General features: G+C 43.9%; 1 protein-coding gene across 7 annotated transcripts; it reads left to right on the top strand.

The window, feature by feature from the left end:
- The first annotated feature begins 19,725 nt into the window (after positions 1-19,725).
- Positions 19,726-46,975, top strand: LOC147616680 (Chaperone DnaJ-domain superfamily protein). Of its 7 annotated transcripts, none has more exons than XM_086777756.1 (5): positions 19,726-20,213; positions 29,892-30,767; positions 30,878-30,963; positions 31,070-31,195; positions 46,774-46,975. In XM_086777756.1, the coding sequence occupies exons 1-5, from the start codon at positions 19,932-19,934 to the stop codon at positions 46,808-46,810; spliced, it is 1,407 nt and encodes a 468-aa protein (XP_086633882.1). In that variant the 5' UTR covers positions 19,726-19,931; the 3' UTR covers positions 46,811-46,975. The 7 variants fall into 7 exon arrangements, with proteins under 7 accessions (XP_086633882.1, XP_086633881.1, XP_086633878.1 ...); XM_086777755.1 differs by lacking the exon at positions 46,774-46,975 and adding an exon at positions 39,396-39,540; XM_086777752.1 differs by lacking the exon at positions 46,774-46,975 and adding an exon at positions 38,139-39,354.
- Positions 46,976-72,089: the final 25,114 nt, after the last annotated feature.

The following is a 72,089-nucleotide window of genomic DNA, read 5'->3' on the forward strand; positions in this document are numbered from 1 at the left end:
GATAGGAACGCCAGCCTATGGAATCAGCTAGAAGAGGCCAATGCCCAAACACAAAGTGTGAAAGATACCTTGGTGGTAGCAGAGGAAACTCATAAAGAAGTAATCATAAAGAGTTTACAGGCTATAGAACAACAGGAAACAAGATACAGTGGAGAGCAATAACTTGGTTTTGAGTCAAACCATTGTACAAAAAATAAATGAGAATACTAACTTGAATGCAAGGCTGGAGCAAGAAAAGGAGCAGATACAAAAGGAGATAGCTCACACAAAGAGCCTAACAACTAGGCATGACAAGGAAATGCAGGAGTACTAGGAGAGCGCAAAGCATACTAAGGATATGCTTCGACAACAAATAGATCTCCTCAACAGCCAACCCCAAAGAAGAACAAGAAAGAGTACAAGGACTGCAACAAGAACGAGAGTAGGTTAACAAAGCACATGCAGAAAAACTAAAGGCTCTCAATGAAATAATCATCACTAACCAAACAGCGGCGCAAGAAGCCAAGATCAAAGAGAAGCTACTGCCAAAAGAGTACAAGAAGTGGCAACAAGAAGATTCAAAGCGCTGGATGCTGAACGAATGATCAGAGATACAGGTATTTCTACAGAGCTTAGCAGCAACGCTGATATCCGCATGCAAGAATTGGCCCACCAACTAGCCACATAGGATGAGAGTTAAAGGTTGGAGCCCACAAATGACTTACATACCCTCCTTGAGCGCGCCGCGGAATTGGGACAATTGCCAGTAACTCCTCAGGCCCCTTCTCAAACTCTTACCTTGTTTTTGTCTATAGTAACACTCTCATTACTTCAATATGACATTAACTAGCTGAAGATATAGGTTTAGGAGAATTAACCGTTATTAAATAAAATACCGAGCGCGATGCTGACCCAACCACCATTATGGGCATTTTGAGGGGGGATCTGATATTAACTAACCCACAAGATATCTTCTTTTATCCTTTGCATCCAATAGTCCTCAACCTTGGTGTCGTGTTTTACAAAATTCAAAAATTCTGGACAACAGGGTCGGCAAACTCGACCTGTTTGTTCCAGATGACATACCAGCAACACCAGCCAACTACGAGGTTGTGGCTAATACTTATCAATGGGTAATCAGTCACACGGGTGGTTAGAAGTATGTAATACCCACCAGCATTTAAATCTATGTGGGTCTACCTTATATCACCCAGTGGGCATACTTAAGCTATATACTAATATCCATAAGCATTTAGAAGCTATGCTTACCAATGTAAGCAATAATTTTGGTGCAACTCACATAAATTACCCAAATGTGGATAACGAAGAAATCCCTGAAATTCAAACCTTTTTCCAATCTCATAAACCTAGCCACCCACCCCCTAGTTCAGGTCACGGATGAGGATGAGGGTCCATCTTCTTTTTTCAAAAACACCTACCCTGTGTATACTAATATCACCAGTAGGCTGCTTGATCCCTATCCAAGAACGCCTCCTACTACTTCTTCACAAGCCATCTACTCTTCCTTCTCCCACCATAATTAGAATTTCCCACTAACACTCTCGCCCCCGAGGAGAAAATGGCACCTGTTCCATCTCCACCAAGGCAACCTCAGGAGGTACGTAATCTGCCTCCAGTTGATAATGTTACACCTTACACACTGACAATAATGTTTTGGATTCCATGACAGCTGCAGAATACAACAAGGCAATCCACTGTTGAGGCGAGAACTTATGTTCAATGCCCTGATGCAGATTACCCCGTTCGATCTTACAAGCAAGATTCTCCCAGAGGCATATTCTGCAGTCACCCCCACACGGCAACATTATGTGCCGTACCCTCTCCGGGCCATGACAGCTGCAGAATACAACAAGGCAATCCACTGTTGAGGCGAGAACTTATGTTCAATGCCCTGATGTAGATTACCCCGTTCGATCTTACAAGCAAGATTCTCCCAGAGGCATATTCTGCAGTCACCCCCACACGGCAACATTATGTGCCGTACCCTCTCCGGGCCACTCGTCCAGAATTACAGGAATTACTGCCATTACTGGAGAAGGAACATTATGGGCTAATGTAGCAAAACACACGAAGCTGGCAAACCCCCATCTCTCACACTTGTTGGAAATTTGCCTGGTCACTTTTATGATCAGTTATTCTTACAGAAGATGGATAACACCAGAGGTGGATACACTACCATCCACACAAATGAAGAGGCACCACAACTGCAGGATTTTGGAGTGCAACCTTCATGGAGAAAGGAATTTTTAACAGTCGCTGAATACAGTAGCATTTACATGAGTGCGCCGCCGCCAACATTACGAGTGGATCCACTCTACATGCCTATCAAGAGGAGGTGGACACCACTGGAATTTCAAGCAGCAAAAGAGAAGGATTCTCATATCTGCTACAATTTTCCAATATTTAACCCAACAACATTTGCCAGTATTTAGACACAAAGACAACTACTCAATTGGATCAGAACTTAGCGAAAAATACCAGATCCAGCAATTGTAGCCAGTGTTAGGTTCATGAAGTTATTAGTGGTTCTGATAGACCAACCTAGAGAACCTTATGATGACTATACGAGGCTCAACATCTACAGTAGTTCGACATGAACCAAGGACCATCAGACAGAGGTATAATGCTATATTACCATCGTCTAAGATGTCTTCCAAGTTATATGCACATAACATTTGAAGACATGATCGACACCGGGTTCTAGAAGTCCCATTCAGCATTCCGACGCACACTCAGGAAACTTCAGTCTCGCCGCAATTTCTATCACCATGAATTCGGTGACCAAGTCTTCAGACCTCGGTAACAGGTTTTGAGGATAGAACCTACTTTAGGAAAGGGGGAATGTTAATCCCATTTAGATTAACACCATGATCCTCAATTGAGGACATTAATAAGTGTTATGTAAAGGCACTATAAAGGTTGTACATTATAAGACATTGGCCACCCAAGGCCTAGTTAGTAAGTTTTGGGTGCCCAAGTGTGAATAAGGGGCAATTGTATATAAGGTATTTTCTCATAATGAAAGGACACAATCCCCTTTGTACTATCGAGAGCTCTTCCTTTGTACTTTTGAGAGAGTGAGAAGTGAGAGCATTCTAGCATTGTGCCTCTCTCATGCTTGTGTGTTTATGCTTGTATGAGAGAGTGAGAGAGAGTGTGATTGGCCTATGTGATGGTGTGAGCAACTCCACGGAGTGGAGGTGGAGCTTGGAGTTTGGAGCATACATTCGAGCTTGGAGGCTTCAAGAGACACAAGCTCGAAGCATTGGTAAGTACCCCATGACGGTTGTGTTTCATTGCTCATCCATTAGGTGAATGTGTAGAGTTCCCTCTTGGAGGTGTGGTTTAGCATAACAAAGGTTTGCCATGGCAGATGGGCAAGACCTTACATCATTATACATGCTTAGTTTAGCATATTTGGCCAACGTAGCCACCCAAGAGCTTTAATAGGATGTTAGAGCAAAGCCATCAAGGAGCTTTAATAGGATGTTAGAGCTTTAATAGGATGTTAGAGCAAAGCCATCAAGGAGTACACGGTCCCATAGAACTCATAGGCCAGAGGGATTCCCTAGGCGAGAAAGGTATGTCTTCCCAGACTACTCAGAAACCCATTGGTTGAAATATGTGGATGATGTGGAAGCACATGAGCATTTCAATGAAATGTGGCAAAAAGAGTTTGCAAACAACTCTCTTTTGGTCCACACTACTACCCCATAGCCAGTTTAGCCCATACAACCCAAACATGTCCCCGAAAAGCTTTGCCACTTCGTGTGCAAGGCACTCAACAAAAAGTTAGCACTTGCTAAAAAAGAATCTAAGAAGCTAATTGATGAAGAAAGTGCTAAAGTAGAAGAGGCAAGACAGGTGCCCAAGCACTTTAAGACCTTCCAAATGGCCAACCAGTTTGTCCAATATGATTTGGCTCAGAGGCTTGATAGTGGGAAACCTGGGACCTCATATGACAGTCCAGCTAAGGTCAAGGAAGTAAACTTAGCAGGCCCGGGTGAAAGACCTGAGGTCGGTATTTATTGATGAAGAAAGTGCTAAAGTAGAAGAGGCAAGATAGGTGCCCAAGCACTTTAAGACCTTCCAAATGGCCAACCAGTTTGTCCAATATGATTCGGCTCAGAGGCTTGATAGTGGGCAACCTGGGACCTCATATGACAGTCCAGCTAAGGTCAAGGAAGTAAACTTAGCAGGCCCGGGTGAAAGACCTGAGGTCGGTATTTATTGCAGAAAACCTTTCAACAAAAAAGAAGAGACCAAGCTCATCGCTCTATTGACTGAGTTCTAGGATTGCTTTGCTTGGAAGTACACAGACATGAAAGGAGTACCTCTGGAAGTAGTCTAGCATACCACTCCCATGGTTGATGGAGCCAGGCCGGTCAAACAATGAGCTTATCCCATGAACCCTAAGTACTCCAAGATTGTCCCATGAAGAGATTGAAAGACTTATTGATGCCGGATTCATTTATGAAATCGAGCATACGGAGTGGGTGTCGCCAATCGTGATATTGCCCAAAAAGAATGGAAAAGTCAGAGTGTGCGTCGACCTTAATAAAAAGTTCAATGCTGCCACCATTAGGGACCACTACCCCATACCATTCACCAAACACATGCTAGAAAGAGTAACGGGAAAGGAAGCTTATAGCTTCCTCAACGGATTTTCAAGATACAACTAGGTGCTAATTGATCTCAAGGACCAACACAAAATAGCCTTTGCCATTGAGTGGGGTACATATGCATACCGTGTCATGCCCTTCGGGTTGACCAATGCCCCCGGAACCTTCCAACGCCTCATGTGTACGGCTTACAAGGAATATCTTTGGAAGGTCCTTGAAGTCTTCATGGATGACCTCTATGTCAATTCCTCTTGGAAGGAGCACCTAGCATGTCTGCACAAAGTGCTAGAAAGATGCAGGTTATATCGCATCTTGTTGAAACCTCTCAAATGTCAATTTTGGGTTTGACATGATGTGATTCTGGGACACATTGTCTCCAAGTAGGGAATTTGAACCGATGACAGCAAAGTGCGGCTCATTCTTAAGCTTTCCCCACCCACAAACTTCAAAGGGGTCCGGCGCTTCATGGGACATGTCGGCTATTATCAGCGATTCATTTTCATGTATGCTGATATTGCTTGACCCCTTTATGGACTCCTTATTGTTTTCGAGTGGACTGATGAATGCCAACAGGCTTACACCACACTTAAAAAAGCCTTGGTGGCAAGCGCTCCAATCCTCAGATCCCCCAACTGGGATCTCATCTTCCATGTCCACATTGATACTTTAGCATTTGCTATAGGATGCGTGCTGGCCCAACCATGCGAATATAAGATAGACTTCCCCATTAGTTTTCCAACCGCTAACTCAACAAAGCTGAGAGGAATCACACCACAACCAAGAGGGAGGGACTAGCGATGGTTTATACGGTTAAGAAGTTTTGCCATTATCTTTTGGCGACCACATTTGTTTTCTTTGTAGACCATCAAGCCCTTTTGTACCTGGTAAAAGTAAGCCATGTATGACAGGTAGAATCACCAGGTGGTTGCTTATCTTTCTTGAGTTTGACTTCACCAGGCATAATCACTGGGTGGCAGAATCACCAGGTGGCTGCTTATCTTGCTTGAGTTCGACCATATTTGTTTTCTTTGTAGACCATCAAGCCCTTTTGTACTTGGTAAAAGTAAGCCAGGCAGAATCACCAGAATCACCAGGCTCTCAACATTTTCTTGTAGACCACATGTCAAGGATCCCAAACAGTGAACAACCAATGGGAGTAGACGATGATTTACCAGATGCCGCCCTATTCCAACTTTGCTTGATTTTCGCTTGATTTTCCTAAATGGGGCAGAGAAGTGGCTCATGTCTTAGCTAATGGCTTACCGGTTGATCCCCTCCTCAACAAGTATCGTGCCCATCGTTTAATCAAAAAAGTAGCCCCTTGATTTTCCTAAATGGGGCAGAGAAGTGGCTCATGTCTTAGCTAATGGCTTACCGGTTGATCCTCTCCTCAACAAGTACCGCGCCCATCGTTTAATCAAAAAAGTAGCCCCTTACCAACTTATCGTGGGCCAACTTTACAAGCAGGGCAAAGACAAAATCCTAAGACATTGTGTTTGGGAAGACGAGTATGTCTTCCTCCTTGAACAGGCTCACTCTGCCTGTGCTAGGGGACACTTTGTAGCGGATATCACTGCTTACAAGGTTCTCACAGGAGGTAGGTTATGGTGGCCCCCATTCTAATGGCTTACACTGCTGAGTATGTCAAACGATGTGATGAATGCTAGCATGTAGAAATTCCTCATTTCAAGGATCACATGCCCCTGAACGCCATCATGTCTTTACAACCATTCAATACATGGGGCATAGAATTCGTAGGACCCATCTGTCCGGTAGCCAAATACACTCAAGCCCAATATATAATTGCTGCCCACCACAGATTATTGCACACCAACAAGTGGGTAGAAGCTCATGCAACCTTCAAGGCTGATGCTTGATCAACAGCTAAATTCCTCTATGAATCAGTGATCACACGCTTTGGTTGCCCTCTCGAGCTTGTAAGTGACAATGGGACACATTTCATTAATGAGGTAATTAAATTCCTCTTACAAGAGTTCCTTGTCACCCATAGGAAGTTATCCCCATATTGCCCGAAAGCAAATGGCCAAGCCTGAAAGCACAAACAAAATCCTGTGTGCCATTCTTACCAAAACCGTCGAGGCCAGCTGCAATGATTGGGAACAGAAGTTGTCGGCTGCACTTTGGGCTTATTGAACTTCATACAAGGCAGCAACCAACGCTACCCCTTTCAGTTTAACCTATGGTACTAAAGCGGTCATGCCCATGGAGTTCTTAGTCCCTAGTCTACGTGTCGCAGTGCATGAAAAACTCACCGAAAATGCCTTAAGTTGTCACTTATTCGAGCTTGAAAAGCTCGACAAAACAAGCCTCTTTGTAGTCTATAGCATGATTGTAGAGAAGTTAAGGCATAAACAGTGGTTTGATGACCAGCTCAAGATGAATGAGGGAGACATGGTCCTCTTATTCAGTACCAAAACACATAAGAAAAAGCTCAAGCTCAGATGTTTGGGACCTTTCCTAGTCTCTGAGATAACACCACAAGGCATTGTGTGCATTGAAACACTTGATGGTGTTGAGATGGCTGCTTAATTCAATGGTAACAAACTTAAACGCTACTACAGACCTCTCACAGAGGCCACCTTAACAGCCATCCATGATAAAAAAAAACAACGAAAGAAGGACCATGAGGATATGAAAAAAACTACGCAAGAAGAGGCCAAGGCAAGGCAATCCAAGCTTAGGCAAAAGCATATCATGGTCAACATGGCCCAAGTGGTCAACTTAGAAGAAGAAGATTAGGAGGTGAAGCCAGCTCGGTTGTGGTTAGGAATGACCACCTCGACAAGCTTTGTCCAAAAATTAGCTCTTGTTGATACAAGGGCTAGTTACAATTTGATGTCACATGAAACTTGGCATTCCCTTGGGGAACCCACACTAAAAATAACCTCTACCACTGTCACAACAGTTGCCTCATAGCATGTTCATTGCATTGTCACAGTTACACTCTTATTTTACATTGGAAATAATCCCTTGGAAGGGAAGTTTTATGTAATGCCTGTAGGAACAATGCGTGAAGAGATCCTCCGAGGCAGAGGGTGGATGGGACATAATCGATGCCACATCGATTGGGATGCATGGATGGTGACCCTGGAATCGCCGTCGACACTTAACTGGAATCGACTCCTTGTCTTGGGTGGCGAATTGGGCTCACGATCAATACAAAACCTGCAAAGGGGTGCTGGCAGCATAGCCTCTATGTAGTACAAAACCTTTTTTTAAAATTTTAAAAAGACAAAAGAAAAAAATACCATGGGCGTTCCAACTTTCCCAGGCCCATTCGAAGTTTGCCACAACCGTTTCCTCTTCAACAAGTTGCCATGCCCATTTGATTTAAGCCCACGGCCATGCCAACCCCTTATCCAAGCCCACGAACGTTCCAAGTCTTCTGTAGATGTTCCTTCTTGATTTCATGAGCGAACGCTCGTTCGCTTACCCAGTCCAAAGACATGCTTGTTCGCTCATGTTCCCATGCCCGTTCCCTAAAATCCCGCACTTGTTTGCTCACGTTGGCCAACACGCCCGTTCGCTCCACATCCCGTGACTGGTCCTTGACAGTGCACATCCCCATTCCCTAGACTTGCCACGTCTGTGCCCTTCTCCCAATACTATAAATATCCCCCCTTCCCTCTATTTTCTCACTTTTGCCTCTCCCCTTAGCCAAACTCTTGCAAATTTTTCTCCCAAGCCCTTACACTCACCTGCTAGCCCGCACAATTTCTGAAGCCTCTGACTCCTCCGAAGAAGTCCTCCATCACACTACTATCAAGAGGAAGAGACCGACGGGTGGCCGCTTTGAAGAATATGCAAAGCACCCGACCCAGTTCTCTCACCTGGATGAAGCCTTAATGAAACAGATCAATGGACACACCATCCATTCCCTTATGAAAAATAATCATAAGGTGGAGCAAAAGCTCATGTACTTCATCGGACCCTGTTATTACAGAGCTATTGCTTTCGATCCCACAATGGTATAGAAACTTGAGTAGCTCGGCTTGGGAAGATTGCCCACTTTGGGGCCTTGACCTTTACAATGTATTGTTTTTCACAGAGACCTACGATGCTAATCGACACACAGGCGGAGGTCTTGGACATCGAAGGAGGACGGAGGCATAAGGTGCAGCGGCTCAGCGTGGAGCTAGTGCACGATGCTTTGGCGCTTCCTCATATGGACCAGCCATATGTCCGCCTCAACAATGCAACAAAGCTCATCAGAGGCCTGTACACACAGGGGAAACCCCAACAAGGACAGAGTTGAGTGGGGGAACATAGCACAGGAGGATCTGGTTATGCCCGCAAAGGCTTTGCAATTTCTACTTACTACCAGGTGAACCAACGGATTCAACCATTGCAGTATGACCACATTGGCTAGAGTCCACCAGGGCTAGATGGTGAATTGGTTCAACTATATCTTCAGAGAGCTAAACGCAGTTTGCTCGAACTCCCAAGGAAAGCTAGCAACTACAACCTTATTGACCAAGGTCCTTTATTATGCAGTCAGATGGGACAAATTTCTAAGGGCAACCCAGCTAAGCGGGCCAGATGCGGTTGTGACCTCTCTACCCTCACCATCCATTTCTCCTAATCCACCACCAGTGAAGAGGCCCCATCATGCGCCAGATGTCACAGAACAAATTCCCCCCCAGCCCAACACATGAGGAACTAGCAGCAGAGCTGGCAGAAGCCAGTAAAAAGGTCGAAGAGGAAGAGGAAGAGAAGAGGAAACAAATTTTTTTCAACAGAAGCCTCTTTGAAACACCACCCCTAGAACGATTCCAAGAGATGCCATTATATGCAGAGGCCGGCCCTTCCTCCCCCAGCACCACACTGAACACTCTGTTGGGCGGGCTCGGGAAGTTTCAGTTCCAGTCAAGCTTATGCTGCAGAGAGCATACATGCGGCCCACAGAGATGTTCCGAACTTTGCACTTGGCTTCTCACATATGGCACGAGAGCTCATCACCCAAATGACAGACTGTATATACAGGCAAGAGGTGGTGCAAAGTCCCAGCGCAAGAGATGCTCTTAGCCAAGGCCCAGGAGCGTGCTGTGTCTAAAAACTTATACCAGACAAACCTTCAATTTATGGAGCTCTAGAAGAAGTTTGATCAGTAAACTGAGCGATTGGGCACTGCAAATTCCCGCATCACTAAGCTCTAGCAACAACAAGTCACAAAAACAGCCCATGCAACAGCCGCTCATCACACGAGCTTACCATTGTAAAGGCCTACATCAAAAAGCCATGAGTCGGGCCCAAACAGCAGAAAGTCTCCTCACCCGCACTCAAGCCGATTTTGCAAAGCATCGAGAACTCATCAGACCATTATTATCCACTCTTTACAAGAGTAGTTGGGCGATGCCGACAGCCCTGCCTCCCCCTTCACCCTCTCTGCTAACTCATCCAGCACCATGGACAAGAAATTGGATGCCCTAATGGAGACGGCGATCGAGCTACCAATTTTGTCCTTTCCTCTACAAACCCCTTATCAGCTCATCGATCTCCAGTTCAGGAGTATACGTCTCAACCTTCTGCAACATAACCTCTACATCAACAAGCCACTCTCTTGCCACCAATACACTTATGCTCTCACCAAACTACCTATTGATAGCCTAACCCTAATCCCACACTTCTTCTTCCAGGGTCTTCTCTCGTTCCAACACCCACATGATTTTTTTGAGCTCCCCATGCACCCTCTTCAAGCCACCCTGACAAGATGGAACCTTCTCATCCGACCCCGCCCACCCGCCAACTTACTAGGTTTATCTATCCTCGATGGTGTATGCCCTGACCCGTACCCCTCTAATATCTCCCAAAGTTACTTTCGTACCATCGGGTGGCATGTGGTCAATGTATCCTACTTGTCTCTTTTGCATGATCCTCCCACCATACTCTGCAGGTGGATTGCTCCTTCTGTACCACAAGTGCTTCCTACAGATAAAAGTTATGGCAGCCCTGGCATCTGCCAATTTGATGACACGCATGCGGCCTTCCCCTGGGAGTTCAGTGAAGCTGAGGCTATCGTGGCTGTACATTTTTTCTATGCTAATGGTCCTCAGCCTACGGTTGAAGCTCACCCTACCCCCAGATGACAATGATGATAAAAATGATGGGCAGGGCATCTTGCCACCTCCACCACTAAGAGCTTCTTCCACCTCCAGCACCCAACTCATCATCTACACCTCCCCATCACCAACCCCCAACCTCAGCACCCCCCGCACGCACTTAAACCCTTCCTCTTTTTCACGCACACTCTTCTTCAACTCCCCTTCATTTTCCCACTCCACCCCCATCACCCACACCCCCTTCACCCCCTTTATTATCCCTTCACTTAGGCATGCACACCGCATTCCAGGATGTATCCTCCACATCTGCCAGACCACCACCAGTGCCACTGCTTTAACGTCGGCCTTGCCACACTACCTTCCTCAAATCGGCACCCCCTCCAACCCCATCGCCGGCTCAGTAAACCTCCACCCAAACACTTGAAGAAGGGGAGATTCCGTCGCCACCCCCATCCGAGCGCGTGAGGAAGTCGAACCTCCGCTCAACCCCCTGAACTAGCGCGATCCCCTGGACCGCACGAAGTTCAAGCAGGCAATAGCCATCCTACTTGGTTGACAACTCCAGGAGCAGCCAATTACCCGTGTCATGGACCGCCTCGATGTCCACCTCCTTTGCCCCTACCTCGACGCCAAGCACAAATACTGGCTGCGTGACCACCCCCCTCGAACTCGCAAGCGGGCAGCTATCAACGGCCACCGGCCAACTGCTGCTCGTCCCATAACGTTTCATCTCATGAACGAGCAACCGGCTTGGCGAGACGATTGTTTCTCATGAAGCCCTTCATCACGGAAGTTTACTGTAATGCACCACGTGCCTTGAGGATCAGCCCCCCGACTTCCTCCCCATTCGATGACGGTGGGCCTAGAAGACATTCCATGTAGAGCAGCTAAAGAACCCCAAAATCTAGTTCAACTTCCCATGGTTTGCGCCCCCATCCATGTAGCATCCGTGCCAAGGATTATATGGCGCTTCAACGAATTTATCCACCCCGCTACCAAGTTCCCAACCCAGCAATGATTGCTACCATCCGGTTCTTCAACCTTATTATCACACTGCTAGAGTCATTCCCCAACTCGGACCACTACTACAAGGGCACCCAAGGCCTCACATTCGATATCAACAAGGGGCATACACTCAAGCATCTCTTCGGATATTATGACCATGTCATGTGGATGCCTGCTTTTAGCAGCTCTGAAGATATGATGGAGACCACCTTTTGGACCAGTTACCGGGTCTTCCATCGAGTTCCTCCCACTCCTACCTCCCGCTAGGATTTTTTTCGAGCCTATTTCATCTATTATCGATAGCTCCAACTAGTTCCGAGGGGGACGGACCTGCTTTAGGGAGGGGGTATGTTAACCACTCCCGTTAAAATGACCTTCGCGCGGCTACTATGCCTTTTGTAACTCATCTTTTTGTAGCCACGCAATGCGCTAATTGTAAATGAGACATGGGATGACCGAGCTTACGGCATGTGTAACTCCGGTCATGAAGATTTGATGTACATAGAGCTAGGAAAACTAGGAAGACTAGTTTTGGGGCCCCACTTGTAATTGGGCGGCTGAACATTGTAAATATGAGCTCATGTATATAAGACATTTGATGAAATATGAAAAGGGACAATCCCATTTGTCTCAATTGAGTTTTTCCTTCTCTCTCCCTCTATCTTATTTGAGTTTATGGTCGCTTGCTTGCTTGTGTTGTTGCTTACTTGCTTTGATTGTTGGTGTATGTGAGTGAAATGGTAATGCTCTCCTTTCTCTCTTTCTTTGCCCTCTTCTTGCTATCTACCGTGTCTTATTTGCATACCTATGGCATGAGGTAGAGGTTGAGCTCTCCATAGCTCCTTCCCTCTTGCTCACTACCTAGCTTGGATCTCTCTTTAGGTGACACAAGGAGAGTGTGGAGTGAGCCCCTAGCGACTTCACATTGAAGAGTTAACTCTCATAGGGTTGGATAAGTGCCATTCACCAAATTCGACCCTTACATGCACCTTTCTCTTCTTCTTTCTGTTGTGTGTGTAAGGTAGTATGTTATCCATTAACAACTTGGGAGTTCTGCCTCCAACTCTCCAAGTAGCTTGAATCTGTGGCTTGGGCCTTCCTGCATCATTTGTGCTAAAGTCACCACCACCCAAGACCAAAGTTCCGCTCGTATGACAATTTCAATTCTTATAGGCAGCTTTCCCTCTCGAGCTTCTTCTTCTCTTTTTTTGATGTTCTCCTTCTCTCCTCTTTTTCTCTTCTTCCTCCTTTCTCTTTTCTTCTTCTTCTTTTGCCTTTTCCTCTTCTTCTAGCTTCTTCTTCTTTTCTACTCTGCAAAGCGGCTTCTTGCTTCTGTCTCTCCTCTTGCTCCCTTTTTCTTTCTTCTTCTGCTTTCTATTTCTTGACCTCTTCCAGGTCAGGTAACATCTCTTCATCTATTCTGTGTTTTCTCTTTTTGTTGGCTTTCTGTGCAATCTTATGCCATTCCTCCTCATCATCTATATCATCTTCAAACGAATTGAAGGTTATTTTGGTGCCTTCGAGGATCCTCCAGCTTCCCTATGTTATTGTTTAGCATAGGCATCTCCTGTCATGTGATCCACCAACTTGGTAGCTTGAGCAATCGGCTGTAGATGCGTATGCACTACTATTGGTTGTTTCTCCTTGGCCCAGGGTGGCTGCTCTCTTTGCTAGATTTTCTTTATAGATGGCAGCCCAATTTATCTTCTCTCTTGCTTCTGCTGCTCTGAGCAGTGTAATTTTTATTTGACATATCCTCCGGCTTGCCCATGAACATGATGTTCTGAGAAAAAGATGAACTGTTCACACCGGGTCTCATTTGCCACGTCCTTCACCTGGTGCATGTTGCCTGTCTTCGGGATTTCTTCTTCCACCCTAGGCTTCAAGTTTATGTTCATCACTCCATCTATTGACAACCCTAATGCATGATACACTACAGACTCTGACACCTTTATGGGCTCCTTCCCCTTTATATGCACAGTGTTGGTTTCCAAAAATTGATTGATCAGCTTCCCCCCATCCTCGGGGTCTTGCAGCTCCTCCCACTGGCGATCCAGTAGTTTCTCAAACCCACACTTCCTCGCCCACTCCTGATGTTCTTTCTTCCTCATGTCAGGAATCATCATGGGCATGCAGAGGCTTTTCTCACGCCTTTTGTCTGGCCTTAGAGTCTTGTTGATCTTTGGCATTACACTGTCTTCTAAGAGAGTGTTGTAGATGGGTGAGAGAGCTATGACCAAGAGGGCCGATTGTGAATGTGCGTGTTCAAAATCCTTATGCTCTTTTTTGCGATGTTTTCTTCTTTTTGCTTCCTTTTTTGGGGCATTGTCATTTTTAACTTCCCAATTTTTGATGTGATGTGATCCTTGATTCGTATCATGTGCGTCGTCTCAACTTAATGGCATTAAAGCATCCTTGCCATCTTACCGTTGTTGTAAGTGGAGTTTTAATGATGTTGTGACACTTGTTCTCCATGTTGCTTATGCTGATATCATGGCCTTTTTTGTTGTTGGGATGTTGTGGATAAGGCTGGCGACCACCTGGTCACTTTCTTTTTTACTATCCTGGCTTTGATTGGTTGTGAAAATCTGAGCTTTTTGCGGACTGGCCACACCCTTGCGGATTTCCCACCCTTCTGTGGCTTTGTGGCTTTTTGAATTTTTTGCATCAACCTCTACTAGTGAGATCATGCTACAAACAGATGCTAGGGACTCGCTCCTGGTCCTTCGCTTGTCCTTCTTTTGGTGTAATTACCATCGGTTGGCCCTTATATTTTCTCATCCTGAAGACATTTACTATTTTTGGAAAAGGTGTACCATCCAAGTTTTCTAAGGTAAAGGCATTCTTGCTGATCGAGTTTTTTTACTATGAATGGTCCTATCCTCCAGATTTTGAACTTTTTGGGGTGAGATCCTAGCTTGGAACTGTAGACCAATACATGGTCTCCTTTCTCAAGAATCTTGTGCTTAAGATGCATGTCAGTCCAAGCCTTTCTTCTCGGCTGCACTATCTCCGCCTATAGAGAGCTCATTTGCCTTCCTTCCTTTAAGGCTAGGAGTTCTTGTATTCTATGTCCCAGGATTCTTCCATTGGTGGCAGATCATCATCAAAGCCTTCTGACATGTTGTATGTTTCAGCATGAACTAGCCTTTGAGCAGGTTTTACTGATCCCCTTGCATCGGAAAGATCAGCATGAACTTTCCGCTCTTTCCCTTTCTGATCGTGATTTTGTTTTTTCCCCAGTCTTGCTTCACCTTGCCATATCTCAACCAAGGCCTTCCCAATAACACCTGGTAAGACCCGATGTGGTTTTCTGTGGTAATAACCACTAAGTTGACCTTGAAGTCAACCTGTTTGATTTTCATTAGAACATTTTTGGTGATTCCTTTAGGCACTACCACCCTGTTATTTGCCATTCTTATGTTGAACGGAATGGGCTCCCACTTGAGACCCAATCCCAATGCAGTTTCCTCAGTGATGACATTCACTCTGGATCCTCCATCTAGCATTGCATCATTGATGAGTATATTGTTCAGTTGAATTGTGACTTTGGCCACTTCATCATCTTTGGATGCTGGGGGTTCTTCGACTTGCATATTGCTACATTTTGGGGTTTCTTCTTCTACTGAGTGCTTCAGTTCCTTGCTCAGTCCTTCAATGCCTGCCATTAGGACTTTGGCCTTGAATCTCGGGGGACATAAGTCCAACACTTGTCTCAGCCAGACCTGTCTATCCAGTAGCATTGATACCACATTGGTTTGCAACCAGTTGGCATTTCTTTGGCTTTCTTCCAAGCATTCCTCATTGAGGTGCTCTGCATGCTTACTTCCGCTTGTTTTCGGAAGATCTACAAAGATTTCACATGAGCTATCCTCGTTTTGCTTACCTTGCCTTCTCTCTATTTCCTTAGCGGTTTGGATCCTCACCTTTTCCTGCTATTCCAAGTCCAGAACTGCCTTCTTGCGGGCTTTGGGTGAGTCTTGATTATCTAATGAAGTTATTACTACACCAGATTCATTAGCTTTAGACCTTGTAACTGCCAAGATGTCATGAACCTCCATCTGTATATCATTTTCCTGCATCATGTTGGCACTTGGCAGATTTTCTTTGAGCTGCATCAATTCTGCTGTTGGCACTTGGCAGATTTTCTTTGAGCTGCATCAATTCTGCTTGTCTTTCTTCATCATGTTTTTTCTTCATGGCACATTTTGCTCTAGTGTGTCCAAGCTGTTGACAATAGTAGCATGTGACGGTTGTGGAGCCACCGGAACATCCTTGGCCTCTTCTTCCTGAATAAATTTTACGGCCTCTATTCCCATAACTTCCCATTCCTAGGGGTCTTCTTTCCTCTCCTTCCATGCTGTTCACCATGGGAGCTCTATTTTTCATGTTGTACCTACAGTTCCATGTGCTGTGATTGTATATGTTACAAATGGTACAAGTTGGTGGCACAGTGCATTCCTCCTTGAGGTGACCTTCCTATTGTCGAAGATCTCTCATTTGATCACAAAGTTGAGTTGTAGACTTTATCTTGTGGAATCTTCCCAAAAAAGCAGTCACGACTTCTTCATAGGTCTGAAAATGGTTGTCTTGATATCTTGACACCCACTCCATGGCTCTGTCTTTGAAGGTACTCATGAAAGCATCTCGGTGGATTTCACTCAGCTATGGCTCTTCCACATCCTGAGGTCTGGCCACTTTCTAGTATTGCTCAAACCTCCTTACATGTAGATTTGCATCTTCCCTTTTCTCTCTTGAGAACATTGGGAAATTTTTGGCTAATGGCGCCATGTCTCCCTTTAACCTTTTCCGGGGGTTTTCTTGTGGTTGTTCTTCTTGGTTTTGCTTCTCCACCCTTGTTGGGCTTTCTAGACCTCAATTGTGCCTGGCTTCTTACTCCTGGCACTCCTTTTCTTAGTCCAAATTCGATTAATGTTACAAAGAAGCAATACATTTGGACAACATAATGGAAAATACTATTGATATAAACTCTTCCTCGTCTAAACCAAGGAAGGCAAGGAGCAAAGAGGCATTTATCTCTAAGATGTCCATTCTAAAATTCTATGATACCTTGCTTAAAAACTTAGAAAGTCACTACAAGAAAGGGACTGTGCTAATTTCTAGCAACCCTTGCAATCCTTTTCTCTTATAAGCCTGATGTGCTATGCACATTGCGGGCACCACCACCCCTAATGCAAAAGTAAGTCTTTCTATATTGCGGTCATTTTGCAAGCTGTTCGATCATGATATCTCACAATGTATGTATTCACATGTCTAAAGAGGTTTATGGAGATAAGTCAGTTAATGTCCATCCTAGTGTGAGGTGAAAGAGGTGCATCTAGGTTGTAGTAGACTGGGGAGATCCAATGTCTTGCCTTGTGAAGATTTTAAAAAATCCTCCTTGATTTGATCATAAAGTGCCGTTACAATTTGAGGTGGCTATCCGTAGGCTGAAGTGGTCTCACAAACCCCGCATCCCTATTTGGGGCAGTGCTTGGCAATAACCATGTTGCCATTGTGGTAGACCACCTATTTCTCTGCCTTTTGAGCATCCCTATTTGGGGCAGTGCTTGGCAATAACCATGTTGCCATTGTGGTAGACCACCTATTTCTTTGCCTTTTGAGCATCCATAACCTAAGCCATCCTGACTTTCTTGTGCTTCACCTGTAGGGGTGTGATGTCATCTCTCTAAGATAGATTTAAGAGTGTTCTTGATTTTATTGCAAAAGCACACTTGGCCGGATTTAACTTCAACCTTGTATCTCTGCATCTCTGTAGACATAGCCTCAAATGATAGATGTGCTTTGCCTTATCTCTTCTAGACACACTGAAATCATCCACAAAAGCTTTCATGAAATCGGTCAGGTAGTCATAGAAAATCTCCTACACCATTCTAGAAGGTAGCAGGTGCATTTTTCAAGCCAAACATCATGACGGTCACCAGACACCCCATTTAGTGATGAAGGCGGTCTTCTCTCTATCTTCTGGTGCCATCTTCACCTGGTTGTACTTGCTGAATCGATAAAAAAATGAGTACATTTCCTTTCTAGCTACCACATCCAGCAAGGAGTCTGTGGAACGGAATTGGAAAGGGATCTGAGTTAGTGCGGCATTCAGCTTGTGGTAGTCCACATAGATTCTGATTTGCATGTTCTTTTTGGGAATCACTATAATTGGGGATATCTAGGAAGCTTTTTCCACTAGCACAATGAAACCCACCCTCGATAGTCTTGCAATTTCTTCTTTGACTTGATTTGCATAGTTTGGGTTCATTCTGTACCTCTGATGTCTGACAGGTATGGCTCCCTCTTTTAAGTTGATGCTATGCTGGAAGAATTTAGGGTCGATGCCCTCCATGTCTTCATATGACCAAAGCAAAGACATCTTGGTATTCCTTTAGCAAGGACACCAACTCTTGTTTGAATTCTTCTTCCAATTCCAGACTGATCTTCCCATGCTTTTCTTCTTTTCCATCCCCTGGATTTACCTCATGTAGTTTGTCCGGGCTTACTTTTGTGGCATTGTTGTTTTGGTTCTTCTTTTACTTTTGCACCCAGTCTCGAATCTCTTGGATCTCTTCTTCTTGCTCCAGATTCTGGGCCAATTTCTTCTGAGGCTTTCTCTTGCAAGGTTTAGCTCAATTTTGAGCCCTTTGTTTTTGTGGAATCTACTTATTTTTTCTTCATTTTTTTATTTTGCTACTTTCGCGTTTTCACCCTTTGCTTCTACATAGACCCTCTTCTTCAAAAGGGCCAAATGAGATTCCACATCCTTGAATTTAAGGAAGAAAGGCCTCTCCTTAGTCAAATCCTTCCGGGCTTCCCCATGCATTGCGACACCCATTTACCTAAATAAAGTCTCACCATCCTCTTTGGATGAGTTGCCTCCTCGTAGGCTCATCACCCTCGATTTGGCCTCTTGAATCTCTATATTGGCCTTTGTATCTCATGGTGTAATCTGTTATTATCCTCCTTGAACTGCTCAAATTCAATTTTCAAGGCCTCACGTATGAATGCCTCGTCATCCTTTTCAAAGAGGTTTGTTTCTGTGTTGGTGATTCGGGCTTTGAGTGCCCCCAATCATGGCTTCGTAAAAATCTTCATGGTAGGTCACTATGTCTTTGATAGCAAAGATGCCCTCATCCTTGTTTCCTCTTTCCAGACTGGTAATGTGGTGCTCCGGAGATCTTGCCCAAGATCTCGCTCACCCTATTTCGACGGAACATGTCATTGTTGTAGAGAGAGAGAGAGAGAGAGAGAGAGAGAGAGAGAGAGAGAGAGAGAGAGAGAGAGAGAGAGAGAGTACATGCATGACTTTAAACATGCTATTTTGAAACTAGAATTGAAACATTCTACATCAAGCTCTAGGAGCAGAGTCCACTTTTTTACGAACACGCTTGGACTGACCCATCATAGCAGAGCACTTGGACATAGCGCAAACGCCATGTTGATAGACCAGGCACAAAAGTAGTAGATATAGCTTACCTAAAGGCACTAAAGATAACAACGTCATACCATGCTGCAATGAGAAGACGAATCTCGAAGAGACATGAAGGGCGTGCATGCCTGGTTGATGCATACGAAAAAATCCACAGGAGCAGAAAGTGCATCGACCACAACAGGAATCTCGACGAGATGCAACGACCATGCATGCCTGCTCGAAGCATCTAGAGAAGTCCGACCGTATGCATATACCTGTCATGCACACGAAAAGACATGAAGGGCATCCGAAAAAATCCAGAGGAGCAGGAATCCCGGTGACATGCGAACACCATGCACGCCTCCTCTGGGCATCGAGAGAAGTCTGACAGCATGCATATCAAATATAGTGTCAGCTCATGCACTGCATGTGCTGACACGTGTTAAAAAAGCATGCATCAAACACATGTCAGCATCATGCTGCATGCTGTATACATTAAGGATAACGTTCCTGACGATACTGTTTATTAACTAATTATTGTGTAGTAGCAAAGAAAACATTTTTCCACATATTAAGATTTGAAGGCTTACATCAACTCCATTTTAGCAAGGTTCTAAATCATCTTTAATTAAATTATATGCAAGGTGTTATATCCAATTGTATAATGATGAATGGGAAGCTTGGACGACGGTGTGCTCCAGGTTGCCACAGATGCAGAGGGACAGGCGAGTGGTCTAGTTGTTAACTCGCTTCCATTTACTAAAAATGCACCACTGATGTACAGCATTGAAAGGAAAACTGAGAATGATGAATTTGGGACGCGTGGTGCGTCGCCCTCTTGCCTCATCTGCGAACCAAGCAAGAGCCTTTGCAAGTGGGCACTCTTCAAAATACAGGGCAGAAGGCATGGGCCTTGAAGGCGATGGAAATGCATATCAGGTTCTGGGCGTCTCGCCCACATGCAGCCAAGACTGCATCCGTGACGCCTTCAGAAAACTTGCCAAATTGACACACCCTGATATGCAGCCTGGACTCCCAAGCGCCCCAAACTCTGCCCACTTCATCGTTGTCCTGTCTGCTTACCAGGTAACATGTCGATTTTTTGGACTGTTTTTTCCTTTTTCCCCTATTTAATAGGAATGATGTCCCTTTATAACTTTTGTAAGTTTACATTTGATGCTTTCCACATTGGTTCTTTGGATCTTATCTAGCATTTTTCAGTTTTTCAGTCAAGCAAATCTGGTAAATTATTCTTGTTGATTACCACAGTTCCCCAACGTGTTGTATTGGCAAGAGGGGGCACTGTTATGCATGTTGTACTGAACTCCAATGGAAGGAGCATGAAGGAGCCTTTTGTGCACGTAATGCAGCACTAATGCACATGGTGGAAATTGATTTGTTTAACTACATTTTCTCAGCAGAATTTGTCCTTGTTAACCAATAGAGATATCATTTATTCCCTAAAACCAAATTCATCTAAAACCACTGTGTCAAAATCAGGCTTTGCTTTGTCAAAAAAATGAGATGAGGCCATGAGTGACCATCGAGTGTTGAGGGATCACAAGGGGATGTGCTAGCTTAAGACATTGTGCACCATAAAAGCAGGAGCAAGAGACATAATATAGCATAGCATGTGTAGATAGGACATAAATAAAATTTCCTTGCTTTCTTTTGGCAGCTTGGTTTCCTTTTTCATGTTGCCTTGACATCCGGTTTACTCAATGGATCACATGTAAGAGTTTTTTGGCTCATGGAGGTCTTTTGTAGACACTTAATATATCTTTCTTTCTTTCTTTCTTTCTCCCATATATTACATACATTTTACATGCATTTACCCAAACTTGTGCAACAACTCTTGAATGTACTTTGATTACTATACATAAATCCCAACATCTATCATCTCAAATGAGGTTTGCAAATTCAGCTTTGAAGGCTGAAATTTTCTCCTTATCATTCCCAGTTAGCAACATGTCATCGACATAAAGAATGACCATAATCAAAGTGCCATGATCCTCTTTCACATAGAGGGTGCTCTCTATTGGACTATTGCAAAAGCCCTGGTTGGTCAAATAAGTATGTATCTTCTCATACCAAGCTTGGGGAGCTTGTTTGAGACCATAAAGTGCTCTTTGAAGCCTGCATACTTTGCTTTCATGACCATGCATCTTAAAACCATTTACATAAACTTCTTCCTACAAATCCCCATTGAGAAAAGCTGATTTTATGTCCAACTGATAGAGTTTCCATCCATGATGGGCAGCCAATGCAACAACAAGAATTAGATGCGAAAGTCGCATCATAATCAATGCCCTTTTTGTGGGCATATCCTTGTCAGAATACGCAGTGGAGATGATGACCAAATCTGGAAACACAAGAGCAAGTGCAGAAGATAGACAGCAATGGAGAGAGAGGCGTATAACTCTACTGTATATAGACAAGAAGATCCCGAATACAATACAAGAATGGCAAGGGGCTGTGGGGCCATTTTATATGGCCCCCAAGTGGCAGTTGGCTAGCTCCAAAGGCAGCCGACTGGATCATATATCCCACGACCAGCAAAAATCACTAGTCGGCCAGCATCTGGAAAAGGTCCACGACCTATCCAAGACAGTCGGCCACCTCCAGCATAAATAGATGCAGTCGGCTAGCATCAGAGGTCCACTGCCACCACAGGACTACCCCCCAAGCCACAGAAAAATGGAAAAAATATGGGGAAAAATACGGGGAGTGAGGAAAAATGAGAACAACACCTACAAGGGCGGGCGCACCCACAACAGAGGTGTCTCAGTAAAGACAGGAGATGACTTCTAATACCCCCTCTCAACTCTTGGCCCTGAAACCAACCACAGGGAGCTGGGGTGCCGCCTGAGCAAATCCTGAGATAGCGACTTCGTGATGAAGAGGTCCACCGTACTATCCTCCATCGAACATAACTCTAGCAATATGTCATCAGCAACGAACTATTCACGAACAAAGTGCCTCTGGATGACTGTGGGTTCCTCCAGTGGAAGCCCAATCCTGCCATGCAACCTTTGCAATCTTACCACCTCACAAGCAGTCTGGTACTTTGCCTCTGTCAACGACAAGGCAAAAGATGACTGCCTCTTACTGCTCCATGAAACTGCAATCCCCCTCCTGTGTAAAAGAGTCCATGATCCTTCGCATGCCGCAGAAACCACAAGATACGCAATCCTGCCTCCCAAAGAGTCATCTGCAACCATGAGCTCAACTACCTCATAGGAAGCTCCCGTCCAATCTGGTATCCATTAACCAAAGCAATGAACCATTTTGCTTCCGAGTCAAAGAGGCATCACACTGCTCACAAGGATCAACACCTGTTACGGTGGAAAGCCAAGTCCTGGAAACCTGCTGAAGACCAGGAAAGGCCTTCTGAAACCTGTCAACCACCCCCTCTGAATCCCGAACCACAAAGCTTGGAGAATCCACCTCCTTCTACAAGTAATCAACTGCCACCTGCCCGGCTTTCCGAGAGGTCCCCGTGGAAAGAACATCCTCATCTACAGGAGTTTCTTTGTCCTGAATACTACGAGACATCAGAGCATAAGCTACTGACGAACACAAGAACTACCAAGATCAGTACTGGAAAGTTCCTGCCAACTGCTGCCATCAACTGGCAAGCTATCCTCCATCTGGTCCTGGAAAACCTGCACCTGCAGCGTATCCACACTTAAGTGGCCATTACCAGACTGCCACTCATCACAAACCTGAGGACCTGGGAGAGAGAGTGCGTTGAAAGCTTGTAAACTCCATTCTCCACTCCGCTAGTCTTGCAAACCTGATGCACTGACAACAGATGAAAACCAAGTGACGGAACATACAATACCTGGGAGGAATGCTTCCTCCCTCTGCCATCAAGAACTATCTCCAACCTGCCCTCACTGTGAACTGGGATAGTGGATGTATCCCCAGTAAGAATGTGACCAGAATACCTGCAGAGATCCTGTAAGGCCGAACGGGAAGGAGTCATGTGCCTGGAAGCACCACTGTCTAGAATCCACTCCTGAGTATCCGTTTTGCGGAGAGTCCTCCAACCTCCTCCCTGCCTGAAGAAAATGAAAAATCGGTGTCCATCACCTCCAAGTGCACAAAAGCCGGAGTCTTCATGATTGCTGTTGAGGAATCTTCATCCTTCTCGGTCTTCCGCTTGGGACACTGCCTCCAATAGTGGCCTTTCTCGCCACAATCATTACAGGTCCTCTTTGCCTTTAGTTTCTTGCGGTCAGCGTTGGACTTCTTCTCAGAAGACTTCTCTGATGAAGCCTTCCCTTTGCCCGTGTTACGTCCCGACCGTTGGCTAGTTAAGGCCTCCAAACCTCCACCCTGAGGAGGGTTCCCACAACTGTGCCTGTGCCTCCCGGTCCTTACGAATCGACGGTAACTCCCCTTCCTCTACTTCCGGCCGTGGAACCCCAACAACGATGAAATCAGCAAGGTCGTAAGACTCCAGAACAGATTCCATCATAACCTTCCATATGCCATAGTTGTTCCCATCCAATTGACGGTCCACCGGGAACGTGGGGAGTGTAGGGATCTTCACATGCCTCTCGGCCATCTCTAACAATCTGCCATTGCGGGGATGTACTCTGAAAAAGGGTGGGTGGGTGGGAACAAAGAAGAACTTACACCTGCAAGTGGCTGTCCAGCAAATCAGCCTGCCGTCCTCTTGCTTCTCCTCTTTCCGAACAGTCCACCAATCAGCAACATAACAGTCCCCCTCTTGCTCACACAACTCCCAAGAACTATCAAGAGCCTAGGGCTCTGATACCATGTCAGAATACGCAGCAGAGATGATGACCAAATCTGGAAACACAAGAGCAAGTGCAGAAGATAGAGAGCAATGGAGAGAGAGGCGTATAATTCTATTGTATATACACAAGAAGATCCCGAATAAAATACAAGAATGGCAAGGGGCTATGGGGCCATTTTATATGGCCCCCAAGTGGTAGTCGGCCAGCTCCAAAGGCAGCCGATTGGACCATATATCCCACGACCAGCAGAAATCACCAGTCGGCCAGATATCCCAAGTCGGCCAGCATGTGAAAAAGGTCCACGACCTGTCCAAGACAGTCGGCCACCTCCAGCATAAATAGATGCAGTCGGCCAGCATCAGAGGTCCACCTGCCACCACAGGATTGCCCCCCAAGCCACAGAAAAAATGGGAAAAATATGGAGAAAATATAGGGAGTGAGGAAAAATGAGAACAACACCTACAAGGGTGGGCACCCCACAACAGAGGCCCTGGTGTCTCAGTAAAGACAGGAGATGACTTCTAACAACCCTTTGGCCACAAGCCTGGCCTTGTACTTGTCAATGGTAATCGTTAAGACTTCCTCTTCAACTTGTACACCCACTTTGTGCCAATTGACTTCTTTCGAGTAGGCAAAACTACCAAATCCCATGTGTTGTTTTTGTGGATAGAATCCATCTCATTTTGCATGGCCTTCTTTGGATCCATCGAGACGCCATCCTTGGAGATGACATGTCCCAAAAAAGAAATTATGACCATGAAAAACTTTGTCTTTCGAGGGTGAAGCCGCAACTTATGGGCATCAATCAACCGCAAGGCTGTCTCCACATGCTTCCCATGCTCATCTTTAGTCTTGCTAAGAACAAGATATCATCTAAGAAGACAATGATGAATATCCCAAGGAAAGGCTGGAAGATCCGAGACATCATCCTGTTGAAGGTAGCGAAGGCATTCGTTAACCCAAATGGCATCACAAGAAAGTCAAACAAACAGAAGAAGGTCGAACAATCCGTCTTCTGAATAGCATCCGGACGTGATGGTATCCGAATTTCAGATCCATCTTCATAAATCACTTAGCCCCTATGAACTGATCCAACAAGTCATCAATGTGGGGCAACGGAAACTTGTTTTTGACAGTGAGCTTGTTGAGCGCCCTATAGTCCACACACAGATGCATACTCCCATACTTCTTCTTGACCAAGAGGACCGGAGCTCCAAATGGTGAGGAGTTGGGACGGACCAAAGCCTTGGGCCATTTTCTTCGGCTATTGCTACTTGAGCTCTGTCATCTCTCGGCACAACTCATCTGGTATGGGGCACGAGACGAGGGCTTTGCACCAAGAATGAGATCAATGTGGTGGTCCTCGGGCCGTGACGGAGATAACTCCTCAGGCAAATTGGCATTGAACAAGTGTCCATGCTCGTCCAAATATGGCTGAATGGCCCGGACATATACTATACACGTATGACAATCTTTGCGTACCACCCATTTCATTTGAAGGGCGGATATAATTGCAACAAGGCCTGTGTGATATGGTAAGGAGTCAGTCACTTCGTACTCCTACACTTGCTCCGAAGCATAGGCCCTTCTAGATTCTAGATCTGGAATACTAGGTGCTTGAGGTGCCAATTCCGTCCTGTCGAGATGGGTAGATATAGCCTCCCTTTTAGCTACCTGCGTGTCCATGGATGCCTTCATGCTGAGAAGCAAATCAGTGAGTTGTGAATCCATGAACATCTTGGATCGTCTTGTGCCTGATGCATCGGTTAGGCGCAAGATCAGGGACCAGCTTTTGATGTACAGGTCATTTCATGGCTCCTATGGCTGTCATGATGCACAGGTTGACTGCTCCAAAGTTGGTGCTGCTCTATGGTGGGAGGACTTTGGTTCAGATGGACCGGAGCTGCAGCTGCTTGCCATCCGCATACTTAGCCAGGCCGTCAGCTCCTCTTGCTTGGAGCAACTTTGGAGTACGTACAGCCACATTGCCTCTAGGAAGAGGAACCGACTTGGGGTAGAGCGTGCCAATGACCTTGTCTTCGTCAGCGCGAACTTGCGAATGCTTTGCAAGAGCGTGACCAAGAAGGCAGATTCCTTCACCGAGTGGGAGATGAGTCAACAAGAAGAGCAACGGGAGGATGAGGTGCAGGAGCAGCATGCCAGTGAGGATGAGACTGAGCTTGATGCTTCTTTGGCACAAGCTACCCATGACCATGAGGCGAGCACTTCACGTGGATGATCATTCATGGATCATGATTCATGGGCCTTACTACTTAGCTCTAGCCTCTAGCCTCTAGTCTTTAGCACTTTTTTGTCATTGACTCATTTGAGTCCGTCCTTGTATTTTGCCTCCTTAAGGCTTAGTGCTGACTCTTGAGTCCCGACTCATTTTGTATCTACTTAATTATTAATATGACTCAAAAGCTTACCATTTTAGTGTAAATTTGTGCTCATTTTGATGTACTTCCAAAGTAGAATAAGTGCAGAGTTGAACAATTAAAAAAAAAAGTATTTTTTGAGTGCCGTTCCCTCCCCCCCCGTCCCCGTTCCCTACTTATGGCCGTCCCCCGTCCCGTCCCCGTCCCCGTCACCGTCCCCCGTCACCGTCCCCCGTCCCTTGTGACTATGGAGAAGAGTTTACACACCTATCTCTCTGTGTTTCTTGTGCTGTCTATTTTTTGCATTCTACTTGCTCTTGTCTACCCAAGTTTGGTTATCATTTCCGCTGCATATTCTGACATGGTATCAAAGCCCTAGGCTCAAGATAGATCTTGGGAGTTTTTCTGAGCAAGAGGGGGAGCGTTAGGCTGCTGATTGGTGGACTGTTTTGGACTGTTCGGGAAGAGAAGGTGCAAGAGGAAGGCGGGCTAAGGTGCTGGACAGCCACTTGCAGGTTTGCAGATTTTTTTTTTCCCACCCACCCACCCTTTCAGGTTACTCTCCGCGATGGCATATTTACTAGAGATGGCTGAGAAGCACGTGAAGATTCCGACTCTCCCCACGTTTCCAGTGGATCGTCAGTTGGACGGGTCCAATTACGGCATCTGGAAGGTCATGATGGAGTCGGTGCTGGAGTCATATGACCTTGCTGATTTTATCATCATCCAGGTTCCACGGCCGGAAGCTGAGGAAGGGGAGTTACTGTCGACGAGGAAGGACCAAGAGGCATAGGCACACATGTGGGATCGTGTCAACGCCAGGGTCCGGTCGTTTATTTTCCTCAATTGCACACCACAAGTGATCAATCATGTGAAGCACATGACGCTGGTGAGAGGCATTTGGGAGCACTTGGCTTCTTTGTATAACAGGGTATCACCCATGAAACGGATCTCCTTGGAAGTGCAGATGCGGGTTATGAACCCTGCAAAGTCCTCGACGATGCGGGAACACATCAACAAGCTGCAAGCCCTTCAGCAGGAAGTCCTACAAGCTGGGAAAGAGATATCATCTGAAGATATGGCCATCACTTTGCTTTCCCATTTACCGGCTCAGTATTTTGCTTTCTATTCCTCGTTGATTACGAGTGGCAGGCTCAGCACCATAACCTTGGAGGAGCTTGTGACAATGGTCTTGGACCAGGAGGAACGTTTCACGAACCCTCCTCACAGCGGAGGTTTGGAGGCCTTAACTGGCCAACGGTCGAAAGGCCGGAATAACAACAAGGGCAAAGGGAAGGCTTCACCGGAGAAGTCTTCTGAGAAGAAGCCCGATTCAGAACGAGAGAAGCTGAAGGCCGAAAGATCTTGTAATGATTGTGGCGAGAAAGGCCACTATTGGAGGAAGTGCCCTAAGCGGACAGGGAAGAGTGCTGATTCATCAGCCTCAGCTGCAAAGACTCCGGCATTTGTGCACTTAGAGATGGTGGACTCCGATGCTTCATCATCTTCGAGCGAGGAGGCAGTTGGCTTCACCGCGAGGGATACCCGGGAATGGATTCTTGACAGTGGTGCTTCCAGGCACATGACTCCATCCCGTGACTTCTTTCTGGATCTGAAACGGCAGTCAGGTCGCATCTTTATTGGCGATTACTCCACTATTCCGATACATAGTGAGGGCCGGATGGAGATTATTCCCGGCGGCAAGGGGGGCAAGCATGCTTCCCGTGTTCTTTATGTCCCTGCTTTGGGTTTTCATCTTTTGTCAGTGCATGAGGTATGCAAGACTGGCTTTCGGGTGGAATTTGAGGAGCATTCAGTGTTGCTCTAAGGGACCGTGAGACTGGCCAGGTTGTTTGGGAAGGCGGTGTGGAGAATGGTATGTACAAGCTCTTTGCACTCTCCTCATTGACAGGTTCTCAGGTCGGAGATTTGTGGCGCTTTCGTTTTGGCCACTTAACTGTGGATGCATTGAGGCGAGCTTTCCGGGACCAGATGGTGGTTGGCTTGCCAGATGTTGGTAGTAGGCAAGGGCGTTGCAGTTCTTGCATACGTGGTAAGCAACACAGGGAATCCTTTCCGAAGCAGGCTTCCAGGCGGGCTTTGAAACCATTGGAGTTGATTCACACTGACTTGTGTGGACCTCAGCAGATACCATCTTTGGGAGGATCTCTCTACTTTATGTTGCTTGTTGATGATTGTACCAGATTCACGTGGGTCTACTTTCTTTCCCAGAAGGACCAAGCTTTTGCACGGTTCAAGGATTGGCACGTGATGGTGGAGAAAGAGTCTGGATTTCAGGTTAAGACTCTTAGGGCTGATAAAGGAGGTGAATTCTCCTCGACTGTATTTTTCAGATTTTGTGCAGATCATGGCATCAAAAGGGAACTGGCCAATACTGGATCGCCTTCGGAGAATGGAGTTGTTGAACGCAAGAACAGGACTGTGGTGGAGATGGCGAGGACCATGCTGGAGCATCGTGATCTTCCTCGTCCACTTTGGGGTGAGGCTGTGGCAACGGTTGTCCACACCATCAACCGATCTCCGACGACTTCAGTACCCCATATGACTCCATTTGAGGCATACTTTGGCAGGAAACCTGATGTCTCGCACTTCCGTGTCTTTGGGAGTGACGCGTATGTACATATTCCGAAGAAGCAGAGGGGGAAGCTTGACTCCAAGTCCCACAAGCTGGTGTTTGTGGGGTATAACTCTCTTTCCAAGGGATACAGGTTGTATGATCCAGACAGGAACGAGATTGTTGTCAGCCGGGATGTGGTCTTTGACGAGCATGTTCCAGCATCCACTGTCGAGGAGCCGCCACTTCTTGGAGATCCAGAGGAGTCTGATGTGATGATTCCCAGACTATCATTCCAGTTGATCCACCTCAGTCATCACAGGAGGTTGAGCCCGCAGCTGGAGTAGAGCCCCCGCGACCACAGGAGACTCCACGATCTGTTCGAGTACCTAGGTGGTTGTTGGACACCCTTCGGGAGTCGGGTGTCACAGAGCTACCCTCCGAGTGGACCACAGAGGACGGCCCTCGAAGATCACATAGAATCCGAGATAAAAGCAACACAGCGGAGCTTCTTCAGGTGAACTATGCTTTGATGTCTCGTATCATGCGGGACAAAGAGCCCACTTCCGTAAAGGAAGCCCTTTCACAAGATACTTGGAGGAAAGCCATGCAGGTGGAACTTGATGCCATCGAGAAGAACAACACTTGGGAGTTGGTACCAAGGCCGTCGAAGCGGTCTGTCATTGGTCTCAAATGGGTCTTTAAGACCAAATATGCGTCTGATGGGTCGTCCTTCACTTAAATCCAATGCTTAGTTTTAGTTTTAGTACTTTTCAAGGTAAATTTTGTTTGTGCAGAGTTCTTAGCCTTTGAAAGAGAATGTGCTAGGTTGATTGTGTGCATTTGTCATTAAGCCGATGTGTAGTTTGAGTCTTTTTCTGAAGCTACCTAGTTTGTCTTGTTAAGATGCCACTCCTGTTATTGACTCAGATCATCTCCATGATTTCAAAAAGATGGTAATTTTGTTACCCTTCCCTTTGCATTCTTAAACTACAGGAGAGAGAGGTATGGTTATGACCTTGCACACAATTCACACGTGCAGATTCTTTCAAATCCAGAAAAGCGAGCACGGTATGATGCATATCTTCAGGAGTGCTCAAAATCAGCAGAACTTATTTCCAATCCTGAGATCAAGAGGAATATCGACCTTGTTAATGGAGATATGGAAGTTGTTGAATGGCTAAGATGGTATAGGAGCATGGCCATGACCATGGTTCACCAGCATGAGATTGGAACTGGCAAGCGCTTTCATGATGAATTTAGAGCAAATCTTCAAGAAGCTTTGAAAAGAGCCTACTTCGGTCCATGCCTTGATGATGATGATGCACTTCCAGATTGCTTCGAGGCTGAAGAGAGGGCAGAAGCTACGGAATTAGAGGTTTTACATTTGGTGTCTGGCCGCAATTTGATCGGTGCAGTACTGCAGGTGGGCCCGACAGGGCTCTTGAAGGAGGACATATCAAAACTTGTACCATTTTCTCACTCCCAACTTGTTCGAAGCTCTCCCCCATCTTTTATAGGGGGGGTGGATAGATCATGTCGAAATAAACCTACAGCGCTTGAGGAGTCTGGAAAGCTTATGGAAAGCTCAGAGGATCATGATCAAAGTGCTTTTGTAGATCTGGAGCTGTACTTGTTTGGGAATCTGGTTGCAAGAGCTACAAGAGAATATTCCAAGTCAGGTGACGGGTCCGTTTTGCAAGTTGATAGAATGGATGAAATCACTGTTTATTTGTGCGGTGATCGATTTTCAAGAGATCATAAAATCAACAAAGAAGATGAATCTAGAGAAAACCTCCAAGACGTACTTCTAGGGACAATTCTCGGCCTTAACACAACTGAATTCGGAGGCAAAGGCAGAGTCTACTCTCCTAGCGGTGAACAAACTCATATAATCTGGCAATTCAGGACACCTTGGGTATGACAGATGACAAAGTAAAATTTGACCTCATTTCCCTTTGCATGAAATCATTGGCTGATGCTGAACCTATTTTCATTCCATTAGGGTGTACTTGGTGGCCAATGCAGGTGAAACACATGCACTGGTTTAAGATTGATGGTAAACGGATGCTGTGTGAATGCAGGTCTACTCGTGCACGCCTTCCATCCAGCAAGTAGGTACCTTTATCACACCTTGACAGTCCATCTGTATATGACACTTGATGATTGGCTTAGTTGGGGTTTGACTGAATTATCTGTATGTATATTGAAATGGATCAGGTTTTGGATTTTTGAACCACGTTGTGGGAAGCATAACATTGGAGGCTGGTATATAGAAACTCTCTGGCGACACTGCTCGATTGAAGCAGAGGGGGCAAATAACTGGGCGGGTAAACAATTGGGTTTGTAAGTTCACTTCTTCAAAACCTTATAATTCTCTGTATATGTGTGCTGCTCACCTATGTGTTTGTGGGTGCATGCATGTGCATTTGTAGGTGAACTCACACGTGCATGTGTCCATTTGCATGCTTATGTTGCTCCTCTCCGCAAGAATTAGCATAGTGTAGAATGCAGTGCACAAAGCAGAACTGGAAAAACTTACGATACAATTTTGTTGTTGAAGGCGATTGGTTAGAATACTCCGTAGGGGAGAGTTACTTTTCCCCTGTTGTGGCAGGCTTCATCCAGCTATGTACGTAATCGGTACAGCTTACAAGACTCTTGATACAGAGGCTATCAAAAAACAGAGGAGGTCATTGTGGTCTATGATGTGGGACCAACAAATTCTACTTGCAGCAGCCTCTAGGGCTTTTCAGTGGTGTAAGATAAGGTTGCCTTTTATAAAGTAACAGTAACTGCATCTCAGTGTTATCCTATGTTCAATTAAAAAATCTTTTAAATAGCTTAGCTAAGACAATTGGAGTTCATCCTAGAGACCGTTAATAGGTCACTGAGATAGCATAAGGAAGTCAAATGACCGCAGTCACATGATTTTGCAGCTAGCAGTTGTCTAGCTCTGCTACCAACTGAAACCTTGTGGGGCTTTAATGCTAGAGCTCCTCTTACAATAAGCCTTTACAACAAGCTTCTTTGGATCAAGGGTAGGTCATGAAAGTTGTAGTTGCTTGGTTTTGGCCAAGCTTCAGCATGCCCGATGAGCCCCGAGGATTTGGGGAAGGTTATGGCATGGAAAGACACTCTTATTCGTCTCTCCACACATCTACAATATGAGAAGACAAGTTATTACATGCGCACCTTCGTTTTTAAAGGGATTGAAAATCATTATAATAAAGGTAGGACATTTTATAAATTGGGGTCCCCATGAGTAATGAGTTTCACACATTTTGGGCTGGACATTAATAATAAGAGCGCCCATGCATGTTATAGTAAGAAGAGAGTCGTGGAAAACTGGAAAAGGCCACGAATTGGGAAAATTTTGTACTTGCAAGCCACCATTGAAGGCATCTTACAGATTGTAGTGCTATGTGTGAACATGGGCGGTTAGTGCAGGAATTAAAACCAAGAGCTCTTTCTCATAAATGCCAAGATAGAGCTCTGCATCATGCAATCTACAGCTCTCGTAAGCCACAGCATGTCCCTCTTGATTTAGGACGACAACTATGCAATTTCCAAATGCATCACATTCCACACTGAATGGCTTTTGTAAATCCAAGAAGCTTAATTACTATCTTGTGTACTATATTATTTACCGTTATTCCAGGCAAAGTTACGACATTCCTCTAGTGGGTGAGCATGAAAGTGCATCTAGCTTATCGTGAAGCCCTTCTATCTACATATCTCAGAATAGCAGTAATAGCTTGCTAAGAACTTCATGTTAGCTCTTACAATTTGTCATGCATTGGAGTGTGTACTCCTACTACACTTGTTATATTAAAAGACTGCATGTTTTTTGACCTGAAGAACAAAGTGAAAATGGGTTGCACTTTCAGCCTTCTATTTGTGATCATGTCGTCTTTGACAACCTGCGTGATCTGTCCCATCCATTGTCCATATTGGGAAAAAATGCCTAGGATGAATTTGTCCTTTATTTAGAGCCAAAGAAGTAGGGCTAATTGTTGTTAGAAGTCATCTCCTGTCTATTTGTATACACCAGGGCCTCTGTTGTGGGTGTGCCCGCCCGTATATCATTTTTCCACACTCCCCGTATTTTTTTCCCTATTTTTCCCATTTTTCCTAGTGGTGGGAGGGCTGCCAGGTGATGCCAGGAGCACCCCAATGCTGGCCGACTGGACTTTCTTCAGGCGTGGGCATCTGGGCTGCTGGCCGACTGCTCTTGCACCAGTCGTGGGCACTATCTGTAGCTGGCCGACTGCCCTCATGGAGTTGTATATATTGCCCCTCAGCCCCCACCACTTCCTCATTCAGTTTTTCGGGATCTTGTGTATAGAGAAGAGTTTACACACCTATCTCTCTGTGTTTCTTGTGCTGATTATTTTCTGCAGTCTACTTGCTCTTGTCTACCCAAGTTTGGTTGTCATTTCCGCTGCATATTCTGACATGGTATCAGAGCCCTAGGCTCTAGGAGATCTTGGGCGTTTTTCTGAGCAAGAGGGGGAGCAACAGGTTGCTGATTGGTGGACTGTTTCGGGCTGAACGGGAAGAGAAGGTGCAAGAGGAAGGCGGGCAAAGGTGCTGGACAGCCACTTGCAGATTTTCAGATTTTTCCCACCCACCCACCCTTTCAGGTTACTCTCCGAGATGGCAGATTTACTAGAGATGGCTGAGAAGCACGTGAAGATTCCGACTCTCCCCACGTTCCCAGTGGATCGTCAGTTGGACGGGTCCAATTATGGCATCTGGAAGGTCATGATGGAGTCAGTTCTGGAGTCATATGACCTTGCTGATTTTATTATCATAGGGGTGCCACGGCCGGAAGCTGAGGAAGGGGAGTTATTATTGACGAGGCAGGACCGAGAGGCATAGGCACACATGTGGGATCGTGTCAACGCCAGGGTCCGGTCGTTTATATTCCTCAATTGCACACCACAGGTGATCAACCATGTGAAGCACATGACGCTGGCGAGAGGCATATGGGAGCACTTGGCTTCTTTGTACAACAGGGTGTCACCCATGAAGCGGATATCCTTGGAAGTGTAGATGCGGGTTATGAACCCTGCAAAGTCTTCGACGATGCGGGAACACATTAACAAGCTGCAGGCCCTTCAGCAGGAAGTCCTTCAAGCTGGGAAAGAGATATCATCCGAAGATATGGCCATCACGTTACTTTCCCACTTGCCTGGTCAGTATTCTGCTTTCTATTCCTCGTTGATCACGAGTGGCAGGCTCAGCACCATTACTTGGGAGGAGCTTGTGCCAATGGTCTTGGACCAGGAGGAACGTTTCACGAACCCTCCTCATGGTGGAGGTTCGGAGACCTTAACTGGCCAACGGTTGAAAGGCCGTAATACCAACAAGGGCAAAGGGAAGGCTTCACCGGAGAAGTCTTCTGAGAAGAAGCCTGATCCAGAACGAGAGAAGCTGAAGGCCGAAAGATCTTGTAATGATTGTGGCGAGAAAGGCCACTACTGGAGGAAGTGCCCTAAGCGGACAGGGAAGAGTGCTGATTCCTCAGCCTCAGCTGCGAAGACTCCGGCATTTGTGCACTTGGAGATGGTGGACTCCGATGCTTCATCATCTTCGAGCGAGGAGGCAGTTGGCTTCACCGCGAAGGATACCCGGGAATGGATTCTCGACAGTGGTGCTTCCAGGCACATGACTCCATACCGTGACTTCTTTCTGGATTTGAAACGGCAGTCAGGTCGTATCTTTATTGGCGATAACTCCACTATTCCGATTCATAGTGAGGGCCGGATGGAGATTATTCCCGACGGCAAGGGGGGCAAGCATGCTTCCCGTGTTCTTTATGTCCCTGCTCTGGGCTTTCATCTTTTGTCAGTGCATGAGGTATGCAAGACTGGCTTTCGGGTGGAATTTGAGGAGCATTCAGTTGCTCTAAGGGACCGTGAGACAGGCAAAGTTGTTTGGGAAGGCGGTGTGGAGAATGGCATCTACAAGCTCTCTGCACTCTCCTCACTGACAGGCTCTCAGGTCGGAGATTTGTGGCACTTTCGTTTTGGCCACTTAAATGTGGATGCTTTGCGGCGCGCCTTCCGGGACCAGATGGTGGTTGGCTTGCCAGATGTTGGTAATAGGCAAGGACGCTGCAGTTCTTGCATACGTGGTAAGCAGCACAGGGAATCCTTTCCGAAGCAGGCTTCCAGGCGGGCTTCGAAACCATTGGAGTTGATTCACACTGACTTGTGTGGACCACAGCAGATACCATCCTTGGGAGGATCTCTCTACTTCATGCTGCTTGTTGATGATTGTACCAGATTCACGTGGGTCTACTTTCTCTCACAGAAGGACCAGGCTTTTGCTCGGTTCAAGGATTGGCACGTGATGGTGGAGAAAGAGTCTGGATTTCAGGTCAAGACTCTCAGGGCTGACAAAGGAGGTGAATTCTCCTCGACTGTATTTTTCCGGTTTTGTGCAGATCATGGCATCAAGAGGGAATTGGCCAATACCGGATCGCCTTCGGAGAATGGAGTTGTTGAACGTAAGAACAGGACTGTGGTGGAGATGGCGAGGACCATGCTGGAGCATCGTGATCTTCCTCGTCCACTTTGGGGTGAGGCTGTGGCAACAGCTGTCCATACCATTAACCGCTCTCCGACGACTTCTGTACCCCATATGACTCCATTTGAGGCATATTTTGGCAGGAAACCCGATGTCTCGCACTTCCGTGTCTTTGGGAGTGACGCGTATGTACATATTCCGAAGAAGCAGAGGGGGAAGCTTGACTCCAAGTCCCGCAAGCTGGTATTTGTGGGGTATAACTCTCTTTCCAAGGGATATAGGTTGTATGATCCAGAGAGGAACGAGATTGTTGTCAGCTGGGATGTGGTCTTTGACGAGCATGTTCCAGCATCCACTGTCGAGGAGCCGCCACTTCTTGGAGATCCAGAGGAGTCTGATGATGATTCCCAGTCTACCACTCCAGTTGATCCACCTCAGTCATCACAGGAGGTTGAGCCCGCAGCTGGAGTTGAGCCCCCGCGACCACAGGAGGCTCCACGATCTGTTCGAGTACCTAGGTGGTTGTTAGACGCCCTTCGGGAGTCAGGTGTCAAGGAGCTACCCTCCGAGTGGACCACAGAGGACGGCCCTCGAAGATCACATCGAGTCCGAGATAAAAGCAACACGGCGGAGCTTCTTCAGGTGAACTATGCTCTGATGTCTCGTATCATGCGGGATAAAGAGCCCACTTCTGTAAAGGAAGCCCTTTCATAGGATACTTGAAGGGAAGCCATGCAGGTGGAACTTGATGCCATCGAGAAGAATAACACTTGGGAGTTGGTACCGAGGCCGTCGAAGCGGTCAGTCATTGGTGTCAAATGGGTCTTTAAGACCAAGTACGCGGCTGATGGGTCGGTGGACAAACACAAAGCCAGGCTCGTGGCTAAAGGTTATGCTCAGCGGCCAAGCATCGACTACGAGGATACCTTTGCACCGACAGCGCGGATGACCACGATTCGGACCGTTCTTGCCCTTGCTTCTTCTCAGAGGTGGCCCGTGTACCAGATGGATGTAAAATCTGCGTTCCTTAATGGTGACCTACAGGAGGAGGTGTACGTTGAGCAGCCTCCAGGCTTTATTGTTCCAGGATCGGAAGGGATGGTTTACAGGTTACGTAAGGCCTTGTATGGTCTTAAGCAGGCTCCCAGGGTTTGGAATCAGAAGATTGATTCCTTCTTTATTCGGACTGGATTTCAGAGATCGGTTGCAGATCCGAACCTATATCTCTTTCGGGAACGCGGCATGGTCACACTTATCATCCTTTATGTGGATGATCTCATTCTCACCGGCGGTCATGTGGAGCACATTGGAGTGACGAAGGCTGCCTTGTCAAAGGAGTTTGAGATGACCGACTTAGGCTTACTCCACTTCTTCTTGGGATTGGAGATCTGGCAGACCCAGAGGGGGTTTTTCGTCTCTCAGTAGCGGTATGTTCATGAGTTGCTTGAGGCCTTTGGGATGGAGAACTGCAAGCCTATTACTTCGCCGATGGACCCGAACACAAAGTTAACCGTTACAGATCCTTGTGAGCCAGTTGATGCCTCGCAGTACCGGAAGTTGGTTGGTTCATTGATCTGGTTGCTGAACACCAGATTGGACTTGAGCTTCTCCGTGGGGCTGTTGAGCTCTTTTATGCAGACGCCATTGAAGACTCATTGGGACGCAGGATTGCGGATCTTGCGGTATCTGCAGAGTACGAAGGATCTGGGACTCTTTTACACAGGAGGGAATGGAGTCAAGCTCCAAGGTTGGAGTGACTCAGATTGGGGAGGAGATCTAGACACGAGGAGATCTACTTCAGGATACACTTTTACCCTCAGCTCAAGAGCAGTTTCTTGGAGCAGCAAGAAGCAGCCAACTATTGCTCTTTCTTCGACAGAGGCAGAGTATCGGGCTGCTTGTGGTGCTGCTTGTGAGGTTGTATGGCTACGGAGGCTGCTAGGCGAGATTGGGTTTCCACAGAGGGAGCCCACAGTCATCCAGTGTGATAACCAGAGTTGTATAGCTATTGCTCGGAACCCGGTTTTCCATGCCCGGACCAAGCATATAGAGATACAGTATCACTTTGTACGTGAGAAGATCTTGGCGGGTGACATCTTGCTACTTTATTGTTCGACGGAGGACAATGCGGCGGACCTCTTCACGAAGTCTCTACCTCAGGCTACGCTCAGGCGGCACTCCAGCTCCCTTGGGTTGGTTTCACAGCCACAGGAGCTGAGAGGGGGTGTTAGAAGTCATCTCCTGTCTATTTGTATACACCAGGGCCTCTGTTGTGGGTGTGCCCGCCCGTATATCATTTTTCCACACTCCCCGTATTTTTTTCCCTATTTTTCCCATTTTTTTCTAGTGGTGGGAGGGCTGCCAGGTGATGCCAGGAGCACCCCAATGTTGGCCGACTGGACTTTCTTCAGGCGTGGGCATCTGGGCTGCTGGCCGACTGCTCTTGCACCAGTCGTGGGCATCAGGCTGCTGGCCGACTGCTGTTTTATCAGTCGTGGGGTTTTTTTCTCAGTCGTGGGCACTATCTATAGCTGGCCGACTGCCCTCATGGAGTTGTATATATTGCCCCTCAGCCCCCACCACTTCCTCATTCAGTTTTTCGGGATCTTGTGTATAGAGAAGAGTTTACACACCTATCTCTCTGTGTTTCTTGTGCTGATTATTTTCTGCAGTCTACTTGCTCGTCTACCCAAGTTTGGTTGTCATTTCCGCTGCATATTCTGACAATTGTCTCCCCCTCCCTCCGTGGCAGGCCTCCTCCTCTTGCGATTGGGTCGGCATGCTTGTCCTCTCCACGATCACTTTTATGCAACTCGACCTACTCCACTATCACATCTTATACTTGGTCAGCACATCTGATGCCCGACCAGCCCATGATGCTGCTGGCCTTCTCCTGTCTCCTGTTTGAGCTGTCTGGCCTATCCAGACAAGGCCCGAACTGCATGAGATACATCTTTGTGTTGTTGAGCCCTCCGCATGGCACTTTTAATAAGGTATCTGGACACTCATACAAAATTCATCTCCAAGTGGGTTACAAAACTATGCGAACATGCCATTGCATGGACTGACTGTCCCTGGACCTTATCCTGAGGCAACTGGCGACCAGTCCTTGGACAAGGGCTCACAAAATGACAAGTGCTCATCCATAATCCTAAAAGGTAATTGTGTTTGTATATACAAATATGGCCACATGGTTGTGCATGTGACATCCCTTCTTGCTTAGGTTGTCAATGGGAGGTGCATTGCTTCCAAGTAGTCCATCAATAATGCCAGATACTCATGAAAGAACTTCTCATCCAACCTAATTACTTCATGTGTGCTCCGATCATGGAACTTTGTAAGATGTTGGCACTGGTGCCTTGTTTGAAGCGAATTATCTACTTTGAGATCAAAACTTGTGCATCATCAATGACTTTTGGCTGTTATTTGGGAATGTTTGTCCATAGCGATTCCACATACGGGGATATGTTTTTTGTGTCCAGGCTCTAGTGCCCAAGACATGCGCTCGCCCAAACCTCAGAAACAAGAATAAACCCATCTGGTATACTTAGAACCATAGAAATAAGAGGCTTTTGCATGGCCACCTAAAAATAAGATAGCTTTACCAGTTTTAGTTAGAAAAAGGATAGGCTAGGAGCGGAGCTGAGGATTGTAATTTCCTAGAAAAGGAGGAGCTTTTGCATGTGTGAGGGTGGGGGGGTTGACATAGTAGACGACAACAGCCAAGACAGTAGAGGAGAGCAGCCAAGAGATAGTTGACGAGAGCAGTTGAGGAGAGAGAGTGGGGGATTGTGAAGAAGCTCTGTGGAAGCTTGTGAATACCGTTTTCGTTTGGGAAGAAGACGCGAGAATAGAGTGAGGAAGCTTGGGTTTGTCCAGAGCAGAGGGTGCAAAGGAAACAGAGAATCTTGTAGGAGGTTGAGATGCCCTAGGATCTCTGGGAGTGCAGCTCTGTTAGAACTTGGATAAATCCAATGTTTTGCTCAGTTATTCCTTGTTGTGTTTGAAGGTGGAGACCTGTAGATTCCATTGATGTTTGTACTTGTGAAGATGAAGACATATGTTTGAAGAGCTGTTGCTGGAATATACTTGTGGAGGATCCCTCTATTTTTTTAATGTGCTTTCTCTCTTTTGTTTGAACCCCATGTCTTAGGGTTGTTAAGATTGGCTTGATTCCATCTAAATGCAAAGGGCTTCCTATGAGTTTGGATTGATGAGTTTTTTATGCGTTAGTATGTGCTGTTTTATTTGAGATTGTTGAGAGAACACATATGTGAGTGAAGATCTGAAGTCTGTTGAGTCAAGTAGCATCAGTTGAAAATCTGTAAGTGTCAGATGGGGTCAATTGTGTATCAGAAGCAATCAGCTAAGTGTATAGAAGAATAGATCTTAACTGTTTGAGTTGAAGGGAGGTGCCTAGTGTTTGGTCTGACAGATAGAGGACTGTCAGTTTTGTTTTAGACTGATCGCGGAGTGAAAGGCGATTCAGGTGTCAGAGGTCAGTCAACTGCAGTCAATAGAGACTCTATAATGTTATATCTTTATGAAATTTGAGTTGCTTGAGAGTCAGGGAGTGTCAGAGGGCACATAAGGGAAGATATCTAATTTAGTCTTCTGAATCAGCTGGGTCTATATCAATCAGATCCAACGGTGGTGTGTTCGGACGAGCTATAGAGGAAGACTCCCCCAATGCATCATTGTTTTGGTGCCCCCACTAAGGAGGGCTTTGAAAGCACCCTTCAGATTACTTGCAGGCTTCAAGAAATTTTCAGTAGTTGAGATGGCTGCTATGATGACATATCTAGTGTTTCATGGCCATGCTGGTGAAGATCCAAAAGAATTCTTGGTAGGGATGGAACTTACAGCCTTCACCTTTGGTAAGGAGAGATGAGGATAAACTAACTTTGCTGACTAGGTTGCTGAAAGGTAATGCTAAAAGATGGTTGCAGGCATGGATAGCCCAGCCAACCCAAGGGTAGACATATGAGGATATTAAGGTGGCTTTGATGCAGCACTACAAGCAGAGTGAATCCCTTGATGCCTTATGGCAGGAGATTCAAAACTTAAAGCATAATTTATCTGATGTTTTTGACAGGTTTATAGATCACTTTGAAGATTTGTGGGAAAGATGGGACAACTCTCTAGGAGAGCAGAGCACCCACTAGTTCTTCTAAAGAAGGACATGTTCATCCAGACTCTCCATGTAGACCTGAGGGAGAAGGTGGAACTAAAGAGGCTAGGGACTTTTGAAGAAGCTTTGAGGATTGCCAGGGAGAAGAATGGAAGTTGTAGAGGATGGCTCAGAAGCAAAGGGAGGTCCCAGTTGAAAGAAGACCAATCATGCTCGGGGAGAGAAGAGCAGAAGAAGTTGCTCCAGTGGTTCTAGTAGTCACAGACCAGCTCATGCAGGGAATCACCCATCTGACTTAGCAAATGGAGAACTTGAATTTGATCTTTTGCAAGGGGGCATGAATGCTCCTAGGGTAGGAGATGGGGATGGTCCAAGAAGCAGGGGATGAGGAGTACCTAATATGAATATACAGTGCTTTAATTGAAGGAGAGGCAATATTTCTCCTCAATGCCCTTATCCCAAGAGGATGGGAAGTGACATTTACCCTTTGCCACCCAGGAGAGAAGACAGACATGATGCTAGAAGAGAGGAGGAGATGCCAAACCAACAGGTACCATAGGCTCAACAACAGCCAGGGAATGGTCCTAGATAGGGAGAGGTGAACACCTGATTGGGGTGGATGAAGAGGTAGATATCTTAGCCAATAAGAGGACTAGAGCGATAGAGGTTGAGGATGAACCAGGATGTCACCACCCTGTGTTTTTCTCTGGACAGTATGCAGGTGTGCACGGGGACATGGTGGACAGTGTGAATGGCATCAGGTTGGAGTCAAAAAGTAAACCCATGTGTGGACAACCCCAAGTATGAAGGGGGCAAAGAGATTTTGATTTGAAAAGGTTTTATAACCTTTGGTGGTCAAAAATTAATGATATAAAGGTTTTAAAACCTTGGGAGGCCCCTAAGTAAAAATATAGAGACTACTCTAATTTTGGGAGGGGGCACGCCTCTTTCTCACGTTTGCTTTTTGGGGAGGAGTCGTGCAAACCGGCTGCGTGGAGGAGAAGGGAAACACACCTGCGTGGAGAGTACCCCTATAGAACTGCTGGTCGTACAGAACAGGCGGCTGAGTACTGTACGGAACAGGCGGCTGCATGTTTACTTGCGGCTGGAAGTACAGGCGGGGCTGGTGACTAGGGTACGGGTACTGCAGGTTCAGACGCCTACTGTGCAGGTTGGCTGGCGGGTGGTTCAGGCAGTAACTGCAGGCCTGTACGGACAGCAGGTACAGTCAAGTATGGCACAGTCCCGTACAGCTGGTACAGGCGGCGGCTGCTGTACGACAGCTGATACAGGTGGCTGCAGGTTGAGTACTGTGCGGGCAGCGCATCGTATAGGCGGCAGTGCATCTCTCAGGTGGCCAGGTGTGTGCTTTTTGGAGGACGGCGTGTTTTTGCAGAAAGGAGGGGCTGGTTTCCCTGGACTCTCAGGTGGCCAGGACTGCAGAGGTACACACAGCTCTTTGAAGGCAAACTTGGATTGTAGTGTACAGCTCCTCTCACCCATAGGTGGCTATTGGGACAGAGGTGCACAAGGTGCTGATCCTCCTTGCAACAGGAATGTTTTGAGACTGTTTATGGGTTGTTTTTGCTTGGCTGCAAATTCAGCTATGTACTTGGGTTATTGGCTGCAAGTACAGGTCACTTGGTTATGTTTCTTGGCATGGGAATGATGCAAGCTTGCATGGCTGCGTGCTCATGGAGCAGATTGTTTTCTTCCTGCTAGAAAGGAACAGAGGGACCTACAGTTATGGGCATCTCTATGTTTCCAGATGTTTCATTAGGGAACAGGTAACTAGATGTATGCCGTTGTTGGCACTGTTGTTGAATGGTGCCATGAATGGTTCTATATGGAAACAGGACAGAAGTTTCACAGGGAAACAGGCCTAAGGGTTTCATGTGGAAACAGGTCGTAGGTTTCTCGAGGAAACTTGTTTTTGGGTTTCTCCAGGAGATAGGTCACATGCAGGCAGAAGGTACAGGAATGGACACATGTATGGTACAACCTTGCTACTGATTGGACAGGGGACAGGGAATCCATGACAGAGATGGATAGTACCCTTGGAAGGTAGAGAGGGTTGGTACAGGTGTGTCGACTGTATGGTATGCTGTGCTGTGATACAAGTTCTCTTTTGAGAGACAGTTTGGGAGTCTGTGTTGTGATGCAGAAGCATTGGATGTGTCAGGGTGTGATGCTGTTCATAGTGTGAGAGGCTATGGATGGCAGCCCTGATCATAGGAGAAAGCTTCTGTATGCAGACTCAATGTGAGAGAGTCTTTCGATGTGAACAATGGCTGGATTTGTTTGTGGATGCCGAGTGGACAAGAAGCCATGATGCAGGTTCTTTGCAGGCTTCAGGAGTTCTACTATGACGGCTGAGTTCCCAGCCTTATTGTAATCAAAGCTCTTATAATCAATTAAAGAAATACCGCAAGGGGCGCCACTGCGTTTTGGGGCCAATTGGTGTCCGTGTACTGCACTGTCCTATTGTCACGATTGTGACACTCTCTTAATCTCTCCTTAATTACTCTTTAATCCCTTATTAACTGAAAGGACACCTGTGAAGGGTCACACCCTTACACATGGGTCACTATCAAAGGACATGTCTATTCATTAAAAGGCACACCCCTAAGTCCAAAGGACATAACCATTGACTCAAGAGCCACATCCCTTCCCAGGGATGTGTCTCTTCACTTGTACCCTTTCGGCCTCTATTTAAGAAAGGCCCTTGTCTCAATGCAAACATCTTATCTCAATCTTTCTATCAGCATTTGTCTTATGTTTATTAATTAAGTCTTAATCATGTTAATAAAGCTATAAAAGCTTTACACCTATGGAGCTTTTGAAAAGTGGGGATTGAATGCCCTTGGTCCTTTGCCCACTAGTGCTAGGGGTAAGACTTACATACTGACTCGAGTGGATTATCTCACAAGATGGGCTGAAGCCAGGTGTGTGAGAAACATAACTGCTAAAGAGGTAGCCAAGTTTGTGTTTGAGAACATATGTGCCAGGTTTGGCATGCCTTTGGAGCTATTGACTGATTAGGGGCCATGATTCAGGGGAGAGGTAGAACAAGAGCTAATGCAAAAACTACATATTACACATGGGTATTCTACTCTGTATTACCCTCAGTGCAATGGACTAGTGGAGAGGTTTAATGGAGAATTGTGCATTGTGGACCAATGTTTGGAGGAGCATCCCAAGCAGTGGGATCTGCATGTGTCTTCAGCTTTGTGGGTGTATAGGACAGTAGTCAGATCAGCCACTAATTTCTCACCTTATCATCTTGCATTTGGGAAAGAATCCATGATGCCTATTGAAGTAGAGATACCTAGTTTGCAGTTCCTTTTGAAGCATCAAGAAAATGGCCAGGATGAGTATGCAGAGATGCTATTGGATCTTCGAGAATTGCAATTGGCTAGAGAGGAAGCTCTAGATCATTACATTCAGCTAAGCAATCGAGGGCTGAACATTTCAATCAAACTGTCAAAGACAAAGGCATTAAGGAGGGAGATCTCGTTCTCAAGTACAACAATAGGCTAGAAAATACCTTCTAGACTAAGTTTTAGATCAAATGGGAGAGCCCCTTCAAGGTAATGCATGCTTATGAGAATGGTACTTATCAATTAGTTGATTTAGATGATCGGTGGCATTCCAAGAGAGTGAATGGCTACAGGCTCAAGCCATATTGGTGCATGATCATGACTATTCAAAAGGATTCAGTGGTGATGGATATCAGCTTGCATATTGATGCAAATGTTCCAGCAAATGTTCTAATTGATTCTGAAGATACATCTTGGGACTTGGATCTATTCTTTCTTAAGGACCACCTTGGTGAGCCAAGAGGATGTGTTTGAGCATGAATGCTCTAAGTAGCGGGAGTATGGCAAATAATGATAGGTTTTTTTGTGCCCAGGCTCTAGTGCCCAAGACATGCGCTTGCCCAAACCTCAGAAACAAGAATAAACCCATCAGGTATTCTTCGAACCATAGAAATAATAGGCTTTTGCGAGGCTTTTGCCTGGCCACCTAAAAATAAGATAGCTTTACTAGTTTTAGTTAGAAAAAGGAGAGACTAGGAGTGGAGCTGAGGATTGTAATTTCCTAGAAATGGAGGAGCTTTTGCATGTGTGAGGGTGAGGGGTTGACATTGTTACGGGACCCTTTTGTACTTCTTGAAGGAATAATTAAAAACTCATGAAAAAGATAAACAAATGTAGATATGATTGATGCAATTAATAATCACAGATAAGAAAAACTACCTCAAGGTGTGATGAGTTGAGAATAAACAATAAAAGTGGTGTTCAAATATCACAAAAATATGAAAACTCTTGAACTTTCGCACATTGTTATAAATATCTTGAAAATATTGTTATCTCTGCATCACAAAAATAATTAGTCTAGAACAAAGAATTTAGGGTCTCTTTTAAGCCTTAAAAGAAAGTCTTGGAGCAAGATTGTGGTCTCCATGATCTAAGCTCTTACTCCCAAAAGTTAAAGCTTTTTGAGGTTTTCTTTTTCTTTTTGCCTTAAGGTCACAAGATAAAAGTTTTTGCTAATCGTTTCTCTAATTTCCTGGTTTATAGAAGGTTTTGATTCATGCTTTCACAAAGGAAATAAGCGTATACCTATACATAATCTTTCAAAACCCTTGCATAAAATTTATGCTCAAGGTTCTAGGCCATTTAAAGTTTTACTGCATAAGCTTTGAATTTGAACAAGATTAAAAGCTTTTTGAGATGGTTTAAATAAAAAAATCTTTTTAAATTTATAACTCTAGAAGAATTGATTTAATAGCTAGAAATAGCCATATTATTAGCTCTCAGCTAATATAGCTTGCTTTGGTCAAAATAAAAACACCGAGAGTAGACAAAAATAAAGAAGATATAAAGCTTAAATCGAACCTTAATCTAGAGCTTTTGAAAGCTTTTATAATTAAGCTTTAATCAAAGCTTAGTAAAGCTTTGAAGTAGGCTTATCAAAGATTATTAACGCATATGCAATAAAAAAATTGAGATGGAGCTTTTAAAGAGAAAAGTCTCTCTCTCTAAAAAAAAATCAGCGTAGCCCGTGTGGTTTTATTAAGCTTATAAGGCTTATTTAACAAAGCTTTTGTTATTATTATTATTATTTTTGACTTATTATATTAAGCTTTCAAGAAGGGAGAGATGGGTTTGGGGGTTTTAGGAGGTCGTCAAAGCATCCGTGCTGTCTGATTCGAGGAAGAGAGAAGAGAGAGAAAACATAACCAGGCCACTGGTGCCGTGGAGAGGTGGATATATATATATATATATCTATCTATCTATATATATATATATATATATATATATATATATATATATATATATATATATATGTATATATATACAAAAGCTTTCATTTTAAACCGTTTTAATAAACCTTTAAGGACTTCAAACTTCTCAACAGGCTGGAAGAAAAGATTGCGCTTAGTGTGATTTAGAGAGAGAAGGAAAAAAATATTAAAAAAAACCCCCCCAATGGACTGCTGCGCTTACTGTCGCCCGTTAGAGAGAAGATGCATCGCCTTTGCCCGCCATCTGCGAAGGTGATTTGTTGTTCGCTGCTCGTGAAGGAGAGTGGGTGGAGAGAAAATAATATATACATACATATATATATAATTTTTTATTTTTATTTTTTTCTAGCTTACCCACAAGCTTGGGTAGAGAGATTTGCGCCCAACGCTGAACTGAGGAGGATAAAATTAAAATCCCAAAAGTAATTTTAAAAAAGAAATTCTCTGAACAATCCTCATCCCTCCATGATGGAATTCTTGACGTTGCAGTAGTTTAGTAATCTGGCTATGGCTCTCCATGCTCCTCTCCTTGCTGATTCAATCCGTACGGATGGATTATGAAGCAGATTAATGAAATTAAAGGTGGTTTTGTGGTTTTGCAAACCCACTAATGGTTTTCCACCTTGCATTACCCTTTGGGTAATAGATTGATGGAGATTGGTTATCTAATGGTTAAAAACAAGTCTTCTTTCAACCATACATAAACATAAATCCATAAACGTGTTCTTCTTCAATTTAAATTCAAAAAATTTACCAAAATTATCTATGTTTTTGTCTCTTTCACCTCTTTGTCCACAAGTTTTTGACCACCTTCAAGAAAATTAACTTAAACCAAAGCTCTGATACCACTGTCACGGGGCCCTTTTGTACTTCTTGAAGGAATAGCTCTGTTAGGACTTGGATGAATCCAATGTTTTGCTCAGTTATTCCTTGTTGTGTTTGAAGGTGGAGACCTGCAGAGTGTGGCTACAGATTCCATTGATGTTTGTACCCGTGAAGATGGACATGTTTGAAGAGCTGTTGTTGGAATATACTTGTGGAGGATCCCTCTGTTTCTTTATGTGCTTTCTCTCTTTTGTTTGAACCCCTTGTCTGAGGGTTGTTAAGACTGGCTCGATTCCATCTAAATGCAAAGGGCTTTCTATGATTTTGGACTGATGAGTTTTTTTATGCTTTAGTATGTGTTGTTTTATTTGAGATTGTTGAGAGAAAATATATGTGAGTGAAGATTTGAAGTCTTTTGAGTTAGGTTTGAGTCAGATAGCATCAATTAAAAATCTGTAAGTGTCAGATGGGGTCAATTGTGTATCAGAAGCAGTCAGCTAAGTGTATAGAAGAATAGATCTTAACTATTTGAGTTGAAGGGAGGTGCCTAGTGCTTGGTCTGACAGATAGAGGGCTGTCAGTTGTGTTTTAGACTGATCGTGGAGTGAGGCGATTCAGGTGTCAGAGGTCAGTCAACCGCAGTCAATAGAGACTCTATAATGTTATATCTTTATGAAATTTGAGCTGCTTGAGAGTCGGGGAGTGTCAGAGGGCACATAAGGGAAGATATCTAATTTAGTCTTCTGAATCAGCTGGGTCTATATCAATCAGATTCAGTTAGACAGGTGTCAGCAGAAGGTTAGCAACATATTCAGTAAGATTTTGGGGTTAGAGGTTTGAGGTTAGGTGATGCTGGAGGATAATTAGAGAGCCTAGGGGACTCATATCAGAGTGGGGTCAGCATCAACCTTTTGAATCAGCTTGCAGTTAGGTGTGTCAGTTGGGAAGGGTTCAAGTAAGCTGGGTATCAGAGGACGTTAGCTGAGGACTTAGGAGTGAAGATCAGAGTTGTGGGAGGTCAGATCTGACTTGGGAGGACAATTGGAGGAGTCAGTTGAATCAATTAGAGGGGTTTTGAGGTATCCGGCTATGTCAACTGAAGGACAAAGGATATCAGCTGAGTTGATTGGTATTCTGGATTTGTGTTTTTGAGGGTGTTGTGGTGCTAGTTTATAGTGTCCTCCCAACGGTGGTGTGTTCGGATGAGATATAGAGGCAAAATCCTTCCACGCATCAAGGGCATAATCCAACTAAAATGGAAGACATTGTGCAAGTCCAATTGCATGGAAGTGAGAGCTTCATAGAGATGTCGTCAGTCTTTTTTTGACTATAGGGTCTGAAGCTCCAAAGTGATATCTTTGGGCATCATTTGGACAAGTGTTTCAACATGCGCTTCATTATACCCAATCACCTTCTAAGAGCTAGACGTTTATTAGCATGTTGGAAGTGTAGGCCTTTTATACTGTAGCCAATCCATCCATGTTCTAAGACTTCCTAATATGTTTCGGTTACCTAGTCAACCTTGGGCACATACGAATGACCTTCCAAAAGTGGGTCCATACGTCATCGTGCCAATAGATGAAGAAAAGGAGTGATTTAAGCATAGTTTGTACCTAAGAATGGGAAAAAAATCTCACTTACCTTGTTAGTCATTAATGTAGGCCTTTTATATTGTAGCCAATCCATCCATGTTCTAAGACTTCCTAATATGTTTCGGTTACCTAGTCAACCTTGGGCACATACGAATGACCTTCCAAAAGTGGGTCCATACGTCATCGTGCCAATAGATGAAGAAAAGGAGTGATTTAAGCATAGTTTGTACCTAAGAATGGGAAAAAAATCTCACTTACCTTGTTAGTCATTAATGTAGCTATTAAGGAGGTTAAAGGCAAGTTGGCTGTAAAGTTGTTTGCTTGTCCAGTCGTTGGTGGAGTATACTCAAAAATTGCAATTTTATTTCAAAGTTACCAAAAGAGGCACGTGAATGTTAACTTATTCGTGTCAGACACAGTGATCCTAGTGAAACTACAAATTGGGTACTAGGGATATAACATTGCAAACTTACTAAACCTATCAACTATAGTCAATCAGGTTGTGTTTCTCTTTCTTGTACTAGGAGAGATGTTTGTGGCAACCTGACATGCTTTCCATATGTTACCTTTACCTTTACACTAACACTCCAAACAATGTGTCACCTATGTGAACATCCCTCTTCCAATCTTAGGCTAGAAAAAATGCTACTCTAGTTCCTTCAAAGTATTAAGCACACCGCAATGGCCACACGTGATGGCATCTTGCATGTCATGGAGGTGCATTGCTCAATGACTCTTCGCATGCATAGCTGATCTTTGCAAAAAAGTGAACCATAGCGTAGTGGGAAGTCACTTAGTCTTGTAGGTTCTAGTGCTCTTGCCCGTTAAGTATCAAACTTCTTGGAGTTTTTGTACATGTGTTCCATGTTCTTCAGACCATAGCCCTCAAGGTGTACTAAAGTGAAGTGCTACGTTGAAATGACGAGAATACTTAATGCATGAGGCACATGGTTGGCTCTATTCGGGATATACTCGATCATACTACTAAATTGCTAAAAGATTTGATTCTAATGAGTCTGACAATCACTCTATTGTGCACTCGACATAGTTTGTAGCTACTTGTGTGCCTAGTGATGTGTGTGAACAACACATTCTCTACATGGAGGAAATGTTTCCAAAGCTTAAGGGCATATCACTCTCACTAGTTCCTTATCATAGACTAAGTATTTGTGTTCACTTAAAATCAACCTGCAGCTCATATAAGCTACAATGTGCCAGTCTTGCTAGAGGAATTGCACCAATGGCATAGTTATTGGCTCACAAGTTTGGCATTTGAGCTTTGTACTTGATCCTTGTACTCATGATGATGCCAAAACCCATGACTTGCGGTCAACTCAAGCAAGCCTACTCAACAACATGCTCAAATATTCCCTCATGGGTTCCCCCATTCAGCTTATCTTCTATCTCTTGAGTGATGATGGCACCAATAGAGGGGATGCAGATGGATCAGGTTCCACAATTGTGGTGGTGAAAGGCATAGCCATGAGATGCTTGGGGTAATCTGTTTGGTACGTTTAATTCTATGAGAGAAGTAGCATTGGGTTTTCTTTTGTTATTGTATCAATCAAAGACCCCCCTATCTTGCCTTTCTTAGTCTTTTGGTCATGTGCCAAGTTGGGTTAGGTCTCTATAGACTTGGAGCTAGATTGGCCTAATGCCTACAACTGGGCTTGGGATTGCACTCTATTATAACCGGGTGGTTGTGGTTCAGGTTTGTTAGATTGGATAGTGCACGACTTCTTTCATTTTTTTGGGTAAGTTCAACCACGTCTGCATTGGAAAAAAGAGCTTGATATTGATGTAACCAAGAGTGTAGGGAAGAGGGTTGCGTTTATGATCATACTTAGTGAATGTACTTTCCTCTAGTAGATGGTGGACGTTGGAGTGTGTTGTTAAGGATGCCTATGAGAATTGGTGTAGGATCATCACACAAATAATAAGTGGGCACATTAAGGCCTTTGACTATGTACAGAGGGCACGACTCTCAAGTGCCTCCAAGAGCTTCATTTTCTGACACACCACCACATATGATTTGGGTGATCATGGCATTGTTTAAGTGAATGGCCGGATCCGAACAACAATGTGTTTTTCTAGATGGATTGGCTATGCGATTGGGGTCATAGAGGGGATCCTATCTCTTTAACTCTTTTTGGGCTACACATTGATGAGATTTCATTTTTTTTTCAAAGAGCGGCATGTGCTTGTGGCTAGCTCAAAGGATAGTTTCCATTCTTTTATTATGGACATGACATAGTCATTATTTCCCATTTAATGGATGGATTGTAGAGACATCTCTAGGCACTCCAAACCCTCAAGATGGCTAATGGGGGATATGATAGAGGAAGCGTGCATAGGAGTGCCATGTGTTCGAGCAGGTGATAGGTGTGGGCGGGCAATGTTCTTGGAGCCTCTAGGCCTCTTTGCCGTTCGGCTATAAGAAAAGTTGGTATAACTCATAGTCTCTTTTCGAGCACAGAATGTCACGATTTGTGACTAATAATAATATTATTCATTGGTGAAGGGTTGTGCCTTCTCGAGTTGTCACCAGTCAAGGGACACATCCTCTCGAAGGGTCACACCACTTCACTTGGGACACGACTATTAGTCTAAAGACACATCTATTCATGAAAGGGCATGATCCTGCACATATGATCTTGCACATGGACATGACTCTTCAATTGTAACTCTTTAGCCCCTATTTAAAGAGGGCTCCCATGTGCAATTCAACAACTCAAGTTCTTTGGTTTAATCTTTTAGATCTTGCCATTCTAGTTCTTAATCATGTGATTAGAATAGATAATAGAGAGATTAGAAGATAGAAATCTTCACAGTGGTATCAGAGCAAACAAGTTCCAACCTATAGGATGCCCACATCAAAAAAACCTCAACCCTAACCCTAAAAATCAGAAACACTAAATCAACAAATTGACCTTAGAATTAGGTATAGCAAAAGTTGTATGGAAGAGCAAGAGAGAATGCCCCATCCAAATCTCCCCCCCCCCCCAATTTTGCCTAATTTATGAATTCTTCCAAAATTTTGTAAAAGTCTCTACTACGCAAAAAAAAAAAAAAAACAAAATGGTGTGCTATAAGGATACCCGAGTACCCATCGCCACACCAGATGAGCAATTTAGCACCTTCACACCTCTCTTCTAGCTTTTGGTTGGCATTCAGGGTAGCTTTTGGACTGAATCGGCACCTTCTTGGTGGAGAGTCGTGACTCTTTATGTTATAATGTTTTAACATAGGGAAAAAAACATTAATAATGTATAACCTAAGGGTCCAAGCCTTAGGCCTATGATATAAGGCTTTAAATAAGCCTTTGCCTAGCCACGCAAGTTAGCTCGACTAGCCCGACCAACTGTAATGCTCCTTGCATTATAAGCTTGAGGACTTGTAAGAACTTTGATTCTCCACCCAACCATATCCCAAATGGACCCTAAACACATGGTTATATTGGCATAAGTGATGCATGACCTACCAACTTTAGCCCCTTGACCTTTCATGGGTAGGCTTGGCCTTTCCACTCTCCAATGCCTCCTCAACTCCCCCTAGAAGGGGGCACCTACTTCTGTGGCCTTTGGGCTTCCCTTGTGCACCATCTATATCCCTTTTACTTTAACCTTAATGCCTATTAACCATTGCTTTAGGTGTTTCCAATTTGAAATCCCGTGAACTTTATTTATATGCAAACCTTTTTACATATAAATATTCTTTTCTAGTCTTATCTTATAGTGTTTCCTGTCAGTCTCATAACATTTCCTTCCCCTTGAAAGAAAAGTTTTCGTGCTCGAAAATAAACTTAGGAAACCTTTTCTTCAATGTAGCCACTCTTTCCCAAGTTGATCCTTCTTCTGGTCTATCTTTCCACTTTACTAAACATTCTTTAAACACGGATTGCCTAGTTTTCTTTTCTCAATATTTGAGAATCTTTTCAGTCTCATGTGGAAGAATAGGTCGTTCTATGAAATCAACTATTGCTTCTTTTCCAATGATGTCATTGTTTCCCATCTTGTGTTTCAGTCTACTAACATGAAACACAGGATGCACTCTAGATCCTTGAGGTAAAGCTAACTTGTAGCTGCCAATTCCAAACAGTTTCTGATGCGAGATCTTTCTTGGGTCTTTCTAGCTTTTATCACATTGTGTATCGATTTTCAGAAATTACAGCTCCTCTGACGGAGTTGACAAAGTACGAAAGGCTTCAATGGTCCCAGAAGCAACAACTTTTGCAGCACTTAAGGAGGCATTGACTACTACTTCCGTTATGGCAATTGCAGATTCCACTCTTTCATTTGAAGTTATGACTAATGCTTCAGATTGCGCTTTCGGTGGTGTTCTTATGCAGCTTGGACATGTCGTTACTTTTGACGATCATAAGTTTTCAGCTATCCAAATAAGGTATCCAGTTTATGATAAGGAATTTTTGGTGGTAGCTCATGATTATCATACTTGGAAGCATTATCTTCTTGGAGCAGATTCAGTTGATAAGACGAATCATCATTCCTTAAAGTACATCTTCACTCAACCTATTATGAATGCTCAACAAGGCAGATGGGTTGAATTTTTATCGAATTTTCACATGACTATTGAGTATGTGCCCAAACTTCAGAGTGTTGTGGGGCAAATGCTCTTAGTCACATGCCTCAAGCAACAATGATGGCAATTTCTACAATGACAATGGAGATTCCAGAATGCTTTAAAGATTAGTATTTGACTGATAAGGATTTCTCAAGTGCTTTTCGTGCTTTGACTTTGACTAAGCCAACTCCATCGGAATTGAAGATTTATACTTCATATTCTCTGGTGGATGGTCTTGTTTATTATCAAGATCGCATGTGTGCCACACAATGCACATTTGCGACGAAACATCTTACTACGTGAACACAATGAAGTACCTTATGCAGCACACCCTGGTGTAAACAAGACGTATCGGTTGTTGACAGAATCCTATTACTGGCCTTAGATGAAGAATTAAGTTTGTTGCAGCATATCACTCTTGTCAGCACCCAAATGAAAGCTAGTAGACAGTTGCCTCAAGTTCTTCTTCAACCTTTGCGAGTGTCGTAAGAAAGATGGGAAAGTACTAGTATGGATTTTGTTACTTTCTTGTCGAAGTCTTCCAAGGGAAACACACTGATTCTTGTGGTTGTGGATCACTTTTCCAAAATGGCCCACTTTATTCCTTTTGCAAAAGGGAGCTACTGCACTAGACGTTGCTTCATTATTTGTGCAATATATTTTCAAGATTCATGGCCTATCGAAGTTGATTATTTTTGATCGAGACCCGAAGTTTACTGGTCATTTTTGGAATTATTTACTCAAGTCTCTTGGAACTAATCTCTTGTTTAATTCAGCCTATCATCCTAAGACAGATGGTCAGACTGAAAGAGTAAATCAAATTTTAGAAGAAATGCTTCGACATTATATTCAGTCTCGATTGGCATCATGGGAAGATTATTTTGTTGGGTTTGGGGAGAGCTTGCCTATACACCACCACCACCACACACACACACACACACACACACACACACACAGTGAGCTTGAACAAGAAACATGGGAGAGCTTGCTGCTAGAAAAGTACTCTAATGATCATGAAGTGCAAAAGTACAATGAGTACAAATAGTAGCCTAGTGCCCAACACACGTAAGTGTGTTCACACGGGGAAAGAACCTGTATCCAGCCACCACAGGGAAAAAGTGCCCGTGAGTAAGCTATGTTCAGACCTAAACTAGCCAGAGTGGTCATGACCAACAAACCCCCCTCAAGTGAATGGTGTGAACGGAGACAAGGTGTAGCAGACTACCCTGGTAGAGGCTGTAAGCTCAAAGTTTTGCGGAAAGCTTCAAACTTTTCCCTCGAAAGAGGCTTTGTAAACCCATCTGCTATATTGGCATGTGTAGGCACATAAGCCAAGTCAATCTCTCCTGCATGGAGCCTTTCCTTGACATAATGATAGTGAACCTCAATATGCTTTGTGCGGGCATGAAATATTGGGTTTTGTGCAACTGCCAAAGTGTTAAAACCCTAAGATATCTCTAGATAACTGTCATGCATAAATCAGGCATAAACTCATCCACCCGACCACCCCCGAGCCCAAGGGTGCACACATAAATACAATGAAGTATCTCATACCTTAACCTTGATATCCCATATCATCAAGAGATATGACATCATTCCAGCAACATATAGCTCTAGTGTTAAATGGTAGGTGAGTAAATACAATCTTCTACACCAGAGAACATCCCTTGAGTGTGCCCCATGTCCCTATTATATAGGAGGGCCCTTAAGTGACTCTTGACTCTCCAATTTCCATGTGTGACCCTTGGATGTCTGACCCTAACCTCAACCCTTAAGGTTAGCCCTAACCCATGCTCCACTAGAGCTTGTTCCCATGCTCCCATGCTCACAAGCCTAATGTGGGTTAGCCTCCTAGTATATGCACATATAATGTGCACATAACATACTTCCCCCCTCTCAAAAAATTGCACTCTTGCAATGAAAAGAAGGAAAACTGTGGTGAATGTTCTTAACTGACTCCCAAGTCGAATCCTCAATTTCCATGTCTTTCCACATATTTTTAATCTCAGGGATTAGGCGACTACGAAGTTTCCTTTCCCTGAATTCAAGTACCTTTTCAGGTTCATGTGGAACATAAGATAAATCCTCGATTTCAACGAGTTCTTGAGGAGTAATTATGTTATCCTCACCTCCCAGTTTCTCTTTCAATCTACTGACATGAAAGACTGGATGAACTCTAACATGTGGAGGCAGTTTTAGTTCATACACAACCATGCCAATCCGATGTATAACTCGAAATGGACCACAATATCTAGGAGATAATTTCGAGCATTTTTCTGTTAATAAAGTCTGAGAGTCTTTAGGAACTTTTAAATAAACCAACGCTCCTGGTTCAAAAGACCGAGGTGAGCGTCCTCTATCAACATAAAACCGTGCCCTATCCTGAGCACTCCTGATAGCATCTCGAGCTTCAGTCAGCATTTCCTGCATATCACGCAAGAAATCCCTCGATGCATCAAGCTCAATGTCCTTAAGACCGATATCAATAGGTGCCCTGGGTTGATACCCATACATAAGCATGAATGGACTAAAACCAGTAGTCGTATGTTTAGAACTGTTATAGGAAAATTCCATCATTGGAATATATTTTTCCCAACTCCATGGTTTTCCAGAGACATGTACATGAAGCATATCCTCTATAATCTGATTCACACGCTCTATTTGCCCATTAGATTGCGAGTGATTAGAGAAACGCATACTCAAGGTAGTTTCCTGGTTGTAAACCATTCGGAATAAAGTAGGAAGACATGGCATTAACGGCGGCAGGAACTAGGGATCCATTGGTGACCCGACATACCCACATCTGCACAGGGATTTATTGGCATCCCGAGTTACCCATATCAACATAGGGAGTCATCAACGTCTTGATGAGTCACATATGTACATCCGTAAACCATCAGGTGGACTGTATAAATCACCTAAAGGATGGAACTAGAGAAAGAAATGCCAACAAAGGAAGAATCTAAAATTCCTTAATCCAAACACAATAAGATAAACTCGTTGTACTCTAAAGAAAGATATTTCAACAAGTGAAAATGCCGACGAGATTACACTCATCAAAACATGTAGGCTATAGATAAAAGAAGTCTATCTAGAGAATGCCTACACTAAAACTTCAAGTGAATTCAAAAAATGAGATTGTCTTTACATGGGGTCAACATGCCAAGTGACGTAAGCAAGGCAACAATATTGAGCCCAAATTATCCCATAAGATAATATATGCGAGGAATCGCTAGCGTCCCATACCACCATGATACCACCCATACATACCTTACCAATTTGGAACTCCCTAGTATGCTGTTTGGGAAATATGAATAAAATCCTGCATAAAGGGAATGAAATGGCCTTATCCCAGACTTTCACATACTAAAACCTGTCTCTATATACCTGAGACGACATCAAGGAATAACTCTTTCCGAGTACATCATTAGAAAGCAATTTGAATTATTGGCGTCTAAAGCTGGGGTCGAAAAATAACAATTCACCTAGATACATAAGCAACTAGGTATCTAAGTTGGAATATGTACAAGAGTACAAGGAACATACTCCAAAATTACGTGCAAAAACGAAGGCAAATGCTACCTTCAAAGCACATGATATTATCCAAAAGATCCTCATAGAACCATGGATAGAAGCACCTCGAATCCATGAAAACCATAGTTGATCATAAAAATCAGTGCATGCCATCTAATGGTCATTAAGAAGCATTAAAATTGGTGGCCAACTCATCAATCTGGAGTATATGAACGTGGTGTTGTTCAAGCAAAACTCCAAAGTAAGAAAGTGAAACACGTGTGTAGCACTCATTAAAAATCCCTAGACACAAGTGATCTAGGCAGAACCTGGTGAGTCTATATAAAACTTGGAAACCATCCAATAAAATCCACCAAAACAACTAGATCAACTAACCCATGAACACCAAATAATCGTCGAAAATAAGAATTATTGGGAAAAAGGAATTACCATGATTTTTTTTAATTTTTTGCTAATTTTCTAGGGCCTCAAAATATGCTAATTTTCAATTCTACCAAACCTATCTTATGGCATTTCAACCTATATTTTTCTAAAAAAAATTTACCAATTAGATTTGCCAAAATACCATTGATATTTTAAAAATATCAATTTTTAGGATTTTTAAAAATAAATTCTAGAATATTCTTAAATTCTCATGAGAATCCCATCGTTCACGAAATTGTCAATTTCGCCTGACAATTCTCAAATCCAATAAAAATTTATAATTTTAATGGATTTTCTAAAATTTTGGGTTAAAAAATAGATTTTTAAAGAAATTTGAATGATCACGGGTGCCTGAATGGACACACCACATGCCAATCACCAATCCCAGATTTTTCAAAAAATTAAAATAACCTGTCTAATTTTTAAAAAAAATTTAAAATTTTAATTTTATCCCAAATGCATTAGAATACGAACAGTCCAAAAAATTTCGTAATCCCAATGGTCTTCTCGAATAGTTTCGAGAAAATGAAAAGACAAAAAAGAAGGGGAATGTGAAAGGTCAAAAGATCTCCGGAATTCGGAAGGTCGCTAGGTTTTTCGAGAAAACGAAAAGCCAAAAGGCTCCAAGAAAAATTTAAGAAAATTTCAGAGAAGTTTGTTTTTTCAAATCTCTTATTTTCTTCTTTTTTTTCTCCAAGCTTTTTAAAAAAGCTTTGAAAAGTTTTTTTAAATTTAAAAACTCTTTTTTTAAATCAAAAGCTTTAATAAGCTTTATTTAAAAAGCTTATAAACTGATTTTATGGGGGGTGGGGGGCGTGTTTTTCGCCCGGCAGTCTGCAGTGCAACTTTCTCTCCCCTCCTCCTCCTCCTCCCGTGTTGCGAAAATTGAGAGAGAGGGAGGAGATCTTCTCTCTTATTTATCCATTCAAAACATTCTTTCTCTCTCCAGTCCCTCTTTCTCTATTAAGAGAGAGGAGGATTAAGCTTTTATTGATTTTTTAATGATAACTAAATCTTAATTATGATTAACATTAATTAAAATATGCCTATTAAGAGCTGTTCACACACGCGGGAGAAAAATAGAAAAAAAAATCATTTTTGAGAGGAGAAAAGAATCCCATGCACATGGGAGAGAACTCAATGCATCAGTTGGCTATCCCACACCGCATTTCAATAGAAATTTGGTAAAATTTTGATAGCATCTCTGCGAAAAATCTGTCAAAATGCATTAAAAATATATTTTTTTCTATAAAAATGCTCTAAAATTTTCTAAATAATTAGGAAAAAACTTTCAAAAATTGTATAAATTTAGGAAATTTATCCTACCAAATATATCCGCAAAAAGTGCGGTATTTTGGTAAAATTTTCATAAATACTTATTTTAAACAAAAAATAGAAAAAATAGCATTGAACTCACGGAATTCCCCCGCAACGTCGATTCGTCCATTGAATAGAAGAAACACGTGTTCCAACTATTATATCAACGATCCACATGCGTAATCACCAAAATGAACTAACAAAATAATATTTTTATTCAGTAAATATTGAAATTTACTTTAAAAAATGCTAAAAATTAGAATAAGAAAGAAAAAACAACAACAATCAACTAGAGATTGCTCTGATACCACTGTTAAAACCCTAAGATCTCTCTAGATAATTGTCATGCATAAACATGCATAAACCAGGCATAAACTCATCCACCCGACCACCCTCGAGTCCAAGAGTGCACACATAAATACAATGAAGTACCTCATATCTTAACCTCGAAGAGATATAACATCATTCCAGCAGCATATAGCTCGTGTGAAATGGTAGGTAAGTAGATACAATCCTCTACACCAGAGAACATTCCTTGAGTGTGCCCCATGTCCCTATTATATAGGAGGGTCCTCAAGTGACTCTTGACTCTTCAATTCCCATGTGTGTTCCTTGGGTACCTAACCTTAACCTCAATCCTTTAAGGTTAGCCCTAACCCATGCTCCACTAGAGCTTGTTCCCATGCTCACAAGCCTAATGTGGGTTAGCCTTCTAGTATATGCACATATAATGTGCACATAACACAAAGCACTCTGACTTTCATTGTAAATGGAGGTAGGGGACTATTGTCCAACGCCAAGATCGGCTAATAGGCGTCGTAGCCAAACAGATTCCACAGTAGCTGTAAAGGCTGTCTTGTATTCAACTTCACAGCTAGAAGTGGCCATTGTAGGCTGCCTCTTACTGAGCCGCCATGAGATGCATGAGTCACCAAGAAGAAAACAGTTACCACTGGTTGACACTCGCGTGTCATAGTAACCTGCCCAATAACTGTTTGTAAATGCAAGCAAGCATAGTGTAGAAGAACTGCCATAGAACCAGGTAAAGTTTGCAGTGCCTTTAAGATAGCGAAAGACACTCTTACACGCTTGCTAATGCATAGTGCTCGGACAATGCATGAATATGGTCAACTGAGAAACAGCATACTGTATGTCCAAACGAGTAGAGCATAAATAGATAAGGCATCCCACATCCTGTTGATAGGTGGCAACATCAAAAGTCTTACCAGCATGCTCAAGTGAGTTTTAGACCTGGTTCTATAGGAGTAGAAAAAGGTTTACAATCTGTCATGTGAAAACACTCAAGGAGCTGCTCAACATATCTGCACTGAGATTACATGATACCCCCCTCAAAAGGTATTAATTGTATGCCCAAATAATAATGTACATGCCCCATCAAATGCATGCTGTAAATTAGCTTTAAAGGCTGAAATATCACCCACTTCACGGCGGCCAGTGACGAGCATGTCATCCACATAAAGAATAAGGATGAGAACATTGTTCCCAATGTGGCGAACATAAAGTGTACTCTCAGCTGAACTATTCAGAAACCCGTTGGCAGTCAAGTATGCATGAATTTTGTGGTACCAACAAGCACGAGAAGCTTGTTTAAGACCATACAGTGCTTTATGTAAACGACATACTTTACGTTGTGCACCTTTTTGAACAAAGCCAGGAGGCTGAGATACATAAACTTCTTCCTGCAAATCGCCATTTAAAAAGGCCGTTTTGACATCGAACTGATGTACATGCCATAATTTGTGTGCAGCCAATGCAATAACAATACATATGGTAGTCATGCATGAAGTGGGAACAAAGGTCTCCTCATAGTCAATGCCCTCACGTTGGGCATACCCTTTGGTGACCAAGCGAGCCTTATGGCAATCAATTGAACCATCAGGCTTACGCTTTAGCTTGAAAACCGATTTTGTGCCAATAGCACATTTGCCAGGAGGCAAGTCACATAACTCCCAAGTACCATTTTTGGCAATGGAGTCCAACTCCGAACGCATGGCTGCCACCCAATTGTCATCCTCCAATGCATCAACATGAGAAATAGGTTCCTCATTTACAAGTGGTGGCAACAAGAGTTGTATCCACATAATGTGAAGATGTATGGCGAGAAGCAGCACGTGTATGACCTGGCATAAATGTAGATTGTTTGCTATCATGCAAAGTCTTAACCAACCATCTAGGAACTATTTTTGACTTCCTAGTATCTGCATCTTCCTTTGCCACTACATTACCCAAGAAATCCTGATCAATTTGAGACATTTTAGGATCAATTAGTTGATTTTCAGCAGGCATAGGTGGCTGTAAATGAGCTTAAACGGGCTCTACATTATCCACATTGGAATTGAATAAAGGCAACAAAGTATCAAACACATCTTTTGACCCAATAGATGGTTGTTTGGTACATGAGACAAGTGGTTGGGATGCATATTCATCAAAGATAACATCTCTTGACACAATGATCTTGCATGTATTAGGCACATAGAGTCTGTATCCCTTACTCTTAGTACTATAACCAATGAAAATACATTTGATTGCCTTTAAGCTTATATCTTTGTTGTGTGGGCACATGCACATATGCCAAACACGCAAAGACTCTCATATGAATCACCACTAGAATCCTGCCATTCCATGCCTCATAGGCAGTCATAGATTTCAAGGCTTTAATGGGGCAATGGTTAAGCACATAATTGGCACACATAACCGCCTCAAGCCAAAACTTACTAGGCAGATCCTTGCTCTTGAGCATGTAACGTGCTATCTCCATAAGTGTACGATTATGTCTCTCTACAACTCCATTCTGGTGAGGAGTATAGGGGGTAGTACACTGATGGGAAATACCATGTAACTGCATGTAGGATGTGAACTCATTTGACAAATAGTCCCCCCCCCTCGATCTATACGCAATGTTACAAGCTTGTGTCCACAAGCATTTTCAGCCATGGGACGGAAGTCTTTGAAAGCTGCAAAGGCACCTGACTTCACTTTTAAACCATACACCCAACAAAACTGTGTGTAGTCATCAATGAACGTGATGTACACGTGTCCTCCAAAAGATGGAGCCCTCATGGGGCCACAAAGATCACCATGAATGAGTTCTAATTACCGCATATGCCCGCATACACATGTACCCATATATCTTTTTACCAGGATGCCACTACACCGATACTGATTCAGTGGTGTTGGACAAACCACAGAAGTATCTTCCACTGAATTAGGGAAACTCAAACTAGAATACGAGGTTCTAGAAGGTTACTTCTTAACCCCTAAATGCTACGCCTTGGTTTTAGATGCTTCTACCCACGTGATCTGTAACAAAGGATTAGCTAAAGATAAAGTCGACCTCTCATGGTTCATGGAACAATACAAGAATCTTGATCGAATTATCAAATGCAATGTTGAGTCTTCTTTCAGAATTGATTGGCCAAAACTCAATGTTTATCATACCAAAATGATGTTAAATCTAGGTACTGACCCGTCCACCAAAAGAGACCTTGTGATTGACGAAAACGGTCTATGGATAGATACTATACCTAAGAAAATCTCTAAAGAAGGTCTAAGATCCGAGATACCGAAATCACAAATAGGACAAAGCCACCTGTAGCCTGCTATGCCGACGGTTGACTCTAAGCCTGCCGACCATGTAGAGTCCGACCAACCAGATGTAGCTATAAGCGAGTGGCCCCGTTATAAGAAGCTTGAAGAAGAGTTACAAATCTAATGTTTAGCACGTAAACATCTCGAAGAAGAGCTATGAGCTGAACGGTCAGCACGTGAAGCTCTTGAAGAAAGACTTCAGGCTTTAGAACGCAAGGCTTTCTTAATTGATAAGGAAGATACCCAGATCTCTGATGATCAAAAATGGGCTTTAAGCGCAAAGCACGAAAAACGTATTATAGATTCTAATGAGCTGTCCATCAAGGCTGCCAAAGAAAAAGTCGAACGAATCTTTCGGGAGCCGTTGGTTACTCTTGAAGTAATAGCTAACAACTTGAAAGCAACTTTACGTGACATTTCAATCATTCATAGGAGAAAGAATGGATTGGCTAGCTCACCACAAGACAACCCCCAGGCCCCGAAGGAAGAAGATTCTTCTAACCCTCTTCCTTCGTCGAGTGCAAGAAACGGAATTCTTCCTTCGGCCTTCGACCCTGACAAATGTATGAAACCAAGCGAACAAAATAACGGTAAGAAGGATAGGGCTAGGAATCGTTGGGACCATCCTTCAGCGCAGGATCCACCATGATAGAATATCCGATCGCTTGTCAATGTTGCTGGCAACTGCTCAGTAACGACCTACCTTGTGGAGTTTATGGCTCTCTGAAAGCCAGGGCAGTCTAAGCACGAACTGGGCTACCCGGCAGAAGGGTTGACGTTAGTTAATGGATTAGTCATCTTATGGCCAAATCGGCTTGAACCGGGTTATGCGCGTGCACCAAATCTATATCTATGTAGGAATTCCCATAAGCCGTTAGTCAATAGTGCTCCCTGACACAATCTGAGTATTCACCATGATAGATTGGTAGCCTGGTACTCCGTGACACAATCTGAATAGATCTAAAAAACCATTGACGCTAGTCAATGGCCGAAGGGTTGACGTTAGTCAATGGTCGAAGGGCACGGTTAGCCCTCATAGCACCATCTTTAGAAAAGGAATTCTTGTGTAGCTTTCCAAGAATGCATCCCTCACATACACGCTTGAATCGAACCTGCATAGGTGGAAGTTCATGCACCATACCTTGCTTCTGTAAGCGTACAAGAGATGGGAAATTCAAGTGACCAAACCGAGCATGCCGTAATTCAGTGTCACTCAAAACACGGGAGGTGGATGCAATCATAGCATCATGAGAATGAGTACTCCTGTCATACATGTCAAGCTTATACAATCCACTGCATAATGTCCCAAAAAGCATAAGAGAAGCTGAATCTCTGTTGTCATACACTGAGCAACAATGGTCAGAAAACTGAACCTTAAACCTAGATAATGTAAGGGCTGAAACAGAAATGAGATTCTTCTTAATGCCTGGTACATATAAAGTGTCACAAAGAGTAAAAATGTCCCCATTACATGTTGTTAGCTCCACATTGCCAATGCCTTTAATGGAGTAAGAGGCATCATTGCCACACATAACTATGCCACCTGGAGGTGAATCCTACAAATTGGCAAATAGATCCTTGCAAGAAGTGATTTGCTTAGAAGCACCACTATCAAAGTACCAATCTCCAGCTGAGATAGACATATAAGAAGCAGGCAAACTGCATGTAACCACTAATGCATAGCCCTCATGAGAAAAGTTAGCCTCTTCTTTAGTGTCCACTATAGCAGCCAAACCTTGCTGCTTCTTTTTGTTTTCACTCTCAATGTGCTTCTTGCATTCCTCAATGAGATGGCCAGGTTTTATGCAATAGTTGCATCTCTTCTTTTTCTTGGTTTCACCCTCTTTAGACGAGGTAGAATCTGAATGGGCATGTGGTTTGTCCTTAGGCTTACCACTAGATGGAGCCCTAGATTTACCTTTGTTTTGATCAAAAGCACCAAATGCCTGATCAGCAAAAAGTATAGTAGTCTTGTTAGAACGAGACTGCTTCTCCTGCAATAAGAGAGTCACCAACTCATCAAAGGTATACAAGTTTGGATTACCCTTCATGAGTAGATGAAGAGTAGTAGCAAAACCTTGATAGGATTCTAGAAAACCCTAAAGCATTGTAGGTACAAGTGAACCATCTGGAATGACCTCATTAATGTTGATGAGTTGCTCTTGCGTTGCTCTTGCAAATCCTTGAACAATATGCCCACATAGGATAGTTGGTGCCATCCAACTTATCATCAATGGAGAGCATACCAAACAAATCACTAGTATTTCCAGACATGGCTGTCACAAATGCGTACAAACAGGTAGTGTGACTGAATCAAGGCAAAAATCTGTAATCCAATGCTGAGACACCCGAAAAATTGGGGGAAATGCCCCAAATGTGTCTGTCACCTATTCCAATGTTGTAACCACCCAAAAAATTGGGAAAAATGCCCCAATGCCAAAGCAATGTACCTGTAATATAAAAAATGCATGCAAATGTCTCTAATAAACCTGCAAATAGTGTTAATTTCTATAAAAGCTCTAAATTTTTAGTGCAATTTTGCACCAGATCTAAGGAAATCAATGCCAATGTATGCCAATGTCACAATTTTAGGCTCAATAATGAAAAGCCCCAAAACTAATGCTATCAATTTGCTAATTTTTTAACAATTTCTGTAATATTTGACATAAATTAGAAACAATAGCAAAACAATTTTACTGTTTACTGGTGGCACTGGTTTCGAGAAGATGACTAAGGAAGATGCAGAGCCGTATGGCGATGGACTGTAGCAAGTACCAATCTTCAAGAGCTGTGTTGATCTGCACGAGTGTTTTGTATAGGTGGTGGATTGATCAATGGCAGGGAGCAGGTACAAGCGGCAAAGGTAGGGCAGCGCAGGGCGGCACAAGGTAGCGCTGGGCGTTGCAAGGCGGCGGACAGGCGCAGACAGTGCAGGCAGGGCAGTGTTGGGCAAGCGCAAGGTGGCGCTGATCTGCAGGGCAGCGTTGATCTCAATGCTGGGTAGCAAACTGCACGAAACCCTATGTGGCAAGTAGCGCAGAGCAAGTTGAAGAAACCCTAACCCTAAACCTGGAAGAGCAGGTTAAAGAAACCTTAACGCTAAACCTGGTAGAGCAGGTGGCCGACGAAACCCTAACCATAATCAGCTCTAATACCAATGTTGGGGTTGGGGAGAGCTTGCCTGTACGCCACCACACACATACACACAGTGAGCTTGAACAAGAAATGTGGGAGAGCTTGTTGCTGGAAAAGTACTCTAATGATCATGAAGTACAACAGTACAATGAGTACAAATAGTAGCCTAGGGCAAAGTGCCCAACACACATAAGTGTGTTCACACAAGGAAAAAACCTGTGTCTAGCCATAGGGAAAAAGTACACGTGAGTAAGCTATGTTCACACCTGAATTAGCCAGGACCAACATATTTGGCCTTTGGTAGAGTTTGCCTGCAATGATTATTTCCATTCAGCAATTGGAATGACTCCTTTTCAAGCAGCGTATGGCTGTACACCAGTTATGTCGACAAATTTTGTCTTGCAACATAAGGTGTTATTAGCTAATTAGTTGGTTCAAGAAATGCAAGATATTATTCTTCAAATTCATGATCAAATGATTTGAGTTCAAGAAAAATATCAGAAGAATGCAAACAAGAGCAGAAGACATGTAGAGTTCAATGAAGGTGATCTTGTTCTACTGTATGTTGCGCCTCATTGATATAAGACATTAAAGTCAGTCTTTCCGAAGCTTAGGGCAAGATTCTATGGCCGTTTTTAGATTTTGAACAAGAATTCATAAGTCAGTTATAAGTTGAAACTTCCTCCTTCTTGGGAAAAGATTCATTCGACCTTTCATATTTCTTGGCCTAAGAAGTACGTTCAAGCAGATTTGCTTGTGCTGCCAGACGATTCCTCCTATGTTTCCAAAATTGAAGATGAACATTTTGTATTGATTTTAGATGTTCATCATCAGAAAGAGACTCGAAAAAAGCTTACTACATAATTTCTTGTTAAGTGGAAAGATCTGGATGAGTCAGATTCTACATGGCAAAGTGATGAAGATTCACAAAATTATCCAGAGCTCCTCTAGGATTTCTTTAAGTTCATTATTTAGTCGTGGGTCTATTGCGCTTAGTGCTGTGATTTGCTTAATCCGTATCTCATGTTAAGATGGGAGAATGTGGCTTAACATTCATCATCATGCCAAGAGTTCTAGGATTAGGAATTGTAAGGTGGCTTGGCTATAGACCACTTTATTCCATCCCCCATACAATAGATGTTCTAATGCCTAGGGATTGATACAATGCTAGATACACAGATGTTCTATTAAGTGATACATATGTGGATACATTAGAGATCTAATATACAAATCCTGGTTGGAGGTTGCTCGTCAAATGTTAGGTCAAGAGGTCCTGGGTTAGCAAGAGTAGCCTAAAAAGCCCAATCTGAGTCAACTATAAGATTGGTCTCTTCTAGTGAGGCCTCCACTTCATCTTCTTCTTGATTTTCTTCAACAATCAAAGCTTTGGTCTTTTGCTTCAAAAAACAGTTATCTTCCTTATGATTCTTCTTACCACAAAATCCACATCCATTATTGGTTTTGTTGGTGAATCCCTCAGATAAATACTTCGTGGTTGTGTAGCCCTTTTGCTTCTGCTTTGTGAAGTAAGCCCCCCCTTCATTGTAGTTGGTGCTAGAACTTCTTTGCTTGATCTTTCTTTCCTCCTCTAAGAGAGAAGCTTCAATATCTTCCAATTTCGATGTTAGTAGGTTTGTAAGTGGTAACAATATTACCGTACTCTTCGTGTGGAAGACTCTTGAGTAAGACTACAATTGTGATGTCTTCGTCTATGGGAGCTTTGATACTTGCCATTGTGTTAGTATGCTTTTCATTGAGTTCAAATGTAAGGAGAGAGAGTTCCCTGGTTTCATTTTTAGCTTTAAAAACTTTATTAGCAAGCTAAACTTGGAGCACTTTCCTTGTGCACCAGATACGGTTTCAAGATGTACCCAAGCCTCATGTGATGTATCACACCCATCAATATGATGGATGTATGAATCACTTAGCTAACCAACTTCTCTTTCTCAAGTTGTTGACTTTTTCTCTTTTTCGTTAGCCACATTCTATATCCCTTTTCTTGTAAGGGTGAATTTGACTTTCGTCTACCAGTGTGGAAGATTTCTTCTTCAAATTTATTGATTTTTGCTCGAGTTCCCATGAATAATGAATGAGGATATGTCTTACTCTTTAAAGGTCAAGAGCAGGGTCTAAATCCTTTTCAAAATTTGAGATCACTTCACACAATTTCTCCCTTTGGAATCTTATGCAACTGCTGTTGCAGATGATGACGTCAGATTGGAGTAGAACGAGCATCGTCTTCTTTGTTTTTTATGTCGCCTTCAACACGTGATTGCCACACGTTGCTATCGCTGTCTCAACAGAGTAGAACATGAGTGAATTGAAGGCCTTGCCTAATCCTACTACAGTTGGTCACAACGGTTAGTGATAGGTGGTGCAGAGGAAGAGATGGGACGGAGCAGCACCGATGGTCGTGGCCATCTCCAACTGGTGGCAACTACCAAATGGCAACTAGACAGCAGTAGTAGCAAGCTCCATGCTTCCGCTGCGCCATGTGTTCGCGTCACGTCGGGTTCACCATGTTCGCTTCCAAGCCTAAGAGGATATTCACACAAACACACTAGTACACTCATAAGGAGTGTTCATACGTAGTTACACACTATGGCTACATGTCTGCCCTTTGACATTGGAGCCCATACAATGATAGATAACAGGAGAATATGTGTTGTCTCCAACATGCCACTGTTGCAAATGAAAGAAGTGGTGGATGTATCGAGTATGGTGGTGAGTTGTGATGTGAGGGTGGGTAGGGGGGGGCAGTAGGTTCCACATCTTGGAGTTGGCGGTAAATGTGGTTGGAGTAAACAGGATCAAGCTCGTGATCAAAATGGACCTGGGTGTAATGTGAGATTGGGGTGGTGACGGAGGGATGGGTGGTGTGCAAGTAAGAGTGAAAGAGAGGTAGGCATGGTCAGCTTCAAAGGGGGATGGCGGGATGGAGAAGTTGGGGAGAAGATATGTCAAAACCGGAGATGCCACAAGGTAGGCCACAGTGCTCGTACTTCTTCCTAAGTGAGGGAAGGAGGTGAGGGCGTTAGAGGAGGGCTATGAGGACATCTCGTTATAGGTAACAAGACCATGTGCAGGCCCCAGCTTTAAGAAATGTATCCCATAAACCGTGACCTCCTCAAGGTCATGTGATGATATCTACAACCCCATGTTAGTGGTGATGGAGCTCTTATAGTTTGATAGGGTTGTCGAAGAGTGGGACTTGTTGACTCCCCATCTTGGTGTTGAAGTCCCTGAGCAGGAGGACTTGCCCTAGCTATGAGAACTCCATAATATCCCCATATAGGGGTAAGTACGATGATTGGCCATGCTGTGCGGTGTAAGGGAAGTGGCACAGTGCAAAATAACACACAACAATGTGGATGACTCTGTCCTGCTAAGCTATAGGATATGTTACAAAGGCTGCTCCAATGACATCACTACTTATGTCAGGCACACACAAATATTTAGATATTATTTGATACCCCTCTAAGAGGTGGTTCACACACATACAATACACATTACCACTCTCTAGGAGGTGGTTCTTCACACACACACACACACACACACACACACACACACACACACACACACACACACACACACACAAGAAATACATTGATCCCAACACGGATGATACCCTGATGGGAATCATACAAATATGAGCTAGGGTGGAGCATATATCACCCCCCCAAATTCCATCGAAGGTGAACTATCTCTGTGATCCAATGTTGAGTCGATGAAGATGCCATTCCATCTGGTCCTTGCTAAGAGCCTTTGTTCAAGATGTTTGAACAATTCTCTGTCATAAGGTAGTAGCTGGGTAGTAGAGCTTCTTGACCTCCTAAACATGATGAGCTCACACACAAAGTGATAAAACGAATCTCAATGTGTTTTGTGCTAGCATGAAACACATGATTTTGAGCAATGGCCATGCAACTCTGGTTGTAACATTGCAACATTCTGAGTTGCTTCTGCACCACTCCCATATCCTATAGAATCCTCCTTGGCCACAATGCCTCACATGATGCAAAGCATGCAGCTTTGTACTCAGCCTCTATCAATGAGAGTATAACAATGGATTGTTTGTTGTTGATCTAAGAAATGTATCTTGAACCAAGAGAAAGACAAAATCCTATTATTGAGCCCTTGATCATCTCCTCCCCCATGAGCATGGCACTAAACTCTTTAAAAGTTAGAGGAGGATTCCTCATGTGAGTGTTCAAATGAGGTGGCTAAGCTATCATGCTACTAGGGCAAGATTTTGATGCACATGCATGCCAGGCCTTCACTTGACTTATCGACCCCAAGTGCCATCATCTAATCTCCATCCTTGCTCTGTATAATGGATTGCTCAAGTGCTTCTCCATCAGAAATCTTTTCTATTGATGCATCATTTCATAGTGGTTCCGTAGAACCACCTAGGCCTCTGCCCATGATATTCATATGTTGAATATCAAAGCCATCACAAAATCAATGATGTTGGTGATGATGGCACATAGTATATATTTTCTTCCTCCATGCCAAAGCAAGAGTCAGATTTGGTGGTATTGTTTGCAATGGATCTACAAATCTTGAGTTGGACCTAGCTTCACATTAACCCTAATAGCTATCTCCCACAATTCGTAAGAATCGAGAATGGAACTTATCCTAAACTTCTACAGTGCATAGTTGGTTCCATCCAACTTCCCATCGTCATGCAAATGGTGGTGTTGAGCCCTTATTGACGATTATAGGCTATGTCATCTCTCCAACTCTTCTTTCAAAGAACCACTTGTCCCCAAGCTTTGTCTAAATCCTAAAGCTTTGATACCATGTAGGAAAGTAGACTAAACAACACTTTATCACAAGACAAAGAACTTGATTCAAGAGATATAGATAATAACATTGAATTAGTGTTGCAAAAATGAAGTTACAAATTGATGGTGTCTACTCAACTGTGTGCTACGACAAGGAGCTTTGATGATGATCTAGGTAGACTCTTGACACAGAGGATGTCATGCACTGACCAGGAGCTTTGATGATGATCTAGGTAGACTCTCAATAGAGGATGCAATGCACTACAAGGTGCTCACAATGAGAAAGATAATCATGTGTGATTTGATAGCTCCACTAGTTGGCGGTGGCAGCTACCCAAGGTTGGATTTAGCAAGTTGTGACCATACCTCCGATCAAATCCCATATGCCATGCTCCCAAATAGGTACATGGGTACGTGAACTGACCTTGCAATGGGAGGACAAGGTGTCCTAGGAAGATCTCCTTCCACCGTGAAGTGCCATCGATTAATCTGCACTTGCATGCATCCTACTTAGCATCATATGTCTACATAAGCTGTCTCCTTACCATTCAACCACACATGGCCAACATCCAATGTCTAAGTTTGGAATTGTCAAAGTGCTTAGGTACTCAACACAACAACACTCCTTGTACATGGTGGCCTTACATAATAGAGCAATGATGACAATGAGGGTGGAACATGTTAGTATATGTTCAATGCCTACCTCTCAACATGTATGTCACATTAATGTATGGTGTACATTTGTATGGTCCCCATTATGAGGAGAATTGGTATACACTAATTTCATCATTAGTGGGCGGTGGTTGGTTGAGATGCATTATGAATACGCGAGCGGTGAGCTGTGTGAATGCAACGCAGCCATCCATGTCTTGGACGCATCCACCGTACTATCTACAACACTATAAATGGATATAGTTGGCACAAGCAAAGGTATCCAATGCTTGTGAGCATATATTCCCTATATTCTCAGTACGCCCTCCATCCAGAGTTTGTCTAGATTGCCATCTAAGCTCTATTGGAATTAGGGTTGCAGGAAAGCACACAAAGCTTGGAGAAGAAGCAGCAAGAATGCACACAACACAAAGTGTATTAGATTGTGTCAATGTACAAAAGATAAGTTAGCCCTAGAAGGATGGGCGTATATACAAGCCGGGGGAAAAAACCTCCTAGAGGGAAAAAGTGCCCCGGCGGTCCTAAGTGTGTTCACACACATCACTGCCTACATATATATGGCAACAAATCCCCCCTGGGAGTGATGGTGTGAACGAGAGCTGGCACTCATGTATAGGGGAGTGCCATGCCCGAAGTAGATCAGTCCACAAAGGGGAGCAAGCCCAAAGCTTTGCGGAACGCTTCGAACTTCTCACGAGGAAGCGCCTTTGTGAAAAGATCGGCGAGGTTGTCCTGTGTTGGCACATAGGCCAAGCTGATCTCTCCTGCTGAGAGTCTCTCCCTGACATAGTGATAATGCACCTCAATGTGCTTTGTGCGAGCATGAAAAACTGGGTTTCTCGCAACTGCCAATGCGCTCTGACTGTTAGTGAAGATAGAGGTAGCAGACTCCTGTCCAACACCCAAGTCAGCGATAAGCCGTCTGAGCCACACACACTCAACCGTAGCTGTGAAAGCTGCCCTATACTCAGCTTCACAACTAGAAGTGGCCACAGTAGGTTGCTTCTTGCTCAACCAAGATATGCATGAGCTACCGAGCATGAAACAAAAACCACTTGTGGACACTCTTGTGTCATAGCAACCAACCCAATCTGAGTCCGAAAAAGCATGTAAATCTGGCGGCAACGATCCCCCCTTGGGATAAAACAACCCAAGATGTATGGTGCCACTCAAGTAGCGAAAGATGCGTTTAACTGCCTTCCAATGCTGAGACCCTGGGCTATGCATAAACCTGCTCACCTGTGAGACTGCAAACTGAATGTCCAGCCTCGTAATGCATACATAAATGAGGCAACCAACAGCTGTTTGATAGAGTGTGACATCAAAGTGATCTCCAGCATCATGAAGACTCAACTTCAAACCTGTCTCCATTGGAGTAGCAATAGGCTTGCAGTCTTCAAGGCCAAATCTCCGCAACAATGTCTCAATATACTTTGTCTGACACAAAGCAATACCTCCATCACACTGCTTAAATTGTATCCCCAAATAATGATGCAAGTGTCCCAAATCTGACATCTCAAAAGAGGCATTCAAATCAGCCTTAAAATCAGCAATATGACTCTCATTTGGTCCTGTGAGCAGCATGTCATCGACATAGAGGGCAATGATTAGATGTACACCATCCACACGTTTAACATACAAAGTGCTTTCTGTTGGACTATTCTGAAGCCCATGTGCAGTCAAATATGCATGTATCTTTTCATACCAAGCTCGTGGAGCTTGCTTTAAACCATATAAAGCCTTTTTCAACCTGCACACTTTGTTTTCCTGCACTCTTTGAACAAAA

Source organism: Cibotium barometz, chromosome 38 (assembly GCF_041138505.1).
Source record: "Cibotium barometz isolate CiBa-2024 chromosome 38, ASM4113850v1, whole genome shotgun sequence".
Taxonomy (NCBI): domain Eukaryota; kingdom Viridiplantae; phylum Streptophyta; class Polypodiopsida; order Cyatheales; family Cibotiaceae; genus Cibotium; species Cibotium barometz.

Coding starts and splice junctions, on each gene's coding strand:
- LOC147616680 (XM_086777752.1), top strand. CDS start 19,932: ATGATGAATTTGGGACGCGTGGTGCGTCGCCCTCTTGCCTCATCTGCG. Junction 30,768..30,877: donor GGCAATTCAGGACACCTTGG/GTATGACAGATG, acceptor TGGCCAATGCAG/GTGAAACACATGCACTGGTT. Junction 31,196..38,138: donor GCGGGTAAACAATTGGGTTT/GTAAGTTCACTT, acceptor CCTCCGTGGCAG/GCCTCCTCCTCTTGCGATTG.